Genomic DNA, 71545 nt, shown 5'->3' on the forward strand with positions numbered 1-71545 from the left:
ACTGGTGCTCTTTGTCAGAAAGCTCACCATTACGCACAGTTCCGTATGGATGAAGCAAGCAAGGTTGCCAGGGCTGTGGGGTTTTCTGTAACCTCAGTCTTTACACCAGTGCAGGGTGTCATCACTGCAACAGCAGCAGGATAATCAATAACCATCTCCAGAGCCCAAAGCATTTCTGCTTGAGATTTAAGTCTGACTGGTGTGTCAACCAAGTCCTCGTGTCGCAGATGATGGATGCCACAGACGCAGACTCAAATTCTACTGATTGTGGTGAGAGTGAGTGAAAAATTTACTAACAAGAATCTTTATTAGTGTCACAAGTAGGCTTACATTAACACTGCAATGAAGTTACTGTGAAAAGCCCCCAGTCGCCACACTCCGGTGCCTGTTGGGGTAAACAGAGGGAGAATTCAGAATGTCCAATTCACTGAACAGCACGTCTTTTAGGACTTGTGGGAGGAAACCGGAGCACCCGGAGGAAACCCACGCAGACACGGGGAGATTTATACAACTAAAGATCCAGATGGAATTTCCCTGTGGGAGGGGGGGGGGGGGGGGGGAGGAGAAGTGGGGGGGAGCGGGGGGGGCGAGATTCATTTTGGGACCTTTGAATCAAATTTTATATCAATTGAATTTGTGAGGTTTGGAGAAGGATTTATATATTTATAGGAGTGGAAACGAAAAACGATGCCACCATCCTGCATTCATAACTTCTTAATTTTTCTGTGCAGCCCCTGCTCACAGCAGAGGTGGAGGTGGCCTGCTGATTGCTAAACCCTGTTTTCTGGGATGGTTTTGGAGGCTGTTCTCTGGTGGCCTAAAGCCTTGAGGGCCCTGGCCTTCTTGGGGTAGATCTGCCCTCCTCAGTCTGACCAGCTGGAGTCGATGGGTTCAATGGGAGAGGGAGGGGACCCTCAGTGTGTACTGGATGGATGCCCCCCGGGGTGCTTGGCCGGTGCTCCTCCTCCCTTTGGGTGCCCGGTGGCACTTCCCTGCCTCCTCGAGTGACAGGTGCACCTGGAGTGAGGTCGATGTGCTCCATCCATGGCGAGAGTGATGGTGTACAGGCCCAGGCCCAGAAACTGCTGGATTTGAGTCACTAGGCAGCTGCCATTCTTCCAATGGAGCCTCCAATGGTCTCGGTTGCTGGAGCCACGTACTCAGACAGAACGTGGACAGACTCCTCCATCCCACAGTCCAGTCTGCTGGCTGCCGCCGATAACTCCGCCTGATGTTCCCCTGCCTGCCTCTGCATCTCCAGGCCAATTTCAGGGGCTCACCATCAGACTCAGGCTCAGCAAGGACATGGTCTCCTGCAGTCCTCCGAACGTCAGAGAGCTCGGGGCTGGATTCTCCGTTTGGGAGACTAAGGGCGGGATTCCCTCAGCCCTGGGCCGGGCTGGAGAATCCCCGCGATCCGGAGCGAATCGCACCACGCCGCCCCGATGCTGGCACGCAGAGCGGGGAATCGGCACCAATGGCGCCGGCGTGGTTGGCCGCGCCGCCGGTCAGGGGGTCGCTCTACGCGGCCGGCCCGTGATTCCTGGCTCGGGCTGGGCCGAGCGGCCGTCGTAAAAACGTCGACTTCCGCCGGTGCCGTCCACACCTGCTCTCAGCCAATGGGAACTCGGGGGGCGGCCTGTGGGGGGAAGGGGGTCCGACCTCGGCGGGGGGGAGGGTGCTCCGATGTGGCCTGGCCCGCGATCGAGGCCCACCCGGCCTCTCTGGCTGGGGCCTCCTTTCTTCCGCGCCGACCCCTGGGTAGCCCTGCGCCATGTTGCGTCGGGGCCGACGCGTTGAAGGAAGCCACTGCGCATGTGAGGATCCCGCGACGCCCAGTTCACACCGGGATAAGCAGCTGGAGTAGAGTGAACCATTCCAGTGCCGTGCTGGCCCCCTGTAGGGGCCAGAATTGCTGATCCTGAGGCCGTGTTGACACCGTCGATAAATGCGACGGCATTTCTGACGGCGTCATTACTTAGCCTCAGGATCACAGAATCCCGCCCTAAGTCCCCACGCCGGCGTGAAAACGGTGGTGTTTTACGCCAGGAAAAACTGGTGCAAAACGGCCACTGATTCCCTGCTCCGGGGTGGGGTGTGGCTAGCAGTCAGGCAGCGTAGATCTCCCAGCTCTAGCTGCCGATACAGCCCGGAGCATTGCCGAGACCGTGGCCGTGCATGGGCACGCCACCGGCCTGCACCGGCCCCGCCATACTTCATGGCGGACGCAGCCCCCGGACCCGGGTCGCAAAAATAGAACGCGATTTTGGCGTCGAAGGTGGGAGAATCCAGCCCGAGCTGTCACTTCCTCCGTCTGCTGTCGGACCCGTGTCTGTGAGATGATCCCTAGATTATGAGTGAATGCCTGTCAGGACCTTTGACCCCCGTGAGATAACAACAGGGACACCCCCCCCCCCCCCCCACCACCCCCCACCGAGGAATGCACTGAGCTCCTTCCCGATTTCTAATCAATGAGCTAAAAAGCAGATAGATGATGGTGCAATGTCCACCCATCCCATCACTCTGAGGGAATCACACTAACTTTCGCACTTACCACGCCACTGATGGAAGATTCCATCCCGAAGATTGGATCCATCAGATTTCGAACCTGTCAACAGCTGAAATTCCAGTGAGCTGGGCTTGGGATCGGTCCTCCCACTGCCCTACGTCCAATGCCCATGCCAGGGAAATGTTTGGATGGGTGGGTGGTGGGTGCCCATGGGGGACAGCCTCCCTAACACTCCAGGAAACATGTCACTGAGGGTGTCCATTCTTCCTGCACAAGGCTATCGAGAAGGAAAGTCAGTCCCAGAGGAGTCAGCTTCTCTCTATAGTGGGAGGCACTGAAGGCAGTAGTGAGGGGGTAGCTGATCTCAGTTCGGGCTCACAAGGTCAGGGCGGACAGAGCAGAAATGGACAGATTGGTTAGGGAAATTTATCGGATAGACGAGGAGCATGCGGGGTCCCCGGGGGAGGACCTACTCAGGGAGAGACGGAGATTACAGGCGGAACTGAGGGTGCTATCCACGAGTAGGGCCGTGGAACAACGTAGGAAGGCGAGGGGAGTGGTGTATGAGCTTGGGGAGGCCAGCAGATTGCTAGTGCAGCAACTCAGGAAGAGAGAGGCGGCCAAGGAAATAAGTAGAGTGATTGATGGGGAGGGGAGCAGAGTGGAGGACCCGGCAGGACTGAATAAGATATTCCGGGACTTCTATTGTAGGCTGTATACTTCTGAACCCCCGGAAGAGCCGGAGGAGATGAAAAGGTTCCTGGACGGACTAACATTCCCAAAAGTAGGCGGGGGACTAGTGGATGCGCTGGAGGCCCCGATTAGAGCGGAGGAGGTATTGGGGGGCCTAAAGGCCATGCAGTCGGGGAAGCCCCGGGGCCGGATGGATACTCAGTAGTGTTTTACAAGAAGTTCTCGGAGTTAGTGGGACCGGTCTTGACTAGGGTTTTTAATGAGGCAAGGGACAGAGGGACCCTGCCGCCGCCGATGTGGCAAGCCATCATCTCGCTGAAATTGAAGCGGGACAAGGACCCGGAATCCTGCGGGTCATACAGGCCAATCTCCCTGATCAATGTGGATGCCAAGCTCCTGGCAAAGGTCCTGGCGATTAGAATTGAGGACTGCGTACCGGAGGTGATTGGGGACGATCAGACAGGGTTTGTTAAAGGCAGGCAGCTGACAGCTAACTTGAGAAGATTGTTTAATGTGATCATGATGCCCCCGACGGGGAAGGAGGTGGAGGTAGTGGTGGCAATGGACGCTGAGAAGGCCTTCGATCGGGTGGAGTGGGGCTATCTGTGGGAGGTGCTCGGACGGTTTGGGTTCGGGGAGGGGCTGGTTAATTGGGTCAGACTATTGTACCAGGCCCCAAAGGCTAGTGTTAGGACAAACAGGATAATGTCAGACTGCTTCAGACTACATCGCGGGACTAGACAGGGATGCCCACTCTCCCCGTTGCTGTTTGCGCTGGCCATAGAGCCGTTGGCGATTGCGTTGAGAGCTGCAAAGGGGTGGAAGGGTATGACTAGGGGGGGTGGAACACAGGGTCTCTCTCTATGCGGACGACCTGCTCCTGTACGTGTCAGACCCACTGACCGGGATGGACAATATACTGGAAACATTGAGGAAGTTTGGCTGGTTCTCAGGGTACAAATTAAATATGGCCAAGAGTGAGATGTTTGTGGTGCAGGCAAGGGGCCAGGAGAATAGACTGAAGGAGCTGCCATTTAGGCTGGTTGAGGAAAGTTTCCGGTACTTGGGGATACAGGGGGCGGGGGTGAGGAGGGTGGGCGATATGTTCCTGGAGGGGAGCTTTGCGAGTCTGAGGGGTTTGGAGGAGAAATTTGGGCTGGTAAGGGGAAATGACTTACTTACCTACAGATGTGGGACTTTGTACGCAGTCAGGTCCCATCCTTCCCACGCCTCCCGCCAATAGGGATCCAGGATAGAATAGTCTCTAGAGGAGAAGGAGGAGAGGGTAGAGTTTCGGATATTTACAAGGTGCTCATGAAGGGGGAAGAATCCAAGATGGAGGAACTGAAACTCAGATGGGAGGAGGAGATGGAGGACGGGCTGTGGGCGGAAGCCCTGAGTAGGGTAAACCCAACCGCAACATGTGCCCGGCTCAGCCTGATTCAGTTTAAGGTCGTTCACCGGGCCCAAATGATGGTGGCTCGGATGAGCAAATTCTTTGGGGTAGAGGACAAGTGCGCTATATGCACGGGAGGGCCAGGGAACTATGTTCACATGTTTTGGGCATGTCCTAAGCTTAGGGGGTACTGGGAGGGATTTGCGGGGATCATGTCCCGGGTGCTGAAAACAAGGGTGGTGATGAGTTCAGGGGTGGCAATCTTCGGGGTTTCGGAAGACCCGGGAGTCCAGGAGGAGAAAGAGGCCGATGTTCTGGCCTTTGCTTCCCTGATAGCCCGGCAACGAATACTATTGGCGTGGAGGGACTCAAAACCCCCGAAAACTGAACTATGGCTTTCGGACATGTCAAGTTTTCTGGGCATGGAAAAAATTAAGTTTGCCTTGGGGGGATCTGTACTGGGGTTCGCCTGAAGGTGGCAACCATTCATCGACTTCTTCGTGGGAGAGTGAACGTCAGCAGGGGGTTGTGGGGGGTGGAGATTAGAGTAGAGTAGGAGGGATAAGTAGGCGGGTAGTGTCTATGGGAGAGGAGTGGGTATGTGCATTATGGTTTGATTGAAGTATTGGTGTTATGTTGATGTTTGCATATTTCTGTTATCTGTAACTGTTTACAATGCCAAAAAATACCTCAATAAAATCGTTTGCAGAAGGAGGCCATTCGAGCCATCAGGTCTGCACCGACCCTCTGAAAGAGAACCCTACCTCGGCCCACTCCCCCACCCCAGCCCTGTAACCTTGCCTAACCTTTGGACTGTGGGAGGAAACCGGAGCACCCGGAGGAAACCCACGCAGACACACGGAGACTAAACACAGTCACCCGAGGCTGCAATCAAACCGGGTCCCTGGCGCTGTGAGGCAGCAATGCTAACCACGGCGCCACCATGTCGTCCATTAGAAAGCAGGATCCTCGAGTTATGTAGGAGTTGAATTGGAGAACCTGTGACTGAACAAGTTCAAACACCTTTAAATTTTACATTTATGTGAGGACGTAACAAACACTGCCTTGTAATACAGACTGGAAAGGGGAGCTACTTTAACTCTTCTGAATGGATGGGAGTTATACTGGCATGGGAGGAGGTGTTGAATATCTGTTGGGAAGGAAGGTGGGGGGGGGGAATTCACTACATTTTCCTGGTGTTTCTGTTGCCATGCAGAATCTGAGGAGGTTCCCACCCTGTGTCAGTTTCAAATAGAGGACGTACTTTCTGAAAGAGAGCGTGATGTGAATATTAAGACTAATAATAATTTTATCTCACACTGAATAATGAGATAGACACTGAGAGAGGTGTGAAGCTGCATTTATACACACAAATACAATGTCATTGTTTAACATCTAAATTGAGATTTTATAACAGATAATAATGATTATTGAGTGAATTGCTTTGGGAGGATTAAATAATATTCGAATAAATGAAGAGAAAATTGGAGCAGTTTTACAATGTGACCAGCCCGCACCCAGAGATTAGGAAATGGACTGTTAGGTTTGGTAATGGACCTATTACCTTCCCAGCTGTGACCCTCCGCAGGTTATTTGTGAAAGTTAAACCAGACCAATCTCTGTGAGTAAAAAGGTGAAGGAACAAGAGAGGAAGGGGGGGGGGGGGGGTAAAGAGAGGGGGTAGAGAGGGGGAGAGAGAGAGGGACAGGGTGGAGAGAGAGAGAGGGAGAGAGGGGGAGAGGGACAAGAGAAAGGGAGGCGAGAGTGGGGAGAGAAAGGGAAAAAGGTAGGAAGAAAGGGGTGGGGGGAGAGGGGAGAGCGCGGAGATAGGGTGGAGAGAGAGAGAGAGGAAGAGGGGGTGAGATAGGGACAGAGAGGGAGGGAGGAGAGAGGGAGGGATGAGAGGGAGGGAGGAGGGGGGAGGAAGGGGGTGGGGGCAGGGAGGCGAGAGGGAGAGAGAGGGGGAGAGGGTGGAGAGAGAGAGGGAGAGGAGATGAGAGAGGGAGGGCTGAGGGAGGGAGGGAGGAGAGAGAGGGGACGATGATAGGGAGAGAGGAGAAAGAGGGGGAGAAAGGTGGCAAGGATGGGGGTGGGGAGGGGTGTGGTAAACCACTGTTACACCTGTATTAAGAGTTGTAAGGTAGGACCTGTACTACAGGTTCGCCGGTAGCCCCTGCCTGCTGGCTCCGCCCAGGAAGATGAGTATAAATATGCGTGTCCTGCATTCAGCTGCCATTTCGCCAGCTGCTGTGGGAGGCCACACATCTTACTGCAATAAAGCCACAGTTATACCCAATCTGAGTCTTTGTACAATTGATCGTGCATCAATTTATTGCAGTAAGATTTTCTACAAGATGGACCTCCGAATCAAACCAGATCACCTGCAGCTGGATCCGCAATCGACCAGACGCCAGAAAAGACTTGAATCACTGGCTAGCTTGCTTCGAGGCTTACATAAACTCAGCGAGCACCCCACCGACGGAGGCTCAGAAGATACAGATCCTGTGCTCAAGATTGAGCTCCAGCGAGTTTCCGCTGATCCAGGATGCCCCGACCTATGCGGAGGCCATGGCGCTCCTCAAAGAGAACTATGCCCAGAAGACGAACACGCTCTTCGCCAGGCACGTACTCGCCACTCGCTCTCAACTCCCTGGTGAGTCCATTGAAGACTTCTGGCGGGCCCTAAGCCCACTCGTCCGGGACTGTGACTGTCAGGCCGTCACGGCCACCGAACATTCTAATCTCCTCATGCACGATGCTTTTGTAACGGGGATTGGGTTGGACCCCAGTATGCCGATGTGGCGTACCCCGACGGCCGCCAAGATACTGTCTCCCTCAGGGACCTGGCACCAGCAGGTACCACCCATACACACTTCCCTGGCCAGGAGCCATCCTCCCCTCCCCTGGCGCTTCCAACATTAACCCCACCAGGACCATCCATCCTTCTCCTGCTCACGCAAGAGGATGAAGAGGATTTCGGCACGCTCCCGGAGTCACCCAACATCAGTCCGGCACCGACATTGCCAGCATCGACATCGCAGCCACCGTTACGTCGCTCCCAGTGGAACGTCAAGGCACCAGACCGGTTGAACCTCTAACTTTCTCCGGACTTTCAAAAGACATTTTTTTCCTCTCTTTTCTAATAAAACACTGTACATAAGAACATAAGAACTAGTAGCAGGAGTAGGCCATCTGGCCCCTCGAGCCTGCTCCGCCATTCAATGAGATCATGGCTGATCTTTTGTGGACTCAGCTCCACTTTCCGGCCCGAACACCATAACCCTTAATCCCTTTATTCTTCAAAAAACGATCTATCTTTACCTTAAAAACATTTAATGAAGGAGCCTCAACTGCTTCACTGGGCAAGGAATTCCATAGATTCACAACCCCTAGGGTGAAGAAGTTCCTCCTAAACTCAGTCCTAAATCTACTTCCCCTTATTTTGAGGCTATGTCCCCTAGTTCTGCTGTCACCCGCCAGTGGAAACAACCTGCCCGTATCTATCCTATCTATTCCCTTCATAATTTTAAATGTTTCTATAAGATCCCCCCTCATCCTTCTAAATTCCAACGAGTACAGTCCCAGTCTACTCAACCTCTCCTCATAATCCAACCCCTTCAGCTCTGGGATTAACCTAGTGAATCTCCTCTGCACACCCTCCAGTGCCAGTGCGTCCTTTCTCAAATAATTGTCACTACTGTAAATAGTTGAGGATTTGAGGATAGCAAATGTGGTCCCTTTGTTCAAGAAGGGGAGTAGAGATAACCCCGGTAACTATAGGCCGGTGAGCCTAACGTCTGTGGTGGGTAAAGTCTTGGAGAGGATTATAAAAGATACGATTTATAATCATCTAGATAGGAATAATATGATTAGGGATAGTCAGCATGGTTTTGTGAAGGGTAGGTCATGCCTCACAAACCTTATCGAGTTCTTTGAGAAGGTGACTGAACAGGTAGACGAGGGTAGAGCAGTTGATGTGGTGTATATGGATTTCAGTAAAGCGTTTGATAAGGTTCCCCACGGTCGGCTATTGCAGAAAATACGGAGGCTGGGGATTGAGGGTGATTTAGAGATGTGGATCAGAAATTGGCTAGTTGAAAGAAGACAGAGAGTGGTAGTTGATGGGAAATGTTCAGAATGGAGTTCAGTTACGAGTGGCGTACCACAAGGATCTGTTCTGGGGCCGTTGCTGTTTGTCATTTTTATAAATGACCTAGAGGAGGGCGCAGAAGGATGGGTGAGTAAATTTGCAGACGACACTAAAGTCGGTGGAGTTGTAGACAGTGCGGAAGGATGTTGCAGGTTACAGAGGGACATAGATAAGCTGCAGAGCTGGGCTGAGAGGTGGCAAATGGAGTTTAATGTGGAGAAGTGTGAGGTGATTCACTTTGGAAAGAATAACAGGAATGCGGAATATTTGGCTAATGGTAAAATTCTTGGTAGTGTGGATGAGCAGAGGGATCTCGGTGTCCATGTACATAGATCCCTGAAAGTTGCCACCCAGGTTGATAGGGTTGTGAAGAAGGCCTATGGTGTGTTGGCCTTTATTGGTAGAGGGATTGAGTTCCGGAGCCATGAGGTCATGATGCAGCTGTACCAAACTCTGGTACGGCCGCATTTGGAGTATTGCGTACAGTTCTGGTCGCCTCATTATAGGAAGGACGTGGAAGCTTTGGAACGGGTGCAGAGGAGATTTACCAGGATGTTGCCTGGTATGGAGGGAAAATCTTATGAGGAAAGGCTGATGGACTTGAGGTTGTTTTCGTTAGAGAGAAGAAGGTTAAGAGGTGACTTAATAGAGGCATACAAAATGATCAGAGGGTTAGACAGGGTGGACAGCGAGAGCCTTCTCCCGCGGATGGAGGTGGCTAGCACGAGGGGACATAGCCTTAAATTGAGGGGTAATAGATATAGGACAGAGGTCAGAGGTGGGTTTTTTACGCAAAGAGTGGTGAGGCCGTGGAATGCCCTACCTGCAACAGTAGTGAACTCGCCAACATTGAGGGCATTTAAAAATTTATTGGATAAGCATATGGATGATAAGGGCATAGTGTAGGTTAGATGGCCTTTAGTTTTTTTTTCCATGTCGGTGCAACATCGAGGGCCGAAGGGCCTGTACTGCGCTGTATCGTTCTATGTTCTATGTTCTATGTTCTAGTTCTACACCACCCCTGCCGGACTCATTTTTAACAGGGGGTGAATGTGGTAAACCACTGTTACATCTGTATTAGGTGATGTAAGGTAGGACCTGTACTACAGGTTCGCCGGTAGCCCCTGCCTGCTGGCTCCGCCCAGGAAGAGGAGTATAAATATGCGTGTCCTCCATTCAGCTGCCATTTCGCCAGCTGCTGTGGGAGGCCACGCTTCTTACTGCAATAAAGCCTCAGTTATACCCAATCTGAGTCTTTGTACAATTGATCATGCATCAAGGGGGAGGGAATTAGTGGCAGAGAGAGGAGGAGGAGATTAGAGAGGGAAGGAGGAGAGAGAGAGGGAGAAATGAGAGCGTGGGAGGAGAGAGAGAGGGAGAAATGAGAGGGAGGGAGGAGTGGGAGGGACAGAGAGAGGGGGGCAGGGTGGAGGCAGGGAAAGCTTCGGAAGAAGGGGATGTGGGAGAGGGGAGGAGAGAGGAGGTGGTTGGGAGGCAGGGACAGGGGGTCCTGGTGCAGTGGGGAGACCGAACATTTGAATAACTGTTTCACCATTTTATCCAGCTTCTTGGTGGGATTCAATTGGTTTTACACTCTCTGATTTTACTGAAATCACTGGCCAGTTTGCTTAGATTGCAATGATCACCATTGGTGCATCCTGCTCATATCCTCCAGAAAATGAATCATTCCGGAGTTCATTCCCAATTTCTGACACATGCTCCCTGCAGCCAAATGGTAATCTCTCCTGGCGCGTAACCAGGCTGAATCCGCAGTGTTGAATAACACCACACAATGGCACACTTACTCCTTTACAGCACACTGCGAATTCCACACAATACTTTAACATGAGTTTCCGTGTGTTCAGGCTGTGCAGATAGAAAATGTTCCTGATGTCAGAGACTACTTTTCCAGTCAGTAATAAACTGGCATTTCTCCCACAAACCCTGCAGATCTCTGGGGCGAAATTCTCCAACCCCACGCAGGGTCGGAGAATCGCCCGGGGGCGCCGATAATCCCGCTCCCGCCATGTTCAAAATTCTCCCACCCGCCATAAAACGGCGTTCTTCAAATCCCGCCGCCCGCCACGGAGAACGGCTGGCGCCGGCGGGATGCCATTGTTTTTCGAGGCTTAATTATTCTCCGGCCCGGATGGGCCGAAGTCCCGCCGACGTGGCCATGGGTCACGTCGGCGAAAATCAAAGTTGGTTTATAACGGCGGTTATAAGGGGTTTGGGTGGGTGTTGGGAAGAGAGAGAGATAAATCACTTACTTTGAGTGCCGGTGGGTTGGGGGGAGGGGTTTGTGAAGAGAGAGAGTGAAATCACTTACTTTGAGTGCCGGGGGGTTCGGGGGGCTCGGGGGGTTGGGGGTTGGGGGGGTTGGGGGGGAGTGAGTGGGGGGGGGGTTGGGGGGGGGGTTGGGGGGGTTGGGGGTGGTGGTGGTGGGTGGGGGGTGGGGGTGGGGGGGGTTGTTGGGGGTGGGGGGGGTTTGTGAAGAGAGAGAGTGAAATCAATTACTTCGAGTGCCGGGGGTAGGGGTGGTGGTGGTGGGGGGTGGGGGTGGGGGGGGGTGGTAGTTGGGGGGGGTGGGGGTGGGGGTTGGGGGGGGTGGTGGGGGGGTGGGGGTTGTGGAAGTGGTTGGGGTGGGGGGGGGGTCGGGGTTGGGGTGGGGGGGGGGGTGGGGGCGCTATTTATATCATGTTTCGCCGGGCGGCGTTGATGATGTCGCCCGACGTCAACTGACGCGCCACTTCCGCAGCGGGTGAAGCTGACGCGTACAGCGTCACTCCGCTGATGGCCCTTTCGGGACGGGAGATTTCGGGCTGATAAGCGGGCCCCGACGCCTGAGTCACCAGCGCCGATTTTGCCCGCCAGTCAAGGGAGTCACGATGGACTTCGGTGAATTTCGCCCCTGATGTTTCCTTCTGGTCCCACAAGGATCCTTGATGTCTCGCTGTCACCCCGATGATTTAGGGGACGATTAAGAAACATTACCAAACTTCCCGATTGGAGGGAAACGTCTAGAAATCTCGCTGTGTTTCCACCGTTGAACCTGGAGAATTTTATTCCAGCAGTGGGCTTGCTGAGGCTTGCGTAACTGGCTCCAGGCATTTCGCTGCAGATAGTAAGCAAAGATGCCAGAGCGGCAGATCCTGAGTTTAAAAGCCTAAGACGCTCAGGAACAGCTTTTCAGTCATCTCCTGGTTATAGTCAGATGAGAATACTGAAGACTTTAGTACTTTCGCTCACCATTCATTCGCTTTCACAGAGATGTTCAGTTCGTTTGCGCTGAGCGCTGATGTACGGGTACCATGGAACACATCTGCCCATAAATGATCATCTTCCTTAAGCTGCTGATCTGAATGTATCTTGGGGGTGGGGGTTCTAATGTAGGATTTATACAGTGTAACACCCTCCCCCCCCCCCACCCCCCGCAGATCCATGAAAATAAAACCAATCAGTAAGAAATATTAACACAGCTTTTGTGAGAGCAGAGATTACAGGACTAAGTCGATAGAAATGTTTCAAACTTTTAAAAAACTTTTTCAGAGTACCCAATAATTTTTTTCCCCATCAAGGGGCAATCTAGCATGGTCATTCAGATACCCTGCACATTTTTGGTGAAACCTTCCCAAACACGGGGAGCATGTGCAAACTCCACACGGACAGTGACTCAGGGGCCGGGATCGAACCTGGGACCTCAGCACCGTGAGGCAGTGACTGTTAGACAGTGCTAACCACTGCACCGCCATCCGGCCAGATATATTTAATACTTTGAAGGTATGACACAGGATGGATGCAAACAGATTGTTTCCAGTGTCTGAAAGAACATGGGAGCATCGGGGTTACGTTAAATGGAAGAGATTTATGGCTGATTTACGGCTGCCTCACAGCGCCAGGGACCCAGGGTTTGATTCCGGCCTCAGATGACTATCTCTGTGGAGTTTGCACATTCTTCCCGTGACTGCGTGGGTTTCCGCCGGGTGCTCCGGTTTCTGCCCACAATCCAAAGATGCGCAGGTCAGGTGGGATTGGCCACTCGGAATTGCCCCTCAGTGTCCGGTGATGTGCAGGTTAGGTTGGGTGACGGGAATAGGGCGGGGGAGTGGGCCTAGTTAGAATGCTCTTTCGAAGGGTCGTGGCAGGTTCGATGGCCTCCTTCTGCACTGTAGGAGTTCTAAGGAGAACAGAAAGACATGCCAGAGGGTTGTTGAGGCTGTGAGATAGATAATTGAAATGAGTGATTGAAGGAGGGATTTGTGAAGGTGGTGGGACATGGGTAAACACCAACGCTTATAGAATCATAGAATTTACAGTACAGAAGGAGGCCATTCGGCCCATCGAGTATGCACCGGCTCTTGGAAAGAGCACCCCATTTAAGTCCACACTTCAACCTTTCCACGTAATCCAGTAACCCCACCTAACCTTTTGTTGTGCCAGGAGGCTTGTTGTCCTTCCGTCCTTTACGGCCTAACTCTAGCTGGGTAAGCTTCCAGAAAACTTAACAGAAACACGTTTTTATTTTCATAATTCCAATCTGATGATATTGTGGAAAGTTGAATTTCCCAACTTCATTTCAACAGCCAGATGTTGGGCTTCACTCAGTCTTGCGCTTATTGAACTGGAATGGAGTGAAAACAATTTCTCAATTTACACATGTCCACAATCAGCAGGTCATCTTTGGGAGATTTCTGCAGGTCCGGCACTAAATCGGACGGGCCCCCCTCATTGACACCCCCGCTCAGTGGGTGTGGGTCATGGTCGTGCGAAGAAGTTCTTGGGATGTTTTCCCGGAGAGTTCTCTGCCTTTTCCTTTCTGACAGAAAATCACCTGCCTTACTTTGAATCGAAATTCATCCGAAAGGTAGTAGTAAATGAAGGGGTCGATGCAACTGCTGGAACTGCTGAGAACCAGGCAGACCATGTAATAAATATAGAGATCGCTGTCCTTAGTGAGACGATACTCAGAGTAGTGAATTAGTAAGGTGATATTGCTCGGAGTGAAACACACGACATACACCAGCAGGATTAAAGCCGTTACAATAGCAGCTCGAATGTACCTCTTTTCAGTAAGAATCAATGCCTGGATTACAGACCCATAGCAGAAGACGGTAATACAACATGGAATCAGAAATCCCACAATAACCAGACACGTAAAGTAATAGAAGAAATACGCAGCCAGCTCTCCTGGTTGTAACACGTCGTGACAAGTGGTGATGTTCAAGTCCTGGACTGTGTATAGCTGATCCTCAAAAAGGAATGGAAACACGAGGAGCACTGCAAAGACCCAAATCACAGAACAACCGCAGACAGCAAATCTATTGTCCCTGAAGCGCTTGGAGAGGAATGGATGGACCAGAGCAAAGTATCTGTCGATGCTGATGAAGGTGAGCAGCAGGATGGAGCAGTACATGTTCCCGTAGAAGAAGGCAGTCATCACCCGACAGAGACCCTCGCCAAAGAGCCAGTCGTTGCCCAGGAGGTGGTAGGAGATCTTGAACGGCAGCACCAGGATCAGCAGAAGGTCGGCGGTGGCCAGGTTGATCAGGAAGATGGTGGAAGGCAACTTCCTGATTTTGGTTGCCATGATCCACAGCGCCAGCCCATTGGCTGGCAGCCCAATGACAAAGACTAGGATAAAAAAAGCTGGGATGATAGCTGTGCTGATGGGGCCAGTCAAGAAGCCTTTGGCTCTCTCACCCACAGTCATGATTGTCTCATTCGAGCCATTCAAGTACAGAGTCACACCAGCAAAGCTCCTTATGTCTGGGGCTTGACCCATAGCTGGGTTGTTCGGTGAATCATCACTGGAATTATCACTGTAATCTAAACCAGAAAATAGAAAGAATAAAGAGATGAACATATTATTGAATTTGTGACTGTATTCGAATTTTAAAAGACAGATTCAAAATGTTTTACATCTCAAAATCAGCCCATTCAGCCCATTGTATCTTTCACAGATTTCCCAAAAAGATAATCATTTGTCCTATTTTCTGGTCCAAATCCCAGAATGTTTCAAAGTATCTGCCTTGGGAGTGTTTGATGGGGACAGTGCAGAAGGAGTTTTACTCTGTATCTAACCCCGTGCTGTACCTGCCCTGGGAGTGTTTGATGGGTCAGTGTTGAGGGAGCGTTACTCTGTATCTAACCCCGTGCTGTACCTGTCCTGGGAGTGTTTGATGGGGACAGGGTAAAGGGAGCTTTACTCTGTATCTAACCCAGTGCTGCCCCTGTCCTGGGAGTGTTTGATGGGGACAGTGCAGAGGGAGCTTTACTCTGTCTCTAACCCCGTGCTGTACCTGTCCTGGGTGTGTTTGATGTGGACAGGGTAGAGGAAGCTTTACTCTGTATCTAATCCTGAGCTGTACCTGTCCTGGGAGTGTTTGATGGGGACTGGGTTGAGGGAGTTTTACTCTATCTAATCCTGTGCTGTACCTGTCCTGGGAGTGTTTGATGGGTACAGTGTGAAGGAAGCTTTACTCTGTATCTAACCACCTGCTGTACCAGCCCTGGGCATGTGTGATGGGGACAGTGTAGAGGGAGCTTTACTCTGTACCTAACCCATGCTGTACCTGTCCTGGGAGTGTTTGATGGGGACAGTGTAGAGGGAGCTTTACTCTGTATCTAACCCTGTGCTGTACCTGTCCTGTGAGTGTTTGATGTGGACAGTGTAGAGGGAGCTTTACTCTGTATCTAACCCCGTGCTGTACCTGTCCTGGGAGTGTTTGATGGAGACAGTGTAGAGGGAGCTTTACTCTGTATCTAACCCTGTGCTGTACCTGTCCTGGGAGTGTTTGATGGGGACAGTGTAGAGGGAGCTTTACTCTGTACCTAACCCCATGCTGTACCTGTCCTGGGAGTGTTTGATGGGGACAGTGTAGAGGGAGCTTTACTCTGTATCTAACTCTGTGCTGTACCTGTCCTGTGAGTGTTTGATGTGGACAGTGTAGAGGGAGCTTTACTCTGTATCTAACCCCGTGCTGTACCTGTCCTGGGAGTGTTTGATGGGGACAGTGTAGAGGGAGCTTTACTCTGTATCTAACCCTGTGCTGTACCTGTCCTGGGAGTGTTTGATGGGGACAGTGTAGAGGGAGCTTTACTCTGTACCTAACCCCATGCTGTACCTGTCCTGGGAGTGTTTGATGGGGACAGTGTAGAGGGAGCTTTACTCTGTATCTAACCCCGTGCTGTACCTGTCCTGGGAGTGTTTGATGGGGACAGTGTAGAGGGAGCTTTACTCTGTATCGAACCCCGTGCTGTACCTGTCCTGGGAGTGTTTGATGGGGACAGTGTAGAGGGAGCTTTACTCTGTATCTAACCCCCCCCCCCCCCCCCCCCTCCCCGCTGCACCCCTCCAGGGAGCGTTTGATTCTGAAATCCTGGCGCATAATGCAGACATATCTTCAATTGATCGCAGTACCAACATCCTTCACGTTGAAAAGAAATATGAGAGTCAGGACAGAAACACAAATTTTCTTTTGTTCATTACATGTTTTGAGATGTTAAACACACAGGTCTATTTGCTTTGGACATTATCTGCAGGAAACGTATGAAGTTTGATTTTTACAATATCCCAACATTCAGAAGAATTGTGTAAGTGTGATTTCCTGCCCCAGGCCTCACTTGCCAAGATCCAGAATTTTGCAATGATATACTCTATGAAAATATTCCTTTTCAGTCCCGAGCCTGTTCTGGATTTTAACACATATCTGGGGTTCTGGAGCAGCAATAGGTTTGCTTTCCCCATTGACAATAATCTCAGCCTTTCCGGGTTAAAATACAGAACTGATTCTATCCAACAACCTGATTTAACCAGCATGTCCCAGAACCAGGAATGTTTAACCCTAATATCACCTTTGAAAGGAAAGGTGTCACCCGCCCCAGTCTGAACCAAAGGGATTTCACACAGCATTATGAGCATCTGATGTGGCTCACTGAGTAGCATCTCAAGGTGACAGCATCAAATAACACTCCAGGGCTTGAACACAAAGTTCTAAGCTGATGTGCCAGGGCTGTACTGAAGGGGGTGCTGTTCTTGGTCACGTCCAAACTGATGGTCCATCTGCCCTCTTAGTGAGGTGTAAAAGATCCCATGGTCATTATTATGAAGAGCAAGAGAGTTCGGCCCAGTGTCCAAAATAATATTTATCCCTCAATCCACGTTATATGAAACAGATAACCGCAACAACGACTACATTTTAAGAAGGACCTCTTTGCCTCTAAAGCACTTTGAAAATTGGGGTGCTTGTGAGAAGTGTGGTATTGATGAAAGTCTTCATTTGATGGTGTGGTCCGTATACTCCAATCCTTCCACTTTGAGCTCCTGGGTTCAGATCACACCTAAACGTTTGCGATAAAGATTTCCTCTCTGAAAGGAATGAAACAGGGCAGTGGTCTAGATGTTCCAGTCAGGGGCTAAACGGCAGCACGGTAGCCTTGTGGATAGCACAATTGCTTCACAGCTCCTCCAGGGTCCCAGGTTCGATTCCGGCTTGGGTCACTCTGTGTGGAGTCTGCACGTCCTCCCTGTGTGTGCGTGGGTTTCCTCCGGGTGCTCCGGTTTCCTCCCACAGTCCAAAGATGTGCAGGTTAGGTGGATTGGCCATGATAAATTGCCCTTAGTGTCCAAAATTGCCCTTAGTGTTAGGTGGGGTTACTGGGTTATGGGGATCAGGTGGAGGTGTTGACCTTGGGTAGGGTGCTCTTTCCAAGAGCCGGTGCAGACCTGATGGGCCGAATGGCCTCCTTCTGCTCTGTAAATTCTATGATATCTATAAATTCTATGATAAATCACCCACTGTAGTACATGCACTGTCACCTGATTTTCTACATCAGCATCATTCTCATTTTTCCCTAATAGGAATTTACCAATCTCGCACAGGACTGGAAAATTGAATGTAGGGTTGGTTTATTTGAAGCTTTTCTACAGGATTGCTCAGCAAACAGATGTTATAAAGATTGAACAGCTATTGTTAATCAAAAAGTACATTGCATACACACAGTGACTCAAACTGGGAATTGAACCTGGGACCCTGCCGCTGTGAAGCAACCGTGCTAAACAATGTGCTATTTATCACACAGGCAATCCTGACTTGTAGAAGTGTTGGTATCTTGTGTATTAGGCACATCATAAATTGAAAATGAAAATGAAATGAAATGAATATCGCTTATTGCCACAAGGAGGCTTCAAATGAAGTCACTGTGAAAAGCCCCTAGTCGCCACATTCCGGCGCCTGTTCGGGGAGGCTGGTACGGGAATTGAACCCGCGCTGCTGGCTTGCCTTGGTCTGCTTTCAAAGCCAGTTATTTAGCCCTGTGCTAAACCAGCCCCAAATTGCAGCAGGAGAAGGCCATTCAGCCCTTTGACCCTGCTCTGTCACTCAATGAGATCATGGCTGATCCACTCCAGCACCCCTCCATATCCTCTGATATATCAATACGTAGAATCAATACGTAGAAAGTTACTGATCTAAGTTTTGAACAAACTCAATGACGGAGCTTCCATATCCCCCTGGGACAGGGAATTCCAAAGATTCACTACAGAGGAGTCCACACGAGAGGCTGAAAAAAACTGGTTATTTATCGTACAAGTAACTATTTATAGGTTTTCACAGATCCCAGTCGGGGCGTCTCTGTTCGCCTCCCACTTGGATCGGGCTTTTATAATTAGGACGCGTCTACCGGCCTCACCGTGTCCCCATTTGGTGCAGCGATGGTGGGAAGGAGAAGGGGTAGAGTGGGTTTGGATGGAGGAGGAATCTTGTAAGGGGTCTAGTTTGAGGGCTACGGTGGCGGCAGCATTGCCAATGGCTCCGAGTAGGTATTCAAGGAGCCCCGTGGTGCAGTCCAGGGTGAAGATTTGGAATCAGTTGAGGAGGCATTTTAGGGTGGAAGGGATGCCGGTGTTAACGCCGCTGTGCGAGAATCATGGGTTTCAGCCGGTGGGGGGGGGAGGGGCGGGATGGATAGTATATACAGGAGGTGGAGGGAAGTGGGGCTGGTCAAGGTGAGGGGTCTGTATTTGGAGGTAGGGTTTGCCAGGAGCAAAGACCACGGCCGGACCTTCATTCTCGATTTGCGCTTAATTGCGTTCAGCTGCAGCCAGTGTTCTGGAGGTGAGTGCAACCGGCCACTCCCTATCATTGTCCATCCGATGTGACAGAACGGCACTGATGCCATATGGTGAGGAATTGCACGTGACTAGGAGTGATTTGGTGGGATTGTAGTGTGTCAGCAGACCAGATGAAGTAATCTGACGTTTCAGTTTAACAAACACCTCTTCCTCCAGCGCTCTCCGCGCCATTCCTGATTTTTTTTAAGCAGGGCGTGCAGGGGGGCTGCGAGGCCCGGGATAAATTTGCCGTAGTAGTTTAGTGGTCCCAGAAACTATCGCAATTTGGTTGTGGTTTCCGGTGTGGGGACTTGTTTGATGGCAGGTAACGTTTTCTCCTTTGGGTCTACACGATACCCCAGGTAGAAGACCTCTTTGGCGTGAAAAACACACTTCTCTCTCTTGAGGTGGACCCCGTCTCTGCTAAGTGGCCGAGCGCCTCATCCAGATTGCTCAGGTGTTCATTCTCTGTCGTGCCCCCTGACCAAATAAACCACCACACGCGATAAACCCCACAGAATATTTTCCAAAACCTGTTGGGTTGCCACATTATATTTTTTCGTTCAGTTTAATACTATCCTTCACTCCCCTGGTCAACCATGGTTGATTTATCACCATCCTAGAATCCTACTTAAACAATTGCTCGTTCTTATTCTATTTCTTTCCCCTGTTCTCCCTCACTTCATTGTGTAATATTCTCAAAACCTCTCCCTGGGCAGACTGTTTCCAGCCTTCACACATTGCCTCCTGGGGTTACTCCCTGGGACAAGGTGCTGCCTTATCATCAACTCCATCAAACCCAATTCCAAAAAGATTGACTTGAAGATACTGTCATTCCCCTCAAACTGCATCACAGTCACACACTACAGTTCTACACCCTCACTCCCACCTTCTTCCATCGGGCAGGAGATACAAAAGTCTGAGAACACGCACTAACAGATTCAAAAAACAGCTTCTTCCCCACTGTTACCAGACTCCTAAACGGTCCTTTTGTGGACTGACCTGATCTATTCACATATCTTCTCCACTGCGTCGTACTACACTCCTGTATGTTTCACCCGATGTCTGTGTCTATGTATTTTTAATTTAATTTAATCTTTATTATTGTCACAAGTAGGCTTACATTAACACTGTAATGAAGTTACTGTGAAAATCCCTTAGTCGCCACATTCCGGCGCCTGTTCGGATGCACAGAGGGGGAATTCAAAATATCCAATTCACCTAACAGCACGTCTTTCGGGACTTGTGGGAGGAAACCGGAGCACCCGGAGGAAACCCACACAGACACGGGGAGAAAGTGCAAACTCCGCACAGACTGTGACCGAAGCCGAGAATCGAACCCGGGACCCTGGTGCCGTGCAGCAACAGTGCTAACCACTGTGCTACCATGTATTTACACGTGTATTTTATGGGCATTGTGGGCTGGCTTCTCCGCAGCTCCGTGCCAGAATCGCATTCGGCGGTGGGGGTGGAGAATCCAGTTCCACGGCGAAATTGTGCCCAGCCCTGGTCCGGCAATTCTCCAGGACTCAGGAATCAGCGTGATCGCGGAGTACTCCGTGCGTCTGGGGGCCCATTGACAGAGGCCTGCCCAACGTTCCTCCGCTCCCGACCGGCCCAGTTCCCGACGGCGTAGAAACAACCACCTCTCGCCGGTCGGGGTGCTGGTGTGGTGGCTGCGGATTCAGTCCGCGACCACCCGGTGGGGGTGGGGGTGGGGATCGGACACCGGGGCGGCCTTATAGGCGACCGGGGGTTAGATCTGGGCGGTTGGATGCTTGGCCGTGCGGCCGATTGGGGGGGCTAATTTTTGTGTGTTGCTCCGCGGTCCTTGTCTGCCATGGAGCTCGGTGCAGTCGCTGGAGTCCGCCGCCTTGCGCATGCGCTGACTCCAAACCAGAAGCGCGGGGATCCGTATCCGGAGCTAAAGCTGCGTGAATTACTCCGGGTCCCTGTTAGCACCCTGCGCGGCATTGAGTTAGCTGATCTTTATTCCAGGAATCTCAGGAGTAAAATTCTAACATTTCTACGCCGGCGTGGGGACACAGTCCCATTTTGAGGGAATCCAGCCCTGTGTATTTTATGTTTCCCCTATTATGTATTTTCTTTCCCTGTGCGGAAAGTTCTGTTTGAGCTGCCCGCAGAACAATACTTTTCACTGTACCTCAGTCCACGCGACAATAAACAAATCAATTTGAACCACACCCACTCATACCCCCACTCTCTCCCCCTCTCACCCCCACTCTCTATTCCCCAGTTGTCAATGTTGGAAACGTGATACCGTGTTGGAGCCACCAAGTGAAGCAGACCCCTCTGGAGCCACCCCTTCACCCTCCACTCCCTAGCCCCTCGGTCTGAGGTCCCTCTTTACCAGATTCCAGACGTTTCTAATAAAAAGCCTCTTTCTCTAACCTCCCCCCCCCCATCCATCACTCATCCTCTCCTCAGCTGTCAACTGTTTCTCTCCTCCTGTCGAAAACACTGAAATGTCCTCCCTATCCACTATTAACAGTGGTTGCGTTGAAATTATTTACTCCGATGAAAGGCCTGATTCAGACCAGACATTCCTCTCCCGCCGCACAAAACACAACAGCAACTAACATCCCCCAAATTCAGCTGCTGCATTTGCTGAGGTCGTTTGTCGTATAGTGACGGGAATGGAAATGGAAAATTCTTACCATCATACTCCAGGCTATAACAAACTGCTACTCTGCTCCTGAAGGTAGTGAGAGTAAGCAGGAGAAGCAGATTATAATACATTTCACTCAGCTTTTCCTCCAAGTCCCCCGTGCACACAGTTTCTCAGTCGATAATGCACAATGCTCTCAGCTGGAGGAGGGGGGAGGAAATTGGAAAGTCATGGTGCTGATGAATGATCTCAAGCTGTGTAAACACCACTGGTCAACTCGATACGGGTTATCTCTTATATTCTGTCTTCCTGTGAGGATTTGCATCGAGATGGGCACTAAAGGCAGGGTTCAAATTATGAACATTCTTTCTGCAAGTGTCTACAATCGAAAAATTGGAGGAGGATTTTGATCTGTCCTTTGTCCCCATTCTGTTACGTTTCTCTTATCACCTAGGGTGCATCTTTGACCAGCGGTGTTAGAATGCCAAGGGAGAGTCGCTGTACGCTAAATATTCCTCATTAACACAGCATCTGATACAAGTCCCGAAACCATTTGGATTTCTTTTATTTTAATATTTTTATTCAAGGCTTTACAACAAAATATAAAAATCAAAAGAACAACAAAAGAGCATCAGAAGACCATCACATCAACCCAACAAACAACCCCAACCCTCCTGCCTTCCACTTTTTAATCCCCTTATTCCCCCCCCCCACCCAAAACTCACCCCCCTCACTGACCCCTCAATCCTCCTTGAAGAAATCGATGAATGGTTTCCACCCCCGAGTGACCGCTTCTACCGACCCCAGCAGAGCGAACTTGATCTCCAACCGCAACGATTCTGTCTTTTGGCAGCTGAGTCCCCCTGACAATGGTAAAATCTGTAACCAATTGAATTGCCATAGGGCAGAATCAGGAAGGGTGGCACAGTGGTTAGCACTGCTGCTTCACAACACCAGGGTTCGATTCCGGAATTGGGTGACTGTGTGCGGTTTGCACATTCCCGCCCTGGCTGCACCAGTTTCCTCCGGGTGCTCCAGTTTCCTCCCACGGTCCAAAGATGTGCAGGTTAGGCGGATTGGCCATGATAAATACACAGGGTTGCGGGCGTGGGGAGGGAGGAGTGGGCCTAGGTAGAGTGCTCTTTCTGAGGGCCAGTACAAACCCGATGGGCCAAAAGGCCTGCTTCTTTACTGTCAGGAGTCTGAAGACATATTGGCATTTTTATGTATCTAACCCTGCCCAGAAAACTTAAGAATCGGGATTGGGGAAAAGAGGCCGACAGCAGCAGCAACCCCCGGGGGGGGGGGGGGGGGGGGGTAAGGATAGGGGGGAGGGAGAACTGTGCACATGGGTTTGTGGAGGGTGCTATCTCTCTCTTTTTTGGTTTTTCTCTTTGTTCTTTTTCTTTGTTGTTGTTCTTTTTTCTTTTTTTTTGTTCTGTTTGAAGTTGCTCTTGAAGCTGGGGGGGGGGGGGGGGGGGGGGGGGGGTATTGTTCATGGGGTGTTACCGCGGTTGTGTGTTAATAGAGCTAAGATGTTTATATTTTGTATTTTGTAAAAATTTCAATAAAAATTATTTTAAAAAAAAGAATGATTGGAAAGAACTGAAACATAAACAGAAATTCCAAGAAGTAAAATTTATTTTCTTTGATGCCTGTTTTATTGAGTCAGAGCGTGCAGACGATTGGCCACTAGGGGGAAATGAGAAAGAAATTCACAATGTAATAGAGCACCATATTGGGAAATATTTATCAGTCTGGGCTGTTCACAGCACACAGACATTGGTACTCAACATTATTTTCTAACATTTAATTCTGTAAACCAAACCGAGATTATCTGGGAGTGGAGTTTCTGCAGATCGAATCCAAATGCCGCAGAAAGCCCAAAGTGAGAAGAGATAATTTGATTGAACAAACCATGGTGTGACGGTAGAAAAGCAGTAATGTCACTGGAGCAGAAATCCAGAATCGCAGGCTAATGCTCTGGGAACACGGGATTCAATCCCATTAGAGCAGCTGGTGGAATAAAACAATCTGGAATAATGAAATGAAATGCAAATAGCTTATTGTCACGAGTACGCTTCAAATGAAGTAACTGTGTAAAACCCCTAGTCGCCACATTCCGGCGCCTGTTCGGGGAGGCTGGTACGGGAATTGAACCGTGCTGCTGGCTTGCTTTCAAAGCCAACGATTTAGCCCTGTGCTAAACCAGCCCCTTAGAAGCAATCAGAATTAGAAGCAATTCTCAGTAATGGTGGCCATGAAATCATCATGGATTTTCATTAAAGTCCATCTGCTTCACTAATACCCTGCAGAGCAGTGATGTGCCATCAATTAACACAAGACGAGTAGTGAACAAAACTGTGGCTTTAATAAGCTAAACAGAAAGCCTCCTGGCCACTGATGAGGGCAGCGTGGTAGCATTGTGGATAAGGGGCAGCACGGTAGCATTGTAGATAGACCAATTGCTTCACAACCCCAGGGTCCCAGGTTCAATTCCTGTTTGGGTCACTGTCTGTGCGGAGTCTACACATCCTCCCCGTGTGTGCGTGGGTTTCCTCCGGGTGCTCCGGTTTCCTCCCACAGTCCAAAGATGTGCAGGTTAGGTGGATTGGCCATGCTAAATTGCCCTTAGTGTCCAAAATTGCCCTTAGTGTTGGGTGGGGGTTACTGGGTTATGGGGATAGGGTGCAGGTATTGACCTTGGATAGGGTGCTCTTTCCAAGAGCCGGTGTAGACTCGATGGGCCGAATGGCCTCCTTGTGCACTGTAAATTCTATGAAATTCTATGATCCCGAACTGGGGCAGGGCCGGAGGTCAGCCACCTTGATACTGAGCCCGAGGTGAGGTGGAGCCATCAGGCAGTGGTTTACCACAATACATGTAGTGCAGTAACAGTTGACCACAATACATATAATACACTAACAGTGGTTTACTACAGGCAGTAAATCTGCCATCCTTACCTGGTCTAGCCGACATGTGACTCCAGACCCACAGCAGTGTGGTTGACTCTCGGGCGGCCGAAGAAGTCACTCAAGCCTATAAACTAAAATGAGATAAACCACCTGTCATCGAACTAGGCAAACCCAGCCCTGTTGACCCTGCAAAGTCCTCCTTACAAACACCCAGGGGCTTGTGTCAAAAATTGGGAGAGCTGTCAACAGACTAGTCAAGCAACAGCCTGATGTAGTCAAACACACGGAATCGTACCTCACAAACAATTTCCCTAATACCACCATCACCATCCCTGGTATTCCCTGAACCACTGACAGGACAGATTCAACAGAGGTGGCGTTGAGGTGATATACAGTCAGGTGAGAGGGAATAGCTCTGGGAATTCTCAAAGTCTCAGGGCACCTGGCCAAACATGGGCAAGGAAACATCCTGTTGCTTAACTTCAAACTACCATGCCCCAACACCCTCAACATGATGAATTGGTACTCCTCCATGTTGGACACCAATTAGAAGAAGCACTGAGGGTGGCAAGGACACAGAAAGTACCCTGGGTAACGGACCTCAATGTCTATCACCAAGAGTGGCCCAATAGCACCATTATTGACCGAGCTGGCCGAGTCTGATAAAACATAGCTGCTAGACTGGGACTGCAGCAGGTGGTGAGGGAACCAACAAGAGGGAAAAGCATACTAGACCTCATCCTCACCAACCTGCCTGTTGCAGATGCATCTGTCCATGACAGCATCAATAGGAACGGCCATCACACAATCCTTGTGTGCAGGCAAAGTCCCATCTTCATATTGAGGATACCCTCCATCATGTTGTGTGGTATGACCACCGTGCTAAATGGGATAGATTTTAAACAGATCTAGCAACTCATCACTGGACAACCATGAGACCACAATCAGTAAGAATAAACAACAACACTTCCTCCACGATAGTCCTCAATGCTGGGGCCCCGCAAGGCTGCGTACTTAGCCCCCTACTTTACTCCCTGTACACACACGACTGTGTGGCAAAATTTGGCGCCAACTCCATCTACACGTTTTCTGACGACATGGCCGTAGTGGGTCTGATCTCGAACAACGGCGAGTCAGAATACAGAAGGGAGATAGAGAACCTAGTGGAGTGGTGTAACGACAACAATCTCTCTCTCAATGTCATCAAAACTCAAGAGCTGGTCATTGACATCAGGAAGCAAAGTACTGTACACACCCCTGTCAGCATCAACGGGGCCGAGGTGGAGATGGTTAGCAGTTTCAAATTCCTAGATGTGCACATCACCAACAATCTGCCCTGGTCCACCCATATCAATACTATGACCAAGAAAGCACAGCAGCAGATTTATTGAGATGGGACAGCCTTCCACTATTGACAGGAGAGGTGCGGGCGGTAAAGATTAATATTTTGCTGCGGTTTTGGTTTTTATTTCAGTGCCTACCCTTTTTTTTGCCAAAAACATTTTTTATGGGGGTGGAACGGTTCACTTTGTCGTTTGTGTGGGCAGGTTAGGTGGCAAGGATTAGGAAGATGGTACTTCAGAGAGGGTGACATTGGAAGGCCTGGCCCTTCCAATACTGAAGTATTATTATTGGGCGGCAAACGTAGAGAAGGTGCAGAGCTGGAGCAGGGGTGTGGAGGCTTTGTGGGTGAGGTTGGAGGCAGGCTGTTGTAAAGGGTCGGTGTTGCAGACGCTGGCAACGACGCCGCTTCTGTTTGCCCCAGGGAAATATTCGGAGTCCGGTGCAGGTCATGTTGAAAATACGGAGGCAATTTCGTCAGCACTTTAAGTTAGGGGCTGGGTCGAACTTGATGCCAATCTGAGGGATCCATGGGTTTGAGCCAGTGAGGGTGGATGCTAGGTTTCGGGGATGGGAGGAGCGAGGGGTGATGGAAATGAAGGAGCGATTTCTAGAAGGGTGGTTTGCGGGTTTGGAGGATTTGGGGAGATGTTTGGGATCCTGCGGGAGGAGGGTTTCAGGTAGATGCCGGTGCGGGATTTTGTGAAAACGTTTTTTTCTGACTTTCCCATTGGCACCGCCCTCCTCGTTGTTGGAGGGGCTGCTGTCGGTGAGGGGGCTGGAACGGGGGGGAGTCATCTCGGCGATCTATGGGAGGATTTTGGAGGAAGGTATAGCATCTCTGGAGGTGTTTAAGGCCAAGTGGGAGGAGGAGCTGGTGATGGCGCTGGAGGAGGGGTTGTGATGTGAAGTGCCGCGGAGGGTGAATTCCTCAACCTCGTGTGCGAGGCTGGGGTTGATTCAGCTACAGGTAGTACACAGAGCGCACCTAAGAAAGTCGAGGGAGAACCGGTTGTTTGAGGGGGTGGAGGATATTTGTGAGCAGTGTGGGAGGGGCCTGACAAATCGTGGGCATATGTTCTGGCCCTGCCCTAAACTGGAGAAATTTTGGAAGTCGTTCTTCAGCATCATATAGCTGATTTGGAGCCCAGTCCCCTGGGGGCCATACTCGGGGTGTCGAACTTGCCGGAGTTGCAGACGGGCGGGGGGGGGGGGGGGGGGGGGATGGGGGCAGATGTTTTCGCCTTTGCCTCGCTGATTGCTCGCAGGCGGGTCCTGTTGGGGAGGAGGTCAGTCGCTCCACTCTGTGCCTCAATGAGGCCGAGGGATCTAATGGAGTTTTTGTGAGAGGAAACTGTGAAATTTGCTTTGAGGGGGGTGGGGGGGGGGGGCGGCGAGTAAGGGGTTCCACAAAAGATGTTTGCCCTACATTTCATTTGTGCCATATGGTTACCATCAGCTGTTGGGGGGGGGGGGGGCGTGTTTGGTTGAGGTTATTGTGGGGAAAGAGTGGTTTGGAGGTTTGTGTTGTTTTTTTCCTGTGTTATATTGTGTGTTTAAAATGTAAAAATATCAAAAATTGAATTCAAAAATTTTCAGAAAAAAAAAGCTCAGCTCACGGCCATGTTCATGCAATTTGGGATGGCCGAGCCAGCAATCCTGTGACTGAATGAAGAAACACTCCATTCAGAACATAAGAACTAGGAGCAGGAGTAGGCCATCTGGCCCCTCGAGCCTGCGCCACCATTCAATGAGTCCATCCATTGTGGACTCAGCTCCACTTTCCGGCCCGAACACCATAACCCTTAATCCCTTTATTCTTCATAAGGAATCAACATGATCCATCTCATGGGCTCTACTCAAAGTGAATCTCCTTATCCCCTCATCCGAAAGAGAATAAATCAAACCCCAGAACATTTACCATTTTATCATCTGAAATACTCAAGTTATTCTCTGCTCCCTCTCTGTTAACTTCCCCGATCCCCTAGCTCTGGAATTAACTTATCCTGCATCAAATTGCAATGTGCCTGTAAACTCCCGCGCTGTTCCTCGCTGGATATTTACAGAGTAAATCATTGAAACGTGTCCAGTTTCTGCATTCCCACTCCCCTGTGGTAAACAAGACATCTTGTGCCTAATCTCGAGTTCCTCACAGACCATTGGCTTACAGTGTAGCAAATCATTTCTCGAGGGAATTTGCAAATTTATACCCATTTAAAGTAATTCGAGAGGAATTCCTTTCATCGTTTCGGTTGAGAAATGAAGAAAGCTGTGAGCCAGACTTCGCATTTGCCGCATTTCGAAGCCTCCCTCTTCCATTTTACGCTTTTCAATCTTCCCACCAGTTTTCACATTGTTTCCTCCTGCCTTAATACTGACAGACTCAAAACCCAATCAAGCTGATCAATAATTTCACATCACTTGATTGGTTTCGCGAACTAAATTAAGGAAAACAAACATTATGATCCCTTACATGGTTGAAACCAAAAATTCATGTGACTGATGGGTGACAGCTTCTTTTTTTTGGCTGCTGTTCTGTTGGTTGCCTAGTTCTGTGGTATTGCTGGAATATCTTATCACTTTGTGCAAGTTTCCTGTTCTCTGTCCTTTCGCCTTTGTATGAACATGCTATTTCTCGGAAATGGACGCTCGCCTGTCATGTACGCAAGTTAAAAATACAATTCCTTGGTGTTGTACTTTTCCACAACAGCCCGGTTATGTCTCATCCCTGAGTCACACGGTCATGGTTTCACAGTCCACTCCAGAGACATGAGCCGATATCCCCAAAGCAGTAGCTGAGGGAGTGCTGCAGGGTCAAAGGTGCCATATTTTGGATGAGATGTTGAGTTGAGGCCTGCCGTCAAGTGGAACGGAGACTGACCCATGACCACTGTTTTCTCAGTGCGGTCGTTCCCCACTTAAGACACAACCTCCTCCCTCCCCCCCCCCCCCCCCCCCCCCCGTAGGTTGGGACAGTTTTCCACAAATAGCAGCTGCAAGAGGCCATTCGGCCCCTCACTCCCCAGGTGAAGGTGGCGAAGCAGATTGGCCAAATCACCTCTTGTGAAATTCTATCATCCCTCACCCCTTGGCAGAGCCTGATGTGATAGGCCTTTGGCAATCTCTGCTAAATGTAGACAAATTAGCACCAGCTTGTAAGGAACCGTGGGCAGCGCGGTAGCACAGCGGTTAGCACTATGGCGTCACAGCACCAGTGTCCCAGGTTCGATTCCTGGCTTGGTTCACTGTCTGTGCGGCGTCTACACGTTCTCCCATGTCTGCTTTTCCTCCGGGTGCTCCGGTTTCCTCCCACACATCCCGAAAGACGTGCTTGTTAGGTGAATTGGACTTTCTGAATTCTCCCTCTGTGTACCCGAACAGGCGCCGGAATGTTGTGACTCAGGGATTTTCACAGTAACTTCATTACAGTGTTAATGTGAGCCTACTTGTGACAATAAAGATTATTATTATTAACCATTTCAGCATGTGGACAATCAGATGTTCCAATCGTTCCAGGGTGGTGAGGACTCTGAAATCCTTCGTCCTTTTCCCCTGAGATTCAATTCTGTCTTTTTAATTTCATGTCATCCAGTAGTGAGGACAGGGCAGACACTTTAGCGAGGCCCAGGTAAGATGTCCTTTTTCCTGCTCAATCTGCAATGTTTTATCTCAACATTTATGAACTTTCTGCTTAACGAGATGATGGTCTTCCTGATTGGATTCCCGTTGATCTTCCCCTTGCTGAAATTACAGCAGAAATTGGAAAAGAGATTCAGGGCGTTCCTGGTGTCGGATGCTGTGTGGATATTTTCCCTCGTTAGGGAATCCAGAACTCGAGGCACAATATCAGAATATTTAAGAATAGGGTGAGGAGGAATTTGCCCTCTCAGAGAGTTCAGCGTGGTCTACCCAGTTGTTCTAGTTGTGTACCTCACAGCTGCGGAGGTGTCTCAGAGAGGAGCTATATTGTATATTTAAACATGAACCTTTTATTACTGCCCTTTAACTATTTACAGGTCCAAGTTCTAACCACTCATGGAGCTGTTGTCTCCATGCAAATAGGCTGCTCACTTGCAGAGTGTTACTTCGAGATTGGTTTGCCAGAGACTCTGCCATGTGACGCTATACATCATACCATGGCTGGCACTATTCTCCAGTCCCACGTTAACCCCTTGCTTGTTTGACCACCTTTACATTGCAACAAACTGGTGAGCAGTGGAGGCTCGGTCAATGATCATATTGAATTGTGGGGCTGGCTCACAAAGAATGAAAGAATTAGGAGTAGGCTTATTCAGCCCCTCAGGCCTGCTCCACCATTCGATAAGATCATAGCTGACCTGATTGTGGTCTCAACTGCACTTTATTGCCTGGCCTCCATAACCCTTCTTTAAAAATGTTTTCATTAAGGCATTTGTATAAACAATAAATACAAACAAACACAAGAGCAAGAACAAAAAGGAACATCATAACAAATAAATAGCTAACCAACACCCCAACCCCCCTGCCATTCCCCTCCTCCTGTCCTACCTGTCCCATTTTAATCCCTGTATCTCCCCCCCCCCCCCCCCCCCCCCCCCCCACTCCCTGCTGATGCCTTAATTCTCCTTGAAGAAGTCAATGAACAGCTTCCACCTCCGGGCCAACCCATCTACTGACCCTCTTAAGACGAACTTGATTTTCTCCAACCTTAGTAATTCCGCCAGGTCACTCACCCCCTATCCCCTCCGGTTTTGGTGACTCTGGGTCCCTCTACTCCAACAAGATCCGTCTCCGGGCTATCAGGGAGGCAAAGGCCAGAACATCGGCCTCTCTCGCCCCCTTGTTGTGCATTTTAATCTCTACTGCTTGGTCTTTTCTGGGACTCTGTTCCAATTAGAGAAATCAGTGAATTTGCCTCCTTTCTATATTGTCTATGTCCAAATGCTTAGAGTCGCCAGGTATCGAATGATACCACCACAAGTTTCAACCGGCTATCGATCAAAGAGTCAAACGCCAGTTAGTTAGTTCAAGATCAAGGGTACTTTATTTACATACAAGCAATCATGCAACATAAACACTAATAGTTAACTACACCTATTACTAAGACAACCTGTACTTAACTTCGGGCACCCGGTTTAGGTCAGGAAACAGTGGCCGCTGTTCAATCCTGGATCTCTTGTGTTCAAAGGGGTAACTGCTGCTCGGCTGGGCTCTTGCTTCTGATAGTGGGCGTTGAACTCAAACTTGCTTCTGGTGTTGCTGCGATTGGCGATGACCTTGACTGGGGTACCAAGGCCAAAAGAGGGCGAGCGTATGGCAAACTCTTCCTTTATACTCTGGGTGGGGGAAGGTTTTGCGCTCTTTTGGGCGGTCCTTCGATTTGGGCCTTACTAATTGGGTAATCCCTGATCACTCCGTTCGATTCCTTAGCCAATAAGTGGGCGGGGATCTGGATGACTGGGCGTGTCTTAGGCGGTCATTGACCCTGTTGTTTGCATTTCCCTTGAACAGGGAATGGCGCCGAAATGTCCGGTTGCTGGAATACCAGTCCTTTGTGTTGGGGGAGCTGGGCCATCACCTGCTAATCGGCCTGATTAACATGCTAATGGGATGGAGTTTCGATACCGTCTGGACTTTGCTGACAAATATGCATTTCTGGCTCTGTGCCTGCCTGACTCCTGGCTTGTCCATTTTACCCATCAGTCTCTGCGAGTTGCTCTGTGCTTAGTTGGAAGTGGCCATGTCAGATGGCTACACCCTGGACTCCCGGCTCTTCCGACACTCCAAATATCACCATTTCTGGACCCGGGACCACCTTCACCCCCAACACCTCGGACATTACGCCCGTGAACCCCTGCCAGAACCCCTTCAGTTTCAGACACGCCTAAAACATGTGAACATGGTCCATCGGCCTCCCCGCGCACCACCCTCCCCCGCCCCCACCCCCATTCTGGGCCTTGAAGGAGTCAAATGGCCTACTCTTGCTGGCTTCTATCTCTTCTGTCTTTAAGGTTAAGTGCATTGGACAGCCCCTGGGAGCTGAGCTGAAGCTTCACTCTGTCTAACACCCAATCAGCACAGGGTCTTCTATTCACCAGCCATGACCAGGCTTTAACCCAACTGAGAGACACAGTCCAGACTCTCGTCTTTATTAAAGGAAGAAAATGATCATGAATTGTTTTCCGTGCATGTGTTCATGTGGAGGAGATGTAGGCAATTCTCTGCCTGATGCGACCATCAATTCACTCAGAGACACGAGTTGGAGTAAACTGTGGCTTTAATCGGCTTACAACTGAGCCTGCCTGCAACTGTGCTGAACTGAGGGCGGACTCGCAGGACCGCAGCACTTATACTTCCTGAAGGGGATGGAGCCAAGGGCGGAGCCCTATACATGCTCCTCATCTCCCCCTGTGGGCAGAGCCGCGCAACAGCTCACAGATGGAGCCCACAGGGACACAGTGTGAATTATAGTGGTTACACATTCACCACACTGCCCCTTCTACAAATTGGGGCCTTCTCTATCATAGATCGTGTGGCCACATGATAATGGCATGACGTGGCGGGAGCACAGGAGTTATCCCCGGGACCATGGGAGTTATCCCCAGGAGTACGAGCAAGGCACAAGTGTTGAAGTAACTGCTAAGCTAGTGACTAAACTATTCTTTGTTGAAAGTACTTGCTGTCACTGATTCAAGAACCCATAACCTTTACATGGTGTCAGAAGTTGGCAGTATGGCACAAGGACTTTGCTGCATCGACCCACTCGTCTTTGGTGAAAATATTGCAGATAGTCGTGAAAGGTTCGAGAAGGAGGGGTGTATTTACTGCCATGCTGCATTGTTTGACAAGGCGAAAACGCTACAGGCTTATCCTTTATTAAACTTAGCGGGTCTCCAGGCCGTCGAAAAACCCGAGATGTCTGTTTTCCAGACGGAGCAGGAAAAAGAGGATCCTGAAATAATCCTAAACAAATTTGAGAATATCTGTGCCCCAGAAAAAACATAATCCTTGAATGACATGCGGTCAATTCAATGAACCAGAGAATGAACACACGGCCCCCTGAAAATATTGGCAAAGAAATGTGCGTCTGGAACTCTCTGTCTCATCACAGATCAAATAGTTTGTGGAATTCACAGTGGCTTAGTCTGCAAGCAGCTGCTGCAGGGGAAAGACCTAACGTTAGAAGCAGTACCTGTATGTTAAACAAACAATCAGAAAAAAGAAGCAGAGATTTTAGGCAGGTAACAGATGTATTTGCAGTACAGGGACGTTCTGTTCCAACTGCAGTAGCCAGTGTGGTGATATGCATCACTGTAAATACACAAGGGGTTAATGCAAATACACTAAGACTAAATAAACACTAGAGGGAGCACCAGAGACATCATGACACACAGACATTCAACCAATAGGTCAGTAAGATAGGACACGACCAATGGGCAGTCAAGACACACCCAGAGGTGAAACTACCACAAGGGGGCTACCCATATAAAAGGACAGGGCACACATGCTCTTCCTCTTTCCATAGGCATCACTCAGTGAGACAGGGGCAGATTAGGAAGCATCACACCCACCGCATGGATTAGAGAAGACTGGTTAGTTAGATTGAGTTACTATAGCAAGGTCAGCAGGAGAGTGGAACTCAAGTAGGAGAATTGTTAACTGTTCAATAAATGTGGTTAACCTATCTCCAAGTCTGAACCTTCCTTTGTCAGAGCATACATCAAGGAGGCAGCTTATGCTACATGAAGAAGCAGAACACAACAGCCAGCACCCTCTGAACAGAACAGCTTGTTTGTATGTGGCAAAAGATGCAACAAATGAAAATGAAAATCGCTTTATTGTCACGAGTAGGCTTCAATGAAGTTACTGTGAAAAGCCCCTAGTCGCCACATTCCGGCGCCTGTCCGGGGAGGCTGTACGGGAATCGAACTGTGCTGCTGGCCTGCTTGGTCTGCTTTAAAAGCCAGCGATTTAGCCCAGTTAGCTAAACCAGCCCCTATTGTGGGAATCACTTCGCTCAGTGCTGCAGATCGAAACCACAGCAGCAACATGGCAGTGGATCGGCCCTCCACGGGTAGGGGCATCAGTAAGGTGAACTAATTGGCGCTCAGCCAAAGCAGCAAAGCTACAGAGCTCCAATAACACATAATGCAGTGGGGAGGTTAAATGTAACTTCTTTGGGGGGGGGGTTGATGTATGGGTGGGAGGGTGTGGGTGACGGGGGAAGGGGTAAAGGTATTCGACTCAACTTCAAATCTAACTCACACCGTGGATGCTGAGAACTACGCTATGCAGAGGCCATGGTGGAGATCTCGAGCAGTTGTTTGGGAGTTTGGCATGGGAGGATCCACAGATCAGATCCACTGGAAAACGGAAGGAAAAAAGCACATTATTTGTTCACAGGATGTGGGGAACTTGGGGGCATTTTAATGTCAACAACATTGCAGTGGGTCAGGATTCATGTGTCGGCCTGACGGGCTCAGGACGACAGGTTTCCTTCCTAAAGGAGTACCTGGATGGCACTGCCTGGGTGCCAGGCTGGCAGTGCCATGGTGCTCAGGTGCCAGGGGGAGTGCCAGGGTACCACCCTACCTTGTCCCCCGGCCACCTGGGGGTCTCCAATGGCCCGTGAGATCTCCTGAAATGCTGTTATGGCTGGTCTACATTTGTGTGGACAAGTATTAAATGGTGCCCTGGCGAGGTGTTACTGATGCGGCTGGTGAGTCCCAGGTGCCAGGTGAATCTGGCATCCAGGTATTTAAATGAGCCATTATAAAACAGGACTGAGTCAGCACGGCTTTGTCAAGGGGAGCTCATGTCTGACAAATAGAACATAGAACATATAGTGCAGAAGGAGGCCATTCGGCCCATCGAGTCTGCACCGACCCACTTAAGCCCTCACTTCCACCCTATCCCCGTAACCCAATAACCCCTTCCTAAACTTGGCCACGAAGGGCAATTTATCATGGTCAATTCACCTAAACTGCACGTCTTTGGACTGTGGGAGGAAACCGGAGCACCCGGAGGAAACCCACACAGACACGGGGAGAATGTGCAGACTCCGCACAGACAGTGACCCAGCAGGGAATCAAACCTGGGACCCTGGCGTTGTGAAGCCACAGTGCTATCCACTTGTGCTAGCATGCTTCCCCGATCTGTTGGAGTTCTTTGAGGAGGTAACAAGGAAGTTGGGCAAAGGAGAACCAATGGACGTGATCTATTTAGATTTCCAGAAGGCCTTTGGCAAGGTGCCGCATAGGAGGCTTAAATAAGATACGAGCCCATGGTGTTAAGGGTAAGATTCTGGCACGATTAGAGGATTGGCTGACTGGCAGAAGCAGAGAGAGGGAATAAGGAGTCTTTTTCAGGATGGAAGCTGGTGACTAGTGGGGTGCCTCAGGGGTCTGTGCTGGAACCACAACTTTTCACAATATACATTCATGATCTGGAAGCAGGAACTTAAGGCACTGTTGCTAAGTTTGCAGTTGATACAAAGATATAGGCCGGGATTCTCCCACAATCGGTGGGGGGGCCCGTACCAGCGGCAAAGATCAACATGAACTACTCCGGCATCGGGCCGCCTGGAAGTTGCGGAATCCTCTGTACGTTCGGGGGCTCGGCCGGCGCTGGAGGGGTTGGCACCGCACCAACTAGTGCCAAAGGGCCTCCGCCGGCCAGTGCGAGTTGGTGCATGCGCACGACCGCTGCCGTGTTTCCTGCGCATGCGCACGACCGCTGCCGTGTTTCCTGCGCATGCGCACGACCGCTGCCGTGTTTCCTGCGCATGCGCACGACCGCTGCCGTGTTTCCTGCGCATGCGCAGGGGGTTCCTTCTCCGCGCCGGCCATGGTGGAGCCTTACACAGGCCGGCGTGGAGGGAAAGAGTGCCCCCGCGGCACAGGCCTGCCCCCAGATCGGGGAGCCCCGATCACGGGCCAGGCCACCGTGGGGGCGTGGATCCCCCCATGCCCCCCCCCCCCCCCACACCCCCGAGGACTCTGCTAGCCGCCCTCCAAGCCAGGTCTCGCCGGTATGGACCATGTCTAATGCACGCCGGCGTGACTGGCCGAAAACGGGTGGCCACTCGGCCCATCGAGCCCTGGAGAATTGCGCCGCTGCCAACGGCCCCCGACCGGCACGGCGCGATCCCCGCCTCCGCATGAAAACCGGCGCCAGAGAATTCGGCAGCCGGCATCGGAGCAGCGAGGCGGGATTCATGCTGCCCCCCCCCCCCCCCCCCACTGCCGATTCTCCGACCCGGCGGGGTGGGTTGGACAATCCCGTCCATAGAGAGGGACAGGTAGTATTGAGGAAGCAGGGGGGCTGCAGAAGGACTTGGACTGGCGAGGAAGTGGGCAAAGAAGTGGCAGATGGAATACAATGTGGAAAAGTGAGAGGTTATGCACTTTGGATTGGATTGGATTGGATTTGTTTATTGTCACGTGTACCGAGGTACAGTGAAAAGTATTTTTCTGCAAGCAGCTCAACAGATCATTCAGTACATGGAAGAAAAGGGAATTAAACAAAATTTCAAGAAAAGACAAGAAAATACATGAGAATACATAATAGGGCAACACAAGATATACAATGTAACTACATAAGCACTGGCATCGGATGAAGCATACAGGGTGTAGTGTTAATGAGGTCAGTCAATAAGAGGGTCATTTAGGAGTCTGGTGACAGTGGGGAAGAAGCTGTTTTTGAGTCTGTTCGTGCGTGTTCTCAGACTTCTGAATCTCCTGCCCGATGGAAGAATTGGAAAAGTGAGTAAGCCGGGTGGGAGGGATCCTTGATTATGCTGCCTGCTTTCCCCCGGCAGCGGGAGGTGTAGATGGAATCAATGGATGGGAGGCAGGTTCGTGTGATGGACTGGGCGGTATTCACGACTCTCTGAAGTTCCTTGCGGTCCTGGGCCAAGCAGTTGCCATACCAGGCTGTGATGCAGCCCGATAGGATGCTTTCTATAGTGCATCTATAGGATCTATTGGAAGGAGGAATGGAAGCATAGACTATTTTCTAAATGGGGAAATGCTTTGGAAATGAGAAGCACAAAGGAATCCTTGTTCAAGATTCTCTTCAGGTTAACGTGCTGGTTCAGTCAGCAGTTAGAAAGGCAAATGCAATGTTCGCATTCCTGTTGAGAGGGCTAGAATACAAGAGCAGGGATGTACTTCTAAGGCCGAATAAAGCTCTGATCAAACCCCATATGGAATATTGTGAGCAGTTTGGGGCCACGTATCTAAGGAAAGATGTGGCTGGCCTTCGAAAGGGCCCAAAGGAGGTTCATAAGAATGATCCTTGCAATGAGGAGCCTGTCGTATGAGGAATGGTTGAGCATTCTGGGTCTGTACTCGGAGTTTAGATGGATGAGGGGGGAATCTTAGGGCAGCACAGTGGCGCAGTAGTTAGCACAGCTGCCTCACGGCGCCAAGGTCCCAGGTTCGATCCCGGCTCTGGGTCACTGTCCGTGTGGAGTTTGCACATTCTCCCCGTGTTTGCGTGGGTTTCGCCTCCACAACCCAAAGATGTGCAGGCTAGGTGGATTGGCCACTCTAAATTGCCCCTTAATTGGAACAAATGAATTGAGCACTCTAAATTTATAAAAGAAAATGAGGGGGGATCTTATTGAAACTTACAGGATACTGGGAAGCCTGGATAGAGTGGACGTGGAGAGGATGTTTCCACCTGTAGGAAATACCAGAACCAGAGGGCATAATCTCAGACTAAAGGGACGATCCTTTAAAACAGAGATGAGGAGGAATTTCTTCAGCCAGAGGGTGGTGAATCTGTGGAACTCTTTGCCGCAGAAGGCTGTGGAGGCCAAATCACTGAGTATCTTTAAGACAGAGATTGATAAATTCTTGATTAATAAGGGGATCAGGGGTTATGGGGAGAAGGCAGGAGAATGGGGATTGAGAAAAATATCAGCCATGATTGAATGGCGGAGCAGACTCGATGGGCCAAGTGGCCTAATTCTGCTCCTATGTCTTACGGTCTTATTCGGCTCATTTAAATATGCAGATCTGAATTTCGCCCAGTAAAGATCCACATCTTACCAGCCAGAGCTAGTCAGGTGAATCGCCATCAACCAGCACCCGGAACAAACCCTTTATCTCCCTGCACATGCCTAATTCTGGGGGAGATGGGGTGGCCCTGTGGTGAGCCCCGTATGGCTACCTAAGGCTGGTGTGTATATGTGCACTGTTGTTCTACTGTTCTATTACCATCATTATCTCCACTGTTGTATATACTTACTGTTATTGCTGTTCTGTTATTGGTTGTTGCTGTTGTACTGTGGCAATGTTGTTATTGGTGCTGCTGTTGGCTCCGCCTGTAGCTCCGCCCCTCTGAGGGGGTATAAAGCCCGTCAATCTGGGGCAGTCTTGCAGTGCGGGAAGAGCTACAGGTTGGCACACTTTTAGTCTATTAAAAGCGTCGGTTCACTACTACTCAGCGGCTCGACTGAATTGAAGTCCATCAGCCCCTTGGAGGATATTTGGGAGGGCGGGCATGTGCAGAGGCTGAAGGACTACCACAAATAAACCACATCAGACATGATAACAGTGCAACAGTGAGTAATATTTACCAATGTGTGCTATGTGTAATAATCATCGCGCACCGTGAATTCAGAACACCTTCATTTTCTTTTCCCAACATTTTATCTCAGATCCACAGGCCTGCTGATCCGTTTGTCCTGCTGCCGTGGATCACCATGGCGACCGTTCCCTGGCGACCTGAGGCATGTGTATTGGAGGTGAATATCCATTTACCAAAGGAAGCAACAGAAGACATTCTGATGGTTTTTACAGCTGTTTATTGTGATAGTTCAGTACAAACACAGGTTTCCACTCTACCCTGCTGGATCCTTTCTCTGTCCAGCAGCACCCTCAAAATGGGGGGAAACTCTGAAGCACAAGTTTCAATGAACATCATCGCTCTCAATTTACTCTGAAGGAAGACCTGGTTTACTCTTAAAACGGGCATCATCCATTGCTGACATTGTCAACCTGGAGTTCCCCGCCTTACTTCGACTTTCCTGATGTGGAGCAGTTGATCCCTCTGTGGTCAGAGGATGAGGCTGAAGGTGACATGTGAGGTGGATTCCAAAGAGCCAGACGCCCTCAGAGAGTCCTGAGTGAAAGTTCCGGGAGTATCCAGCTGTTGCTTCCTCCCTTTGGATGCCTGCGGGTCCTTCCCATACTCCCTGAGGGAAAGGGGCACCTGGACAGAGGTGGAGGTGTCCCGTCCCCCTCTTGTGGAGCTTCCCTGTAACTGCAGCGATGGAGTGCAGGTCTATCATAATAATAATCTTCATTGTCACAAGTCGGGTTACATTAACATTGCAATGAAGTTACTGTGAACACCCCTATGTTGTCACATTCTGGCGCCTGTTCGGGTACACCGAGGGAGAATTCAGAATGTCCAATTCACCTAACAAGCACGTCTTTCGGGACTTGTGGGAGGGAACCGGAGCGCCCGGAGGAAACCCACGCAGACACGGGGAGAACGTGCAGACTCTCCGTGACCCAAGCCCGGGAATCGAACCTGGGAGCGTGGAACTGTGAAGCAACAGTGCTAACCACTGTGCTACCGCGAGGTCTACACCCATCTCCAGCAGAATCTGCTGCACCAGTGTCTCCATGGAGTCCGCCACCCTCCCTATGGTGACCTCCATGGATCACAGGTCAGCACCATTTTGTTGCCAATAGGCTGATAGTCTCATGTGACTCGAGTGGCACTCTGTTGAGGGTCTCTGCCTGATTTTTCCCCAGCACTTGCAGCATCCCCTGCCTCAGATGGAAGGCCGATTCTGGAGGCTCAACATCAGACTCGGACCTCGGAGAAACATCTTCCCCAGCAGACCTCCGGCTGCCGGTGACCTTGGCGGACCCCCCCCCCCCCCCCCCCCCCCCTCTCTCCTCCTGCTGCGGGCACATGCCCATACAGTAACCATAGAATGTGAGACCCTTACTAAACTAGGCCTAGTACCCCACCCAGGTGTGTGTCTCTGGACTGGTGGAGGGTGCAGGTGTCCACTGCGATGCCTTTACAGGTGCACTTTCTCCATCAGTGATGCCCTCACTCCTCTCTTGGCTTGTGCGCATGCTGGATGGAGCTTTGTCACTCTTGGGCCTTGCCCTCTTCCTGGTGGTATCTATTAGAGAGACAGGAGCGCGTGAGTGACAGAGTGAGCTGCCTCCAGCATGGAAGAACGCGTCTCTGAGGTTTCTTTGACATCCTGGATCCTTACTGGATGGAGGCTGCAATTCAAACTCTCCATTCCCTCAGAATCTACCGCACCCTTCTCCCTCTGTGCTGCCAGCCCCTCCTCAAAGTCAGTCAGTTCTTTCAAGTGTGACTGTCCCCTCCTGCTTGTCATAATATACACCAGTATATCATGGTGCAGACACACACTGATGGACACACACAGGGACCAATCAACATGTACAAACACCGCAGCCAATCACCAGTTAGAATACAAAAACTATAATGGCAGAGGGCACCACGGTTCCCGCTCATTCTGGGTGCTGCCTCTGAGTGTAACAACAACTTATCCAGCCCAGCACAGACTCACACCACACGCTGAGAGAATCAACTGGTTCGGACAAGGTTTAGGTCTGTAGTTTAAGTTAGCATCATTTAGACCCACAGTCACCGTGTGTTAGTTAGTTAGAAGTAGTTAATAAAATTGAGTTGAATCTTCATCTGTGTTGGAAGTGTCTGTTCATCTCTCAAGCCTACACAAGCCAACACAACACTGCTCTCTCTCACCCTCTCTCTCCCCCCTCTCTCTCTCTCTCCATTTTTCTCTTCCCCACACACCCCTCTCTCTCTCCCCTCTCTCCCTCCCCTCTTTCTCTCTCTCTCCCTATCTCTCTTTCTCCCCCCTCGCTCTCTTTCTCCCCATCTCTCTCTTTCTCTACCCCACCATTTTCTCTCACGCTCCTCACGCTCCCCCCTCTCTCTCCCTCTCTATATTTCTCTTTCTCTTCCCCCCATCTCGCTCTCTTTATCTCCTCCTCTCTCTCTCCCCCTCTCTCTCTCTTCCCCCCCCCCTCTCTCTCTCTTTCTGTCCCCATCCCCTCTCTCTCCCCCCTCTCTCTCCCCTCTCTCTCTCTCCTCTCTGATGCCTGATCAATTGCACAAAAGACTCAGATTGGTACAACTGTGGCTTTATTATAGTCAGATGCGTGGCCTCCTGCTGCAGCTGGCGAAATGGCTGATCAGAAGGAGGACACGCATATTTATACGGCTCCTTGTGGGCGGAGCTAGACGGCAGGGGCTACCGGCGAACCTGTAGTGCAGGTCCTACCTTACATCCCCTAATACAGGTGCACACAGTGGTTCACCACATTCACCCCCTGTTAAAAATGAGTCCGGCGGGGGTGGTGTGGAACTATATACAGTTTTGCAAATAATTTACAGTGGGGAGGGGGAAAAAATGTCCATTTTGATGGTCCGGTGCCCGTCGGAGGTTAAGCCGATCCGGTGGTTTGACGGTTCACTGGGAGTGACATAGGGTGGCGGCGATGTCGCCGCTGGCGGTGCTGGTGTCGCCGACGTCGGTGCTGTCAGTGTTGGTGCTGGCCAGTAGTCGGGTGACTCCAGGAGCGTGCCGAAATCTTCCTCGTCCTCTTGCGTGGGCATGAGAAGGAGTGATGGACCTGTTGGGGCTAATGTTGGGAGCGCCGTGGGAGGGGAGGGTGGCATGTGGGTGGGGGAGTGTGTGGGAGTGGAACCTGAGGGAGCCAGGTCCCTGAGCGAGACCGTATCCTGGCGGCCATCGGGGAACTCCATGTAGGCATACTGGGGGTTGGCGTGGAGCAAGTGTACCCTGTCCACCAAGGGGTCCGCCTTGTGGAGTCGGACATGCCTACATAGAAGGGCCGATCCTGGAGCTGCGAGCCAAGTCGGGAGCGACACCCCGGATGTGGACTTCCTGGGGAAGGCAAAGAGACGTTCATGGGGTGTGTTATTTGTGGCGGTGCACAGTAGTGACCGGATGGAGTGTAGTGCATCAGGGAGGACCTCCTGCCAGCGAGAGGCTGGGAGGTTTCTGGACTGTAGGGCCAGCTGGACGGCCCTCCAAACCATCCCGTTCTCCCTCTTCACCTGCCCGTTTCCCCGGGGGTTGTAGCTGGTTGTCCTGCTGGAGGCGATACCCCTGTTGAGCAGGAACTGACGCAGCTCATCACTCATGAACGAGGATCCCCTGTCACTGTGGATGTAGACGGGGAATCCGAACAGAGCGAAGATTGTGTTGAGGGCCTTGATGACGGTGGCAGACGTCATATCGGGGCATGGGATGGCGAAGGGGAATCTGGAGTATTCATCGACCACACTAAGGATGTAGGTGTTGCGGTCGGTGGAGGGGAGGGGCCCTTTGAAATCCACGCTGAGGCGTTCAAAGGGGCGGGAGGCTTTCACCAGGCGCACACGGTCTGGCCGGTAGAAGTGCGGCTTGCACTCCGCACAGACCTGGCAGTCCCTGTTGACTGTTCGTACTTCCTCGACGGAGTAGGGCAGATTGCGGGCTTTGACGAGGTGGTACAGTTGTGTGACCCCCGGGTGGCAAAGGCTGTCATGCAGGTCCCGGAGTCGGCCTACTTGTGCGCTGGCACATGCACCTCGAGAAAGGGCATCGGGGGCTTGTTGAGTTTGCCGGGGCGATACAAAATCTCATAATTATAGGTGGAGAGCTCGATTCTCCACCGCAAGATTTTATCATTTTTGATCTTGCCCCGCTGCGTGTTGTTGAACATGAAAGCTACTGACCGTTGGTCAGTGAGGAGAGTGAATCTCCTGCCGGCTAGGGAAGGCCTCCAATGCCGCACGGCTTCAACGATAGCTTGGGACTCTTCTTCGACGGATGAGTGCCGAATTTCAGAGGCATGAAGGGTGCGGGAAAAGATTGCCACGGGTCTGCCTGCCTGATTTAGAGTGGGGGCGAGGGCGACGTCTGATGCGTCGCTTTCTACTTGAAAGGGAGGTGCCTCGTCTACTCCGTGCATCCCGGCCTTGGCTATGTCTGCTCTGATCTGGGCGAAGGCCTGTTGTGCCTCGGCCGCAAGGGGGAATTGAGTGGACTGTATGAGTGGGCGGGCTTTGTCCGCAAAGTTTGGGACCCACTGGGCGTAGTAGGAGAAGAACCCCAGGCAGTGTTTGAGGGCCTTGGGGGAGTGGGGAAGGGGAAGCCCCATGATGGGGCACCTGCGGTCGGGATCAGGCCCCAGGAGTCCGTTTTGGACTACATAGCCAAGGATGGCTAGGCGGGTCGTGCGGAACACACACTTCTCCTTGTTGTCTGCAAGATTGAGGAGAGTAGCGGTGCGGAGGAATTTAGCGAGTTTGGCGTCGTGGTCCTGCTGGTCATGGGCGCAGATGGTGACATTGTCTAGGTACAGAAACATGGCCCGTAAATTGTACCGGTCGACCATTCGGTCCATCTCCCTTTGGAAGACCGAGACCCTGTTAGTGACGCCGAAGGGAACCCTAAGGAATTGATAGAGCCGACTGTCCGCCTCGAAGGCAGTGTAGGGACGGTCCGATTTACGGATGGGGAGCTGGTTGTAGGCGGATTTCAGGTCAATTGTTGAGAAGACCTGGTACTGCGCAATCTGGTTGACCATCTCAGATATGCGAGGGAGGGGGTACGCGTCGAGCTGCGTGTACCGATTGATGGTCTGGCTGTAGTCCACAACTATTCTGTGTTTCTCCCCCGTTTTTACTACTACCACTTGAGCTCTCGAGGGGCTGTTGCTGGCCTCGATAATACCCTCCCGAAGCAACCGCTGGACTTCGGACCTAATGAAGGTCTTGTCCTGGGTGCTGTACCGTCTGCTCCTGGTGGTGACGGGCTTGCAATCCGCAGTTAGATTGGCAAAGAGGGAGGGGGGTCAACCTTGAGGGTCGCAAGGCCGCAAACGGTGATTGGAGGTAGGGGTCCGCCGAATTTGAGGGTGAGGCTCTGGAGGTTGCACTGGAAATCCAGTCCCACCAATAGTGCAGCGCAGAGGTTGGGGAGGACATAGAGGTGGAAACCGCTGAATTCTACGCCCTGGACAGTGAGATTGACCATGCAGAACCCTCGGATCAGGACAGAGTGGGATCCGGAGGCCAGGGAGATCCGTTGGTTGGCGGGGTGGACCGCGAGGGAGCAGCGCCTTACCATGTCTGGGTGTATGAAGCTTTCGGTGCTCCCGGAGTCCAGCAGGCAAGAGGTCACGTGGCCGTTGATTTTCACCGTTGTCGAAGCGGTGGCCAGGTTGTGAGGACGAGACTGGTCCAGTGTCATCGAGGCGAGCTGCGGGTGGTCATCCGAGGTTTCAGATATAGAGCGTCGGCGACCCAGATCTGGCGTTCCAGCCCCATGGGGGAGACAGGATGGCGGCGTCCAGGGGTCCTGTAGGGAACAAAATGGCGGCGCCCATGGAGCGCACGTTGCGGGGATGGGGCAAGATGGCGGCGCCAATGGGCCGCACGTGGACTGAGGGGGGGGTGGCGGCGCCCACTGGATGCACCTGGCCCTGGGAGGAGAAGATGGCGGCGCCCATTGTGTGTTCGGCAGGGGGAGGGGGGCGATTGAGGGCGCGATAGCGGTGACAGCACGGGGCTGGCACACAGCTTCAAAGTGGCCCTTTTTACTGCAGGACTTGCAAGTGGCGGCACGGGCTGGGCAGCGCTGGCGGGGGTGCTTCTGCTGACCGCAGAAGGTGCACGGACTGGCGGGCAGCGCAGGCATATTGAGTAGGCAGGGTCCCAGCCGGGGGGGTCGTTTGCGGGGTCAAGGAGGGGTAGGACGGGTTGGCCGCGCGGTGAGCGGGGTAGGCCTGGATGTTACGAGATGCGACCGTCATGGAGAGCGCTAAAGCCTTTGTCTCCGGTAGGTCGAGTGTGGCCCCTTCCAGCAGTCGTTGTTGGATGGGGTCCGACGCAATCCCCATTACGAATGCGTCGCACATGAGGAGATTGGAATGTTCAGTGGCCGTAATGGCCTGACAGTCACAGTCCCGTACGAGTGGGATAAGAGGGTAGTTGTACGCGAGTGGCGAGTACGTGCCTTGCGAAGAGTGTGTTTGTCTTCTGAACTTAGTTTTCTTTAAGGAGTACCATCGCTTCTGCGTAACTCGGGGTGTCCTGGATCAACGGGAACATGCTGGAGCTCAACCTGGAGTACAGAACTTGCATCTTCTGAGCTTCCGTTGGCGTGGGGGTCGCAGCGTTGATGTAGGCCTCAAAACAAGCCAGCCAGTGATTAAAGTCCTTTCTGGCGTCGGGCGAGTGCGGATCCAGCTGCAGGCAATCTGGTTTAATTCTTATATCCATCTCTTAGTAAATCTGACTGTAATAAATTGATGGACGATCAATTGCACGAAAGACTCAGATTGGTACAACTGTGGCTTTATTACAGTCAGATGCGTGGCCTCCTGCTGCAGCTGGCGAAATGGCTGATCAGGAGGAGGACATGCATATTTATACGGCTCCTTGTGGGCGGAGCTAGCCGGCAGGGGCTACCGGCGAACCTGTAGTGCAGGTCCTACCTTACATCCCCTAATACAGGTGCACACAGTAGATCACCACTCTCTCTCTCCCCCATTCTCTCTCTTTATCTCTCTTTCTCTCCCCCCTCCCTCTCTACCCTCTCTCTCCTCTCTCTCTCCCCCCTTTCTCGCTCTCTCTATTTCTCTTTCTCTACCCACCCCCTCTCTCTCTCTTCCTCTCCCCTTCCCTCTCTTACCTCTCTCACTTCCCTCTCCCCCTTTCTCTCTCTATTTCTCTTTCTCTTCCTCCTCTCTCTTTCTCTGCCCCTCTCTCTCCCCCTTCCTCTCTCTCTTTACCCCCTCTCTCTTTTCTCCCTTTCTCTCTCCCCCCTCTCTCTCTCCCTCTCTCTCTCCTCTCTGTCCCCTCCTTTCTCTCTCTCTATCTCTCTTTCACTCCCCCTCTCACTCTTCTCTCTCTCCTCCCCTTTCTCTCTCTCTCTCTATCTCTCTTTCTCTCCCCCCTCTCTTTCTCCCCCTCCCTCTCTCTCTCTTTCCCCCTCTCTCTTTCTCTCTCTCTCTCCCCTCCCTCTCTTTCCCCTCTCTCTCACTCTCTTTCCGCGTCCGCTCCCTCTCTTTCCCCTCTCTCTCACTCAGCTCGCGTCCGCTACGATGACGATAAAGATCAACGGGCACGAGACGACCTGCCTCTTTGACTCCGGCAGCACAGAGAGTTTCATCCACCCTGCTACGGTAAGGCGCTGCTCCCTCCCGGTCCTCCCCGTCACCCAGAAAATCTCCCTGGCCTTCGGATCCCATTCCGTGCAAATCCGGGGTACTGCGTCGCCAACCTCTCCGTCCAGGGCGTAGAGTTCAGCAACTTCAGGTTCTGCATCCTCCCCCATCTCTGCGCTGCCCTGTTACTCGGCCTGGATTTTCAATGCCATCTCCAAAGCCAGACTTTAAAATTTGGCGGACCCCTGCTCCCCCTCACCGTCTGCGGCCTCACGACCCTTAAGGTCGATCCGTCCTCACTTTTTGCAAGACTCACCCCAGACTGTAAGCCCGTCACCACAAGGAGCAGACGGTACAGCGCACAGGACAGGACCTTTATCAGGTCGGAAATCCAATGGCTTCTGCGGGAGGGGGTCATTGAGGCCAGTATCAATATCTCCTGAACCAACAACAGGAATATCTCCTGATCCAACAACAACAGGAATATCTCCTGATCCAACAGCAACAGGAATATCCCCTGATCCAACTTCAACAGGAATATCTCCTGATCCAACAACAACAGGAATATCTCCTGATCCAACAACAGGAATATCTCCTGATCCAACAGCGACAGGAATATCTCCTAATCCAACAACAGGAATATCTCCTGATCCAACAGCAACAGGAATATCTCCTGATCCAACAACAGGAATATCTCCTGATCCAACAGCGACAGGAATATCTCCTAATCCAACAACAGGAATATCTCCTGATCCAACAGCAGCAGGAATATCTCCTGATCCAACAGCGACAGGAATATCTCCTGATCCAACAACAACAGGAATATCTCCTGATCCAACAACAACAGGAATATCTCCTGATCCAACAGTGACAGGAATATCTCCTGATCCAACAACAGCAGGAATATCTCCTGATCCAACAACAGGAATATCTCCTGATCCAACAACAACAGGAATATCTCCTGATCCAACAACAGGAATATCTCCTGATCCAACAACAGCAGGAATATCTCCTAATCCAACAACAGGAATATCTCCTGGTCCAACAACAGGAATATCTCCTGATCCAACAGCGACAGGAATATCTCCTGATCCAACAGTGACGGGAATATCTCCTGATCCAACTACAGGAATATCTCCTGATCCAACAACAACAGGAATATCCCCTGATCCAACAACAACAGGAATATATCCCGATCCAACAACAACAGGAATATATCCTGATCCAACAACAGGAATATCTCCTGATCCAACAGCAACAGGAATATCTCCTGATCCAACAAAGACAGGAATATCTCCTGATCCAACAGTACAGGAATATCTCCTGATCCAACAACAACAGGAATATCTCCTGATCCAACAGCGACAGGAATATCTCCTGATCCAACAGTGACAGGAATATCTCCTGATCCAACAGTGACAGGAATATCTCCTGATCCAACAGCAACAGGAATATCTCCTGATCCAACAGCAACAGGAATATCTCCTGATCCAACAGCGACAGGAATATCTCCTGATCCAACAGTGGCAGGAATATCTCCTGCTCCAACAACAGGAATATCTCCTGATCCAACAGTGACAGGAATATCTCCTGATCCAACAGTGACAGGAATATCTCCTGATCCAACAGCGACAGGAATATCTCCTGATCCAACAGTGGCAGGAATATCTCCTGCTCCAACAACAGGAATATCTCCTGATCCAACAGCAACAGGAATATCTCCTGATCCAACAACAACAGGAATATCTCCTGATCCAACAGTACAGGAATATCTCCTGATCCAACAACAACAGGAATATCTCCTGATCCAACAGCGACAGGAATATCTCCTGATCCAACAGTGACAGGAATATCTCCTGATCCAACAGTGACAGGAATATCTCCTGATCCAACAGCAACAGGAATATCTCCTGATCCAACAGCAACAGGAATATCTCCTGATCCAACAGCGACAGGAATATCTCCTGCTCCAACAACAGGAATATCTCCTGATCCAACAGTGACAGGAATATCTCCTGATCCAACAGTGACAGGAATATCTCCTGATCCAACAGCGACAGGAATATCTCCTGATCCAACAGTGGCAGGAATATCTCCTGCTCCAACAACAGGAATATCTCCTGATCCAACAACAACAGGACTATCTCCTGATCCAACAGTGGCAGGAATATCTCCTGCTCCAACAACAGGAATATCTCCTGATCCAACAACAACAGGAATATCTCCTGATCCAACAGTGACAGGAATATCTCCTGATCCAACAGCGACAGGAATATCTCCTGATCCAACAGTGGCAGGAATATCTCCTGCTCCAACAACAGGAATATCTCCTGATCCAACAGTGACAGGAATATCTCCTGATCCAACAGTGACAGGAATATCTCCTGATCCAACAGCGACAGGAATATCTCCTGATCCAACAGTGGCAGGAATATCTCCTGCTCCAACAACAGGAATATCTCCTGATCCAACAACAGGAATATCTCCTGATCGAACAACAGCAAGACTATCTCCTGATCCAACAGCAACAGGAATATCTCAGGATGCAGGACTGACAAGAACATCTCCAGGTACAGCAATGTCAGGAGGATCTACAGATCTAACAGTGAGAGAAATGTCCACTGATTAAGCAGCGTCAGGAAGATCTTCTGATCTAGCAGTGATGAGATGATCTCCTGATCTAGCAGTGATGAGATGATCTCCTGATCTAGCAGTGATGAGAAGATCTCCTGATCTAGCAGTGATGAGAAGGTCTCCTGAACCAACAATGACTAGAAGATCTCCTGATCCACAGCAACAGGAACAGGTCAAGATCCAGCAGTGACAGGATGTCCTCCAGATACAGCTGTAACAGAAAGGCGGCATTGTGGCGCAGTGATCATCCCTGCAGCCTCACGGCGCTGAGTACCCGGGTTCGATCCCAGCCCTGGGTCACTGGCCATGTGGAGTTTGTACATTCTCCTCCACAAACCAAAGATGTGCCAGGAAGGTAGATTGGCCATGATAAATTGCCCCCTAAATGGAAGCATTACAAAAAACCAAGAAGATCTCCAAATCGAATAGCGACAGGAATATCTCCTGAACCAACAGTGACAGGAATATCTCCTGATCCAACAGTGACAGCAAGATCTCTAGATCCATCAGTCAGATGAAGATCTCCTTATGCAACATTGACAGGAGTATCTCCTGATCCAATAGTAACATAAAGATCTCCAAATACAACAGTGACATAAAGATCTGAGACATGAGTGATAGGGAGATCTTCTGATCCAACAGTGACAGCAAGGTCTGCAGATCCCACCGTGACAGGAAGATATCCTGGTTCAACAGCGATGGGAAGATTGTCTGATCCAGCAGTGACAGGACGTTCTCCTGATCCAAATCTGACAGGGTTATCTCCTCATGCAACAAAGACAGGAAGATCTCCATATTCAAAAGCAACAGCAGAGTCTCCTGATCCAACAGTGACTGAAAGATCTCCTGGTCCAACAGTGACAGGAATATCATTAGATCCAACAGTGACAGGAAACTCTCCTGATTCAACATTGGTGGAATCACACCAGTTCCAACAGTGACATAAAGTTTTCCTGATCCAATAGTGACAGGGAGATCTCCCGAATTAGCAACAAAGAACAAAGAAAAGTACAGCACAGGAACAGGCCCTTCGGTCCTCTAGGCCTGTGCCGACCATGCTGCCCTCCTAAACTAAAATCTTCCACACTTCCTGGGTCCGTATCCCTCTATTCCCAAACTTTTCATGTATTTGTCAAGATGCCCCTTAAATGTCTGCTTCCAAGACCTCCTCCGCAGTGAGTTCCAGGCACCCACCACCCTCTGTGTAAAAAACTTGCCTTGTACATCTCCTCTAAACCTTGCCCCTCGCACCTTAAATCTATGCCCCTGAGTAATTGACCCCACTACCCTGGGAAAAAGCCTGTGACAAGAAGTTCTCCAGATTTAGCAGTGACAGGAAGTTCTCCAGATTTAGCAGTGACAGGAAGTTCTCCAGATCTAGCAGTGGCAGGAAGTTCTCCAGATCTAGCAGTGACAGGACGTTCTCCAGATCTAGCAGTGACAGGAAGCTCTCCAGATCTAGCAGTGACAGGAAGTTCTCCAGATCTAGCAGTGACAGGAAGTTCTCCAGATCTAGCAGGGACAGGAAGTTCTCCAGATCTAGCAGTGACAGGAAGTTCTCCAGATCTAGCAGTGACAGGAAGTTCTCTAGATCTAGCAGTGACAGGAAGTTCTCCAGATCTAGCAGTGACAGGAAGTTCTCCAGATCTAGCAGTGACAGGAAGTTCTCCAGATCTAGCGGTGACAGGAAGTTCTCTAGATCTAGCGGTGACAGGAAGTTCTCCAGATCTAGCAGTGACAGGAAGTTCTCCAGATCTAGCAGTGACAGGAAGTTCTCCAGATCTAGCGGTGACAGGAAGTTCTCTAGATCTAGCAGTGACAGGAAGTTCTCCAGATCTAGTAGTGACAGGAAGCTCTCCAGATTGAACAATGACAGGAAGATCTCTGATCCAGCAGTGATAGGAAGATCCCCAGGCGCAACTGTGGCAGGAGGTCCCCCCCATCCCTCATGCTCACTCAACAAAAGATTTGGAGGTCACATTCTCTGCAGAGGATTGTTGGATTTCCACCGATGGGAGGTAAAGAGCTACGATACTTGTTACCCCCAATGGCGTATTTTTTTTAACGGAAGTCCAAAGATGTGCAAGTTAGGTGGATTGGACATGATAAATTGCCCGTAGTGTAAGGTTAATGGGGGGATTGTTGGGTTACGGGTATACGGGTTACGTGGGTTTAAGTGGGGTGGTCATTGTTCGGCACAACGTCGGGGGCCGAAGGGCCTGTTCTGTGCTGTACTGTTCTATGTTCTATGTTCTAAGAATATTAAGGAAAGGATGTTTGAATGTGGCCAATCACCTTACGCCGGACCAGAGGGCACGAATTCTCAGACTAATGCAATTGGTCCGTGTGAGCCTGAGCTGAGAGAATGAGTGAGGTGTAGCGAGGAGCAGGATGATGTTTGATGGGGTCACACAGAAGAGGATTGGAATGATAGTACTACCTGGCTTGACCCATCCACTTCAAGACATGAGCCCGTGACCTTCCCTGGCTACTTCTGCCCTCCTTAACCTCTAACGGCCAACTTTGACTGTCGGATTTCCTCTCAATGCAGGCACTTCTCAGAAAATGTCATGGGGCAGATAATTTTCGACTAATGAAAATGGTTCAGACCCATACACCCTGCTGGAGCGATTGCTGCTCCCGGATGTGGAAGGGGAGGGAAGAATTGGGGATATATACAAGTGGCTGGGGGAGTAAGCAGGCGAGCGGGTGGTGAAGATCAAGGGGAAATGGGAAGTGGAGTTGGGAGGGGAGATCAGTTGGGGAGTATGGAATGAAGCACTGCGAAGGATAAACGGGACCTCCTCTTTTGCGAGGCTGAGCCTGATACAGTTTAAGGTGGTGCACAGGGTGCATGTGACTCGGGCGAGAATGAGTGGGTTCTTTCAGGGGGTAGCAGATGAGTGTGAGAGGTGTGGGCGGGGGCCAGCGAATCATGGGCACATGTTTTGGGGTTGCGAAAATTGGGAAGATTCTGGGCGGGGGTGTTCGTGGTCTTAGCCAGGAGAGTGGAGGAGGAGGTGGACCCGGACCCTTTGGTGGCGATATTTGGGGTCTCAGAGAAGCCGGAGCTCATGGAGAAGAGGAAGGCTGATGTCTTGGCCTTCGCCTCTCTGATTTCATGGCGGCGAATTTTGCTGGAGTGGCGCTCAGCCTCGCCACTGGGGTAGTGGCATGGTTGGGTGACCTGTATGACTTCCTGCGGTTAGAGAAGATAAAGTATGAGTTAAGGGGCTCTTCAGAGGGGTTTGAGGAAAGGTGGTGGATGTTAGTGACTGTGTTTGAGGGGCTGTTTGTCGCAGGGAAGGGGGAGGGGGGGGGAGGTGAAACAGAGGAAACATCTGTACAGACTGTATAGTTGATTGTAGGAAAGCATGTTTCCCGGGGTGTTTGTTCGCTGTAACGTGTTTTGATGCATGTTTTTAATAAAATACATTTGAAAAAAAAAGAGAATGGTTCAGACCCCTAGCTGCACTGATGGGAGCTCTGTTGCCCACATATTAACAGCAGCTCATTAAAACTCCACATAGAAGGTTTGAACACAGTTACGTTCTAAAACTTGCCGAAATGAAAACAAAATTTTCTGAAACCAGCCTGGCAAAACTGAGCAGGAAGAAACAAAACAGGATTTGAGTTCCATCGAGTAAAGTTACACGGAGAAGGCATAATGAGCAAATTTATTTTAATATATCAAATTATAAATCATCTGTCCGATTAATAGCAACAATACTGTAAATACAATCGTAAAAATATAATGCTAGCAGAATACTGGTGACAAAGTAACTAACCAGTTCGATAAATTATTTGAGCTGTGATTTAAACTCAGCCATTTTTCAGGCGCCTTAGAAATCTCAGTTTCTTCTCTTGGGATTACGATATAGACAAGGGATTAACTCTGATGCACAAGAAGTTGCTTTGTCATTGCTGACGTCAAGGACTACATTCCATCTAACCAGGTGTGGTGATCGTAGATTTGACTAGATGCAATACAACTGAGCAAACACTAGAGGGAGCACGGGAGAGCTATAAGTACACCGGGACAGGAAGTGAGGACACACTTCACGGAAGGCAGAACTCGTAGCAGGACACGGACACACAAGCAGCCAGCATTAGAGGTAGCCGTAAGTTAAGCTCTGAAGAGAGAACGAGTTCACAATAAAGCATCTTCTCCACATTTGAGACTACGAACTTTATTAAGACACGAGGAACAACACATGGTACCAGGAGTGGCTTCAGAAGCTTACTACAGGACAACTCCAGGGTTCCCTGAAACCTTCCAATAGAGGAATTCCCATGGGAATTTACCCTCTAATATTTAGCAGAAGCGAGGAGGCTGAATGGGGTTTAGATGTTCTTGGTGGTGACACTTGGAGTAATAACCCTAGTTTTAGCAGTAGAGAGTGAGTCTGAGATGTGACTGAAGTGAATGGAGGCTCCAGCAGTTTGGGGATCCTCTGCTAGATGTAGAATCCGGTTTACTGATGCATGTGTCTCTCTCTGAAGTGTCAGGGAAGGTGAGATATTGACCTCAGATCACCACCTGGGGGAAACCAAAAATTATTCCAGAAAGCATTTTGAAATATTAGGAAGAATAATTTCTTCCACAGTAACTGAGTGACCAGATTCTGGAGTAATTTCATCACAGAGTTACACAGAAATTTATCAATATAAATGTTGGAACTATAAATCATCACAGCACAAATGTAGGCAAATCCCAAATCCTCAAACTAATCCCACTGTCCCACTCTCTCCTCATAAACTCTGTATCAATCCCAAACTAATCCCACTGCCCCACTCTCTCCACATAGCCCTGTATCAATTCCAAACTAATCCCACTGCCCCACTCTCTACACATAGCCCTGTATCAATCCCAAACTAATCCCACTGCCCCACTCTCCACACAGCCCTGTATCAATCCCAAACTAATCCCGCTGCCCCAATGTCTCCTCATAAACTCTGTATCAATCCCAAATTAATCTCAATGGCCCAACCCTCTACCCATAGCCTGTATCAATCCAAAACTAATCTCACTGGCCCACTCTCTCCCCATAGCCCTGTATCAATCCCAAACTAATCCCACTGCCCCACTCTCTCTCCCCATAGCCCTGTATTAATCCCAAACTAATCCCTCTGCCCACTCTCTCTCCCCAGCCCTATATCAATCCCAAACTAATCCCACTGCCCCAGTCTCTCCACATAGCCCTGTATCAATCCCAAACTCATCCCACTGCCCCACTCTCTCTCCCCAGCCCTGTATCAATCCCAAACTAATCCCACTGCCCCACTCTCTACCCATAGCCCTGTAATAATACCAGATTAATCCCACTGCTCCAACTCTCTCCACATAGCCCTGTATCAATCCCAAACTAATCTGCCCCGCCCTCTCTCCTAGTCCTCCGATCCAAATATTTCTGTTTGCAGGTGGGATGGTTTCTGCTTCACCATTTCCTGCAGCAGGATTTTGCTCCGACAACTAACGACATTCCTCCTATTGCCTTTGTGGTCATTTTAAGGCAATCCCTTGTCACTTATTCCCCATCCAGAGAAAATGGTCTTTCCCAATCTGCCTCTCAAAACCTTTCTTAATATTGAGAACTCTGTTAAATCCCCTCCTGATAAAGCCTCCTCCCCCGCCAATGTGTAATATTGGCTAGTTTGCATTGACCACACTCTGTGCCCAGTCCCAAACTGGACACAGCTCACAATCTGTCACTTCACCGGACCCTCGATAATTCTTTCCTTACTCATGCATTCTGTCTCTCCATTTATTCAGCTCAGAATTGGGTTTGCCCTACTTTGATGGATTATCTTCCTGTATTTGGCTCTCAGGAAATTCCTGCTCTGAATCCCTCGGTTTCTCCTGATCCAAACCTTTCCACACATTTCCGTTCACTCCCATTCCATTTAAACACGCTTTGCGGGTGCCATGGCCTTGGATACTGATGAGCTGTCTGTGTGAATAAGTGTTTTCTTGGACCCTGCGCCCTTTGTAACCTTACTAAGCCATCTTATACTTCTCACCTTGTCCCTGAACTCATCCGAGATGTAATAGTAAATGAAGGGGTCGATGCAGTTATTGAAGGTGCTCAGCACCAGGCAGAGCATGTAGAATAAATACAGCTCACTGCTATCCCACAGCCGATACTCGGAGTGATGGATGAGCAGGATTATGTTACTGGGAGTGAAACAGACCAAATACACGATCAGCACCAATACCATGGCTCTTATGGCTTTCGCATATTTGTCATCATTGATCATCAGCTTTTTGATTATGGACACATAGCAGAATATAGTAACAAAACAAGGAATAAGGAACTCGAACACAACTAAACACACAAAGTAGTAAAAGAAATAACCGGACTGCAATTCTCTTGGCAAAACGTCGTGGCAGGTGGTGACGTTCAGGTCCTGGATCAGGTATGTCTGCTGCTGGGTGAGAAACGGTATCATGGAGGCTGTGACAATCAACCAGATCAACAAACAACAACAAACAGCAAACCCATTGTCCCTGAAGCGCCTGGAGAGGAATGGACGCACCAGAGCGAAGTATCTGTCGATGCTGATGAAGGTGAGCAGCAGGATGGAGCAGTACATGTTCCCATAGAAGAAGGCGGTCATCGCCCGACAGAGACCCTCGCCAAAGAGCCAGTCGTTGCCCAGGAGGTGGTAGGAGATCTTGAACGGCAGCACCAGGATCAGCAGAAGGTCGGCGGCAGCCAGGTTGATCAGGAAGATGGTGGATGGCAACCGCTGGACCTTAGTGATGAGATTGTACACAGCCATCCCATTGGTTGGAAGGCCAATGACAAAGATGATGATATAAAGGGCAGGGGTCAGGGCTGTGGTGATGCTGCTGGTTAGGTGATACTTTCCTGATTCGTTTAAAACGTACTTTTGATTGTTTGACACCTTTGTTGGAATAGGATCAAGGGCTAAACCTCTTCCAAGTTCAATTTGTCCTGAGAACTCTATACAGACAAAAAGAAACTGAAACATTAGAATCACCGGTTGCTATGTTTAATACTCCCCAATCTTTTCAATGACAATTTCCTGCTCCGTTCCTTTGCTCAGATCTTTCATATGTCTCAAGTCTCTTTCACCATGTGCCCAAGTAGCTAAGGGCCTGTAAAGTTAGGCCAGATACAGAATTGGACAATCTAACTTAGGCAGCAGCCAACAGTTGAGCAGCCAGGCCTGATGGGAATTCGGACAGGCCATGTTTAAACACAGACAGTGGCCAGAGGCAAGCCTGGGCAAGCCTGGACTTGTCCTGGAAGCTGGGTCTCGACCTTGGTCAAATAAGGACATTGTTTTGTGTATCTGCCAGCATCGTCCAGATTCACTGGCGGCTCAGTTACCACATATGGAAATATGGAAAGGGCTACAAACACTCTGGGTACCTAAGGATGGACACCCAGGGTGCTCCTGGCATCTTCCATATAAACAATCGGCAATCCTATTGGATGTTGCCCCTGCCCCCCACACACACACACAAACACACACATATCCCGGTAGCCTAATTGGCTGGAAGCCAGATAATCTTCCAGAAAGCCCTGAGAAAGAGGGAAGGGTGTATAAGAAGAGAGACCTGAAGGCCACCCCCAACCAAGACTCCACCAACCTGTAAAGACACGGCGACAGCGGAAGAGGGTATGTGAGGCCAACCCTTGCGAAGAAGACCCTGAGTTCTGACCCGGAATGGGCAAGCTCAGCAAAGACATGGAGTATCCAGCAAAGGAACCTGGCCAAACTCAACTGCACGGGTAGTATCAGAGTCAGACTTGCTGATGAGTGAGATTGGGGCAGAGGCTGAGGTTTCTCTACTGATACAGAGACAGTGCTGAGCTCATCGCCATGGGAAACCCAGCCATGGGTCAGAGTGGCAAACCACATCTACAGATTCTCCAACAATCATGACTGGGATTGTAGAATCTACACCCACACTCCCTCTACACTGTCCCCATCAAACACTGACAGGAAAGTACAGCACGGGGTTAAAAATAGAGTAAATCTCCCTTTACACTGTACCCATCAAAGACTCCCAGCACAGATACAGCACAGGGTTAGATACAGAGTAAAGCTCCCTCTACACTGTCCCCATCAAACACTCCCAGGACAGATACAGCACAGGGTTAGATACAGAGTAAAGCTCCCTCTACGCTGTCCCCATCAAACACTCCCAGGACAGGTACAGCACGGGGTTAGATACAGAGTAAAGCTCCCTCTACACTGTCCCCATCAAACACTCCCAGGACAGGTACAGCACGGGGTTAGATACAGAGTAAAGCTCCCTCTACACTGTCCCCATCAAACACTGCCAGGACAGGTACAGCACGGGGTTAGATACAGAGCAAAGCTCCCTACACACTGTCCCCATCAAACACTCCCAGGACAGGTACAGCACGGGGTTAGATACAGAGTAAAGCTCCCTCTATACTGTCCACATCAAACACTCCCAGGACAAGTACAGCACGGGGTTAGAAACAGAGTAAAGCTCCCTCTACACTGTCCCCATCAAACACTCCCAGGACAGGTACAGCACGGGCTTTGATACAGAGTAAAGCTCCCTCCACACTGTCCCAATCAAACACTCCCAGGACAGGTACTGCACGGGGTTAGAAACAGAGTAAAGCTCCCTCTACACTGTCCCCATCAAACACTCCCAGGACAGGTACAGCACGGGGTTAGAAACAGAGTAAAGCTCCCTCTACACTGTCCCCATCAAACACTCCCAGGACAGGTACAGCACGGGCTTAGATACAGAGTAAAGCTCCCTCTACACTGTCCCAATCAAACACTCCCAGGATAGATACAGCACGGGGTTAGATACAGAGTAAAGCTCCCTCTACACTGTCCCAATCAAACACTCCCAGGACAGGTACTGCACGGGGTTAGATACAGAGTAAAGCTCCCTCTACACTGTCCCCATCAAACACTCCCAGGATAGATACAGCACGGGGTTAGATACAGAGTAAAGCTCCCTACACACTGTCCCCATCAAACACTCCCAGGACAGATACAGCCCGGGGTTAGATACAGAGTAAAGCTAACTTTACAGTCTGGAGCGCATTGCCTGGGAGGGTGGTAGAGGCGGGTCACCTCACATCCTTTAAAAAGTACCTGAATGAGAACTTGGCATGTCTTAACATTAAGGGCTATGGGCCAAGTGCTGGCAATGGGATTAGGAATGGCAGATCAGGTGCATTTCATGTGGCGGTGCAGCAGACTCGATGGGCTGAAGAGCCTTTTCTGCACTGTATTTTTCTTTAATTCTGTGAACTCTACACTGCCCCATCAAACATTCCCAGGACAGGTACAGCACAGGCTTAGATACAGAGTAATGCCAAATATACATGGTCCCGATCAAACACTCCCAGGAAAGGTACAGCATGGGGTTAGATACAGAGTAAAGCTCCCTCTACACTGTCCCCATCAAACACTCCCAAGACAGGTACAGCACAGGGTTAGATACAGAGTAAAGCTCCCTCTACACTGTCCCCATCAAACACTCCCAAGACAGTTACAGCACAGGGTTAGATACAGAGTAAAGCTCCCTCTACACTGTCCCCGTCAAACACTCCCAGGGTAGGTACGGCACGGGGTTAGATACAGAGTAAAGCTCCCTCTACACTGTCCCCATCAAACACTCCCAGGACAGGTACAGCACGGGCTTAGATACAGAGTAAAGCTCCCTCTACACTGTCCCCATCAAACACTCCCAGGACATGTACAGCACGGGGTTAGATACAGAGTAAAGCTCTCTCTACACTGTCCCCATCAAACACTCCCAGGGCAGGTACAGCACGGCTTAGATACAGAGTAAAGCTCCCTCTACACTGTCCCCATCAAACACTCCCAGGACAGGTACAGCACGGGCTTAGATACAGAGTAAAGCTCCCTCTACACTGTCCCCATCAAACACTCCCAGGACATGTACAGCACGGGGTTAGATACAAAGTAAAGCTCCCTCTACACTGTCCCCATCAAACACTCCCAGGACATGTACAGCACGGGGTTAGATACAGAGTAAAGCTCCCTCTACACTGTCCCCATCAAACACTCCCAGGACATGTACAGCACGGGGTTAGATACAGAGTAAAGCTTCCTCTACACTGTCCCCATCAAACACTCCCAGGACAGGTACAGCACGGGCTTAGATACAGAGTAAAGCTCCCTCTACACTGTCCCCATCAAACACTCCCAGGACATGTACAGCACGGGGTTAGATACAGAGTAAAGCTCTCTCTACACTGTCCCCATCAAACACTCCCAGGGCAGGTACAGCACGGCTTAGATACAGAGTAAAGCCAGCGCCGGCCCTAGGGTTGCTGGTGCCCCGGGCAAGATGAACTTCGGCGCCCTTGGGGGGGGGGGCGGGGCCGAGGGGGGGGGGCGGACCCGAGGGGGGGGGCGGGAGGGGCGGACCCGAGGGGGGGCGGGGGGGGACCGAGCCGGGGGGGGGGGGGGTGGACCGGGGGGGGCCGCCCTGGTGGAGGGCGGCCACCGCGCATGCGCTGGTTGGCACCGGCCCAACTGCGCATGCGCGGGACCCGAGTCTCTGGCGCCCCCTAGCACATGGCGCCCCGGGCGACTGCCCGAGTTGCTGGTGCCTTGAGCCGGCCCTGAGTAAAGCTCCCTCTGCACTGTCCCCATCAAACATTCACAGGACAGGTACAGCGCGGGGTTAGATACAGAGTAAAGCTCCCTCTACACTGTCCCCATCAAACACTCCCAGGGAAGATACAACATGGGGTCAGATACAGAGTAACGCCCTCTCTCCACTCTATGATTCAGCACTTAGTGGCTGTCCAGTGGTTCGATGCTGTTAAGTTATTTCACAGGTTCAGTGCAGAGTGAGAATAATGTTGAATTGACATCGGTTACTCTCCATATCTTGCTCACAGACAGTGTTTAAGAAATTCAGAATGCCCAGCGGGAAAGAGCAGAATAAACATTAAGAGAAAGGGTCATTTTTCTTTTCCACTGCAGTTTGTGCTGCTGGCCTGAAAGTTTGATGTCTTACCTTCCTCTGAGTGACAGAGATCTGCAGATGAGAGCAGGATGGCTGAGACAGCGAGAACGTTCAATGTTCGAGTCAGGTCCATCGTTGCAGAACAAACACAGCTTGTCCTCGGAACATCAGCTGCCTCTGGATTGACTGTTCGGAGCGTCTTTGCTGTCGTCTCTCCCCTTTTATTTGGGGAGAGATTCTGGGAGGCCTGTCACACTCAGATTAGGAGCTTGCGTCACGTTCAGGCACTCATACTGCCCTTTATCAAAAGGCTCACAGGAACCTCAGGAACCCGCAGTTCCTGCATTGTCCCAATCAGCGATTAGAAGAGGTGGGAAAAGTACCTCACAAAAGTCTTGTTTCTTACAGTTTAGTTTTAAAAATTAATTTACACTATTTTTACAAAAGCAGAAAGGTATTGGTTCAGGACCAAAAAATGAAATAAGCACAGCACCACATTAGCGGGTTAAACTCGACCAGACTGGCCTTGCTTCAGAGGGGTTAGTGTTTATGAAGCAGTGAAACATCTGGGCTCCTCCAACAGGAGAACGCTGAGGGGAATCATTGAGAAGATCCTGTCCTGTATGTCTCAGTACTGGTGGTGTATTAACCATGGAAGGCCATGTTACTGGACGGGTAATTCAGAGGCTCAGACTAATGCTTTGAGGATACGGGTTCAAAGCCCAACACTTTAATTCAGTTAATAAAATATGGAATTAAAAGCGAGATTCAGAGAAGGTGACCATGAAACCATTGTCAGTTGTCACAAAAAGCCATGTGGTTCACTAAAGTCCTTGAGGGAAGAGTAAGTGTGACTGTGTGCAAACGTTGAGCGTGAGTGTGTGCAAGAGTGTGTAATGGGTAAGTGTGAGGGTGTGTATTACATAGAACATAGAAAAATACAGCACAGAACAGGCCCTTCGGCCCACGATGTTGTGCCGAACCTTTGTCCTAGATTAAGAACAAATTAATCTACACCCAATCATTCTACCGTAATCCATGTACCTATCCAATAGCCGCTTGAAGGTCCCTAATGTTTCCGAGTCAACTACTTCCACAGGCAGTGCATTCCATGCCCCCACTACATTCTGGTTAAAGAACCTACCTCTGACATCCCCCCCTATATCTTCCACCATTCACCTTAAACTTAAGTCCCCTTGTAATGGTTTGTTCCACCCGGGAAAAAGTCTCTGACTGTCTACTCTATCTATTCCCCTGATCATCACATAAACCTCTATCAAGGGACAGCACGGTAGCATGGTGGTTAGCATAAATGCTTCACAGCTCCAGGGTCCCAGGTTCGATTCCCGGCTGGGTCACTGTCTGTGTGGAGTCTGCACGTCCTCCCCGTGTGTGCGTGGGTTTCCTCCGGGTGCTCCGGTTTCCTCCCACAGTCCAAAGATGTGCGGGTTAGGTGGATTGGCCATGATAAATTGCCTGTAGTGTCCTAAAAAGTAAGGTTAAGGGGGGGGGTTGTTGGGTTACGGGTATAGGGTGGATACGTGGGTTTGAGTAGAGTGATCATTGCTCGGCACAACATCGAGGGCCGAAGGGCCTGTTCTGTGCTGTACTGTTCTATGTTCTATGTTCTAAGTCACATCACCCTTCATCCTTCTCCATTCTAATGAGAAAAGGCCTCCCACCCTCAACCTTTCCTCGTAAGACCTACTCTCCATTCCAGGCAACATCCTGGTAAATCAACTTTCCACCTTTTCAAAGCTTCCACATCCTTCCTAAAATGAGACGAGCAGAACTGCACACAGTACTCCAAATGTGGCCTGACCAAGGTTTTGTACAGCTGTATCATCACCACACAGCTTTTAAATTCAATCCCTCTGCCAATATGAGTGCGTGTGACGGGTAAGTGTGAAGTTGTGGAATAGGTAAGTGTGAGGGTATGTAATAGGTAAGTGTGAGAATGTGTTTTGTTCAGCATGAGAGTGTGTAATGGGTAAATATGCGAGTGTGTAATAGGTAAGTGCGAGTTGTTTATTTGTTCAGTGTGAGTGCGTATAATGAGTAAGCATGAGATTGTGTTTGATAAGTGTGAGAGTGTGTAATTGTTTAGTGTGAGACTGTGCATTGCATAAGTGTGAGGCTGTGTAATGCATAAGTGTGAGGGCACACAATGGGTATAAGTGAGTTTATGTAATGGAAAAGTGTGAGGGTGTGCAATAAATACACCGCTTCACTGTGACGCTGACAGTGAGGACACCGTTCCCAGACTGCTTCACTGTGACGTTGACAGCAAGGACACAGTTCCCAGACTGCTTCACTGTGATGCTGACAGTGAGGACACCGTTCCCAGTCTGCTTCACTGTGACGCTGACAGTGAGGACACCGTTCCCAGACTGCTTCACTGTGACGTTGACAGCAAGGACACTGTTCCCAGACTGCTTCACTGTGACACTGACAGCAAGGACACCGTTCCCAGTCTGCTTCACTGTGACACTGACAGCAAGGACACCATTCCCAGACTGCTTCACTGTAATGCTGACAGCAAGGACACCATTCCCAGACTGCTTCACTGTAATGCTGACAGCAAGGACACCGTTACCAGACTGCTTCACTGTAAAGCGGACAGCGAGGACACCATTCTAAATCCACTTCAGTGTGACATTGATCAGGTCTTGCTGCATTTGGAATGGATTACTTCAGTGTCTGGGGAGTCGCGGGTGGTGCTGAACTTCTGTGAACATCCCCACTTCTGACCTTACGTTGGAAGGGAGGTCATTGATGAAGTAGCTGAAAATGGCTGGGCCTAGCACACAATCCTTAGGAACACCCGCAGTGATATCTTGGAGCTGAAACGATTGACCTCCAACCATCTTCCTTTGTACCAAGTATGATTCCAACCAGCAGAAGGTATTCCCCCTGGTTCCCATTGCTAGGGCTCGTTGATGCCACACTCTGTCAAATGCTGCCTTGAAGTCAGTGTCAGTCACTCGCACCTCATTCAGCTCTTTTGTCCCAAGGCTATAATGAGCTAAGTGACCCTGGCCGAACCCAAACTGAGCATCAGTGAGCAAGTTATGGCTCAGCAAGTGCAAGATAACACCACTGATGTCCCATTCCATCACTTTGCCAATGATCGAAGGTAGACTGATGGGGCGGTAATTGGCCGGGTTGACTTTGTCCTGCTTTTTGTGTATAGAACATAACTGGACAATTTTCCACATTGGTGGATGGCAGTGTTGTCACTGTACTGCGGCAGTTTGGCTGGGCGTGTGGCAAGACCTGGAGCACAAGTCTTCAGTACTATTGCCAGAATATTGTCAGGGCCCATAGCCTTTGCAGTATGCAGTGCCTTTAGCCATTCCTTGATATCATGTGGATTGAATCAAATTGCCTGAAGACTGACATCTGTGATGCTGCGGACCTCCGGAGGACGAAATGGATCATCCACTCGGCACTTCTAGCTGAAGATTGTTGCAAATATTTCAGCTTGATCTTTTGCGCTGATGTGCTGGGCTCCTTCATTATTGAGGATGGGGATATTTGTGGAGCCTCCCCGTCCGTTGGGTTGTCTAATTGTTCACCACCATTCATGACTGGCTGAGGCAGGACTGCAGAGTTTAGGCCTGATCAGTTGGTTGTGGGATCACTTCGCCCTGTCTGTCACCTGCTGCTTACGATTCTTGGCACACAAGGAGCCCTGCCTACCTGATGACAGGTAGTACGTCCAGTTCCATTCTTTATTGACTTTCTTGCAATCTGATATAACTCAGTGGCTTTCTGGGCCATTTCAGAGTGAAGTAAAGGGTCAACCCATTCCTGTGAGTCTGGAGTCACATGTAGGCCAGACCGGGTAAAGACGGCAGATTTCCTTCCTAAAGGATATTGGTGAACAGAGTTCTATTGCCAACTTACCCTGATGTCGAGACAAGTAGTTGATATGAGGACACAGGCATGGACAAGATCTACTGAGGTACTTAAAACAAAACATTATAGACGGACGGGCCGGGGATATGATTCGCATTGTTCCAGAGGTTTGGGGGAACCCAGTTTAACAGATCCAAGTGCAGTTTGTGGTAAAGTTACAGTGGAGACTGAGGGCCACTCCAAGGAGATTCTTGGCACCATTGGTCATTGGATGGAAACAAACGGCCGACATTACCAGTGTGTATGGAGCAGAAAAGCCATTTGTGTTCTAACTGCAGATCATTCTGATTCGGCTATGGATTCAAGTGTCCCTGTGCCCTGTAACTCTCCAATATGACCACCCTTCTGTGCCACCCAAACTGCGGACAGATAGCCAAACATAAGTCACACCCAACTGAATGAAAGACACTCACTTTTCGCTTGGTTTCAAATCCCATCACAGCTGGTGGGATTTAAATTCAACGCTTAAAGTCAGGAATTGAACAGTAGCCTCAGTGATGGTGACCATGTCAATTGTTGTAAAAACCATTTGGTTCACTAATGTCCCAACAGAAGGAAATCTGCCGTCCTTACCTGGAGAGGCCTAGATCTGACTCCAGACTCATTCCTTGACTCTTAAGTGCCCTCTGAAATGGCCCAGTGTTACGATGATGAGGCGTGTGCATGTGTGATCTTCGCTTTAATTCCATTGGCTGGACAAATCTATGTTGAACTAGTTTAAAAGGATTTTTAAAAAGCAAGCACAGACACTGACTTAGGATGGCTGCCAGAAGTCACCTGATGTCTGGTATTACATGTTACCCGGTTTCTGGAAATTTCCAATACGGATTGCAATTGAGACAGGCCAAAGTCACCTCCTATGGAATTTCAAGAATTGCTTCTGGGAAATATTGATCATGCACGGTAGCATTGTGGATAGCACAATCGCTTCACAGCTCCAGGGTCCCAGGTTCGATTCTGGCTTGGGTCACTGTCTGTGCGGAGTCTGCACATCCTCCCCGTGTGTGCGTGGGTTTCCTCCGGGTGCTCCGGTTTCCTCCCACAGTCCAAAGATGTGCAGGTTAGGTGGATTGGCCATGATAAATTGCCCTTAGTGTCCAAAATTGCCCTTAGTGTTGGGTGGGGTTACTGGGTTATGGGGATAGGGTGGAGGTGTTAACCTTGGGTATGGTGCTCTTTCCAGGAGCCGGTGCAGATTCGATGGGCCGAATGGCCTCCTTCTGCACTGTAAATTCAATGTCTATGTCTATGCTCTGACCCTCACCATTTACAGTTGAAATGAAATGAAAATGAAATTCGCTTATTGTCACAAGTAGGCTTCAAATGAAGTTACTATGAAAAGCCCCAGTCGCCACATTCCGGCGCCTGTTCGGGGAGGCTGGTATGGGAATTGAACCGGGTGCTCCGGTTTCCTCCCACAGTCCAAAGATGTGCAGGTTAGGTGGATTGGCCATGATAAATTGCCCTTAGTGTCCAAAATTGCCCTTAGTGTTGGGTGGGGTTACTGGGTTATGGGGATTGGGTGGAGGTGTTAACCTTGGGTATGGTGCTCTTTCCAGGAGCCGGTGCAGACTCGATGGGCCGAATGGCCTCCTTCTGCACTGTAAATTCAATGTCTATGTCTATGCTGCTGTCCTGCCATGGTCTGCTTTAAAAGCCAGCTACTTAGCCCTGTGCTAAACCAGCCCCTTGACCCTACTTCCTCGGGTTATGGCAGAGGTTGGTACCATGACAGGCTTCTGACAGGCCAAAGAGCCTCTTCCTGTGCTGTGTTGTTTTTTGTTCATAAAGCTACCCTTCAAACAAAGACAGAATGTCTACTGGGACAATGGATGTATAGTTGTTCTTCCTACCTCATCAAGATGGAGGAGGGATCATTCAGGAGTTAATGTCTGGGACAATAATGAAACTAATTATCAGACCATAACAATAACCAAGATCAGTCCAGACTCGAGCTAATCAATTAATTTCTGAAATCACTATGGGCCAAGAGGTCAAGTGACCAGAATAACCATTTTGAAATGTCTTTCAGTACAACCCACAATCTGAATTAGGAATAAATCTGCCAATGGAGCAATAACACCATCTCTCCCCCCTTCTCTCTTTCAAACTCAAGGTCCTATACCTGATCCATTTTTAGAAGCCACCACAGAGGTAGAGAAATTACATTGAAAAGAATCTCATGTGCAATTGCTTCAACTTTTAGAAAAGGCTTAAGAATAAAAATTGACAACCTCCAGAAATTGCTGTTTGCACCAGCCTCAACCCCAATGGCGTTTCGAGGCCGCCATGGAAAGGTTCTGGGTGCAATTTAATGACGGCGTGACCCGCACGCGGCAGTTAAATCATGGGCGAGGCCGAAATCGGGATCCGCACAGGCCGCAAATCGGTTTGCGATCTAACTGCCCCCCCTTCTCCGTTGGCGGGTTCTGGATCCGGCCCAAACGTGACGAGACTTCAGTTGACACTAATTAAAGACAATCTCCATCTCATTAACTGGATGGAAGCCTCTCGGGAACTAATTGGCTCCCCAGCAACAGGTCACATGGGCGCCATTTACGCACCTATTTAAAAACGGGAAACTAACGCAATGGCTGCTGAAGGGATCAGAGGGGGCGAGTCGCCATTTTTATTTTGGGGGATGCACCCCGGGGCGCTGGAGCTGATTACCTGTGCTCTGCCGCTTTGTGTGTCCTCAGGACGTACCTCAGAGACGGAGACAGCCGCCTACTTTCCATGCCCTGTGGCCTTTGATGCCCTTGACAGGCGTTCCCTGGAGGGCCTGGAGCTGGAGAACCCCAGCCGACGTACCAGTATCACTGGCAGTGACATGCCACCCTGTTCTGCTCCCTGCCCCTGAGACATGCCGGTGTCAGGAGGGGGGGGGATTCGGAAGAACTGGAGACCATCGCTGTCTCCTTAGTGGAAGGCACCGGGTTGGCCTCCAGCCCTCCCTCCACCCGGATGGTGGCTGTAGGGCCCTGGGGCCTCAATGGGATGGCGGGGTAGCTGGAGTTCTTTTAGATGGGCAGCATGGTCGGCGCAGGCTTGGAGGGCCCAAGGGCCTGTTCCTGTGCTGTACTGTGTTCTTTGTTCTTTTATCTAGCTCAGCCAGCCCTGTTGCCTGCACCATGGATGCTCCTCAGTGACTGGAACATGCTCCAGAGTGCCTCAGCAATGTCCACCTGCGTCTGGGACTGATCCCTCAGTGAGGGGACATGCTGTCGAGGCACCCAGCCATGGTTGACACAGACTGAGCCGTGCCTTGGACACCACCATTCAAGATGCTAACCTTGTGCTGCAGGCTTTCTACTGCGGTCCCCACTCTAGCGGTGAAGGCCTCAGTGCCACGGATTGCCGGCATCATCTCCTGGGTCCCTAGCCTTTGGGACTCCCCCAATCGGCTATGGTTTCCGGGAGTGTTGCTGACACCCCCTGCTGAATCTCAGGGCTGTGTCCGAGCATTTGCATTAGCTCTGGGGTAACCTTACCCAGAGGCTCGACACCTGTCTGGGACTCAGCTGAGTCCTGGGATCCAGCAGTCCTCCAACTGCTGACTCCCTTGGGTGTTGCTGCAACATGATAGGGAGACATGAGAAATTGGGGTTCAGAAATGGGGCCCAAAAATGAAGCAGACAATTTAAAGGTTTAAACAGATTGAAGGCAAAGGCTGTTAGCCTGAATTCAAAAGGATACACCCAGACAGAACAAAAGCAAAAGTTTTCAAAAGAAAAGGTGATTGCTGATGCCCTGTCATCGGTGTGACATGGGAAAAGGCTACAACGGACTATATTCATGTGATGTTTGCTTGTTTCAAAACAATATATTTTAAATAACATGTACCGTATAGGATGGTAACTGTATGTAATCGTAAGAAATATTTAGAATGGAAAAGGGTTCAGAAAATGAAGCCATCTGTGTATATTGATGGTTCTTTTTTTAGGAAGGGAGGCATCACGATAGGAAGATATCAGAGATCTGGGTTCAGAAATGGGATCCAAAAATGGAGCAGACAATTTAACGGTTTAAACAGATTGAAGAAAAGTGCTGTTAGCCCAAACTCAAAGGGATACACCCATACGTGGCTGACTCACATGAAAAATGAAAATTAAAATCGCTTTATTGTCACGAGTAGGCTTCAATGTCGCCACATTCCGGCGCCTGTCCGGGGAGGCTGGTACGGGAATCGAACCGTGCTGCTGGCCTGCTTAGTCTGCTTTAAAAGACAGCGATTTAGCCCAATGAGCTAAACCAGCCCCTATATGCTCCCATTCAGATTTAAACTCCTTAGGGATGCATAATGTGATCACCAAAGGCCCATTGGACGCCATCTACCCAAATGGTTACAGAGTCACGCAGCACGCGTGCCGAGAAACGCCACGCTAGTGAACGGCCGTTCGGGTAGATTGGGGGCCTCAGTGAGGAATGCGTGGCCACGGCCACACTTAGTCCCATTCTCCGCACTGAGGAGCTCCACTCAACCCTCCCAACGCAACCCATGAACTCCCCCCTAACCCTAACCCTAACCCCCACCCCAATAAGCCCCAACTCACCGATTGGGGATCCACAGGACCCCAGGACCCCCAGGGTCCGATCTGCAGTGCAGGAAAAATGCCAGCCTGGCACCCTGGGAGTGCCACCAAGCTGGCACCAAGGTGGCACTGCTAGGATGCCAGGCTGGCACTGCCAAGGTGGCACCAGCAGCACCAGGGTTCTACCTGTCCAGAGTGTACAAGCACCTGTGGGCCTTCACTCCCCTGGGAGACCCATTGTTGGCACAATTGTTAGCACAATTGCTTCACAGCTCCAGGGTCCCAGGTTTGGGCCACTGTCTGTGCGGAGTCTGCACGTTCTCCCCGTGTGTGTGTGGGTTTCCTCCAGGTGCTCCGGTTTCCTCCCACAGTCCAAAGATGTGCAGGTTAGGTGGATTGGCCATGCTAAATTGCCCTTAGTGTCCAAAATTGCCCTTAGTGTTGGGTGGGGTTACTGGGTTATGGGGATAGGGTGGAGGTGTGGGCTTGGGTAGGGTGCTCTTTCCAAGGGCCGGTGCAGACTCGATGGGCTGAATGGCTTCCTTCTGCACTGGAAATTCTATGATTCTATGTGTGTCGTTCCATCTGGTTCCTGTTTGTGGAGACTAGCACTGAACAGTACCTGGCAGAGGTCTCCAAGGTGAGGGAGTTAGATCCCAAGCCTTGGTTAGATCTCGGAAATGCATATTAGAGTGAAATTCGCTGTCTCACTCGAATATGCAGATTTGCCAAAGAGTGATCCCATCCACAATGGGCGGGATTCATATCACAATGTCTCGCGCGATTGCGTTACATCATGCGATGGATGGCGAGCCGGTTAGATTCCAGAGGAGGGATCACGTGGCATCTATTGGTCGCATTGCGCCGCGCTACATTTTGGCAGAACACGGCAGGTAGATCTTGCCCATTGTCTTTCGGATCATTCCTGTATGACCAGCCATTATCCCATTGACAGAGTCTAATGATCGATCAATGGAAGGCAGCTGCCTGCGAATGGCATAGCTCTGGTTTTTTGTGTTAATGGGAATGGGCTGCCAGCCAAATAATGAGAAAATATCCACGTTTGATCACCTTGGGGGGAGAAGTTTCGTTTGGAAGGCTTGGCGGAGCTTAGAGAGAGAGAAATCCTATTGGGAAGAAAGGCAGAAGCAGATGTCCAACCAAGAAGACAGGTCAGGAAACCTGGAAGCAGAAAGCTGTGGCGAGCAGCCTGTTGGGTCATGAAGCCCGCTAGCTTAAAGATGTAAGCAGCCATGGAACAGGTCATGGAAACTTCCACACAGAAAGTAAGCTTTGGAAAAGGATTCTGAAAGAGATGTCCTGACAGAAGAAATAATGCTTCCTGAATGAAAGTTCTGTGTTTGCTTCAATGGGTAAGTGGAACGAGAGCTGTATTTTAATCCCAAATGTTGTTTATTGGGACCTCTTGTGTCAAAGTTAAGAAACTGCATATAATCTGTGAATGTTAGAACTATGAAGTATAAAAGTTTAAATATTGTTTTCTTTTCTTTAGTTTCAATAAAGGTATGTTTATAAAATAAGCAAGCCCCATCTCTTATATTATCACTCCCGGGATGAATCTATCTTTTCTGCACAGTCTTAAAACTTAAAAAAATATCGGGCGCGATTCTCTGATCCTGAGGCTAAGTGTTGATGCGTCGTAAACGCCGTCGCTGTTCTCGACGGCGTCAACATGGCCTCAGGAGCTGTGATTCTGACCCCGACAGGGGGCCAGCACGGCGCTGGAGTGACCCACGCCGCTCCAGCAGCCGATACCCGCCGTCAGATGGGCGCCGCGGGTCTGCGCATGCGCAGTGGGACCGGCGCCAATGCGTGCGTGCGCGGTGGGCCCCGTCTCTGCGCCGGCCCCGAGGCAACATAGTGTAGGGCTACAGGGGCCGGCGCAGAACAAAAGAGGCCCCCAGCCCGAGAGGCCGGCCCGCCGATTGGTGGGCCCCGATCGCGGGCCAGGCCACAGTGGAGGCCCCCTTGGGGTTGGACCCACCTACCGCCCCCCCCCCCCACTGCCCCCTCCCACCCCCACCCCAACCGGGCCGCCCCCGGTTGGATCCACGCCGAGTTCCCACCAGGTAAGAGCAGGTGTGAACGGTGCCGGCGGGACTCGGCTATTTTCGCGTGGCCGCTCGGCCCATCCCAGGCGGAGAATCGCCGGGGAGGGGGAGGGGATGCCACGCAGTGCGGCCCCCGACCGGCACCGCGCCGACCACGCTGGTGCCAACGGTGCCAATTCTCCGCTCTCCCCGGAGAATCGGCAGACCAGCGTCGGGGCGGCGTGGTGTGATTCACGCCCGTCCGGCGATTCTCCGGCCCAGTCCCGGGGTGAGAGAATCCCGCCCATCAATTTGCCTGGTTCAGTATCTTAGCCCCTGTTGATATCTGCCCAGGTATCTGAAACACCTGCCTCCGCCTGATGTGCATCAGTAACTGTGTGTTGCTCCCCAGATTGTACCCCAGACTCATGTCCACCATGTCACCCACCGAGGTGAGTGTCTATGCACTGGTGGATTGTGGGGTGACAGCCGTGACGACTCGATGGTGGTCTCCCCGGAGTTCCCTTCCGATGTGTTCTCTTGTTTGTCGGGGAGGCAGGGGGGTGACCCCAGATGGCGTGGCCCCATCAAATAGAGATCGTACAAGAGAATGGACAAGTAGTCAGTGGGAAGGAAGGATCATTTTGCTGGCATGAGAATCTCATTTGAGGTGGGGCCCTGCTAGCGTCACGTGGGTGAAGGGGCGGTGGATCCCCACCTCTGCGGGGCAGGCCCACCTCGCTGTTGGTGACTGCTCTCTCTGCGGCCAACCCCGTGGTCTCCAGGGCCCGTTCCTCATTGAGGGTGAGGACTCTAATATCCGGAAGCCCACCACGCGTTGAGGCCCTTCCCACCTATTATGGGCTAACTTCTCTCACGGGGACTGAGAAGGGCATTGTGAGTTGTATGCTTGATGCACCAGGGTGGGTCTATGGCAGGTGGCACGAGTGGGCACCGCTCCTGGGCATGGAGGGGTTGTGTTGGTGGTTGCCTGGGTGTTGCGAAGCGTTAATATGCTGTGGAGGAGTGCCCCCTGGCATTAGTCCTGCCTGCCAGCTCCCGGCTTGTTGGGGGGGGCTGGCAGTGGTCGGGGGCTGGTAGGCAGCACCCATGCCAGGGGGCTGCTGTTAACTTGACTTTGTTGCCTGGTGGAGGTTGTTGGTCTTCTTCCTGAGCTGGACTGAGGTCACGTTGCCCCAACTGGCGGCCGTTGCCACAGCCTCCCAGGCGGCACTGGGGACTGTTATTTGTCCCCCCCAACCCCTCGGGGGAATAGAGGGCGGGATTCGCCGACCCTCTGTGCCGGAATCGCGCCCGGCGTGGGAGCGTGGAATAGCCGATCCCGCCGGAAATCCGGCGCCGACCTACCTTCCTCCGCGCAGGCCCGCTGTGTGGCTCCGCCATGTCGGCAGCGCTCGTGCCGAGGTGGGGCGCCGTGCGCATGTGCGGCCACGCAGTCTGGCTAGCAGGGCCCCGCCGGCAGCCAGAGCTTCGGGATG

At 50.6% G+C, this 71545-nt stretch overlaps 2 protein-coding genes across 2 annotated transcripts; both read right to left on the reverse strand.

Annotated features, from left to right (window-relative positions):
- Positions 1-13249: 13249 nt before the first annotated feature.
- Positions 13250-21693, reverse strand: LOC119953699 (proteinase-activated receptor 3-like). Its single transcript, XM_038778246.1, has 2 exons — positions 21538-21693; positions 13250-14574 (listed from the first exon to the last, which is right to left on the reverse strand). Exons 1-2 carry the CDS (start codon positions 21617-21619, stop codon positions 13490-13492), a joined length of 1167 nt encoding a protein of 388 aa, XP_038634174.1. The 5' UTR covers positions 21620-21693; the 3' UTR covers positions 13250-13489.
- A 32162-nt stretch (positions 21694-53855) lies between these two features.
- On the reverse strand, positions 53856-59900 carry LOC119953716 (proteinase-activated receptor 3-like). The gene is made up of 2 exons (XM_038778266.1): positions 59594-59900; positions 53856-55538 (listed from the first exon to the last, which is right to left on the reverse strand). The coding sequence occupies exons 1-2, from the start codon at positions 59673-59675 to the stop codon at positions 54475-54477; spliced, it is 1146 nt and encodes a 381-aa protein (XP_038634194.1). The 5' UTR covers positions 59676-59900; the 3' UTR covers positions 53856-54474.
- Between the last annotated feature and the right edge of the window lie 11645 nt (positions 59901-71545).

The sequence above is a fragment of the Scyliorhinus canicula genome, chromosome 18 (assembly GCF_902713615.1).
Source record: "Scyliorhinus canicula chromosome 18, sScyCan1.1, whole genome shotgun sequence".
In the NCBI taxonomy this organism is placed as follows: domain Eukaryota; kingdom Metazoa; phylum Chordata; class Chondrichthyes; order Carcharhiniformes; family Scyliorhinidae; genus Scyliorhinus; species Scyliorhinus canicula.

What these genes read in the sequence shown, in the direction of transcription:
- LOC119953716 (XM_038778266.1), bottom strand. Translation starts at nt 59,675, where the DNA reads ATGGACCTGACTCGAACATTGAACGTTCTCGCTGTCTCAGCCATCCTG. An exon ending in TCTCTGTCACTCAGAGGAAG is followed by an intron (nt 55,539 to 59,593) that starts GTAAGACATCAA and finishes TTGTCTGTATAG; the next exon opens with AGTTCTCAGGACAAATTGAA.
- LOC119953699 (XM_038778246.1), bottom strand. Translation starts at nt 21,619, where the DNA reads ATGTATTATAATCTGCTTCTCCTGCTTACTCTCACTACCTTCAGGAGC. An exon ending in TTATAGCCTGGAGTATGATG is followed by an intron (nt 14,575 to 21,537) that starts GTAAGAATTTTC and finishes TTTCTGGTTTAG; the next exon opens with ATTACAGTGATAATTCCAGT.